At 48.1% G+C, this 72089-nt stretch overlaps 1 protein-coding gene and 1 pseudogene across 1 annotated transcript; both read right to left on the bottom strand.

Annotated features, from left to right (window-relative positions):
- Positions 1–27630: 27630 nt before the first annotated feature.
- LOC146171953 (uncharacterized) lies at positions 27631–31035 on the bottom strand. Its single transcript, XM_084586210.1, has 4 exons — positions 30895–31035; positions 29074–29191; positions 27933–28575; positions 27631–27898 (listed from the first exon to the last, which is right to left on the bottom strand). Exons 1-4 carry the CDS (start codon positions 31033–31035, stop codon positions 27751–27753), a joined length of 1050 nt encoding a protein of 349 aa, XP_084442336.1. The 3' UTR covers positions 27631–27750.
- Positions 31036–31161: 126 nt separating this feature from the next.
- LOC146171952 (uncharacterized) lies at positions 31162–32266 on the bottom strand (annotated as a pseudogene).
- Positions 32267–72089: the final 39823 nt, after the last annotated feature.

Genomic DNA, 72089 nt, shown 5'->3' with positions numbered 1-72089 from the left:
AGTGTCATGACGCGAAGAGTTATATGAAAAGGTGACAAATGGCAGACTAATATCCCAGTCGCGATGACTGTCGGACACGTACATTGCTAGCATGTCGGTGAGTGTGCGGTTAAGACGCTCCGTAAGGCCGTTCGTCTGAGGGTGATACGCAGTGGTGAACTTGTGCCGAACGGAGAAAGAACGAAGTATGTCCTCAACAACTCAGGAAAGGAAACAGCGGCCACGGTCGGTAAGGAGTTGACGGGGAGCACCATGGTGTAGTATGACGTCGTACAAAAGGAAGTCAGCAACGTCTGTGGCGCAGCTGGTTGGAATGGCGCGAGTGATCACGTACCGCGTGGCATAATCGGTGGCCACAGCGATCCATTTGTTTCCCGACAAGGACTCTGGGAAGGGCCCTAGGAGGTCAAGGCCAACACGAGAAAATGGCTCAGTCGGGATAGCAATCGGCTGCAGGTGTCCAGGTGGTAGCACAGGGGGTTTCTTCCGGCGTTGACAGAGGTCGCAAGCGGCTACATAACGTTGGACAGAGCGGTAGAGTCCAGGCAAGAAGCATCGCCGGCGCACGCGGTCGTATGTGCGTGAGAGGCCAAGATGACCAGCTGTAGGGGCGTCGTGCATTTGTTCGAGAACGGCGGAGCGTAGGCGTGGGGAACGACCAGCAAGTGCTCAGCACCATCAGGTCGCATGTTGCGGCAGTATAGCGTATTCCCATGAAGGAAGAACAGGGCGAGGGAAGAGTCACGGCTGTGTGTGCGGAGGCGGTCGATAAGAGAACTGAGGGTTGGGTCCAGCCGCTGTTCGTCGGCTATGTGGGAAAAGTCCGATATAGAGAAGACACAGGGGTCCGACTCATGGTCAGTAGAGGAAGGGGGATCGACGGGATAACGGGACAGACAGTCTGCATCCTGGTGAAGCCGACCGGATTTCTATACAACGGAAAAGGTATACTCCTGCAAGCGCAGTGCCCAACGGCCGAGGCGGCCAGCAGGATCTTTGAGGGAAGAGAGCCAACATCAGGCGTGGTGATCGGTAATTACAGTGAAGGGTCGGCCAAACAAGTAGGGTCTGAATTTTCCAACGGCCCAAACGAGAGCCAGGCACTCCCGTTCCGTAATAGAATAGTTCTGTTCTGCTGATGACAGGAGACGACTGGCGTAGGCAATAACGCAATGTTGGCCGCGTTGTCGCTGTGCAAGAATGGCACCAATCCCGTGGCCACTGGCGTCGGTGCGAAGTTCCGTCGGGGCAGACTGGTTGAAATGGGCCAACACAGGAGGATTGGTGAGAATAGCGATGAGGGTGGAGAATGCGTTAGCCTGCTCTGGTCCCCATGAGAAAGGAACGCCTTTCTTCAGCAGATTGGTGAGAGGACGAGCAACAGCGGCAAAGTTTGGGACGAACCGGCGAAAATAAGAATACAGTCCTATAAAGCTGCGGACATCACGGGGTGAACGGGGACATGGAAACGCACTGACAGCGCGAACTTTGTCGGGATCGGGTTGCACGCCGGTGGCATTCACCAAATGGCCAAGCACTTTAAGTTCGCGGCGACCGAAACTGCACTTCTTTGAGTTCAGTTGAAGTCCGGCACGGCGGAAAAGTGCCAAGATGGAAGAAAGGCGGCTAAGATGGCTTTCGAACGAGGGCGAGAAGACAATCACGTCATCCAAGTAACATAGACAAGTCGTCCATTTGAAGTCGCGGAGTAAGGAGTCCATCGCGTTCAAACGTAGTAGGGGCGTTGCAAAGTCCAAAAGGCATAACCTTAAATTGGTAAAGTCCATCGGGTGTGACAAAAGCTGTCTTCTCGCGGTCTTGTTCGTCAACAGAGATCTGCCAGTAGCCGCTACGAAGGTCGATGGAGGAAAAGTAGCGGGCTCCATGTAAACAGTCCAAGGCATCGTCTATTCGCGGCAGCGGGTAAACATCTTTCCTTGTAATCTTGTTCAGATGTCGATAGTCGACACAAAAGCGCCAAATGTCGTCTTTCTTTCTAACGAGCACGACAGGAGATGCCCAGGGGCTGTTCGAAGGCTCGATGATATTGTTGCCCAACATCTTGTCGACCTCCTGCTGGATGACTTGATGCTCAGAAAGGGACACACGATAAGGCCTCCGATGTACAGGCTTTGCATCGCCGGTGTCAATGCGGTGAGTCACAACTGATGTTTGGCCCAGAGAACCGGCAGCAAAGTCAAAAATGTCGGAGAAGGATAACAAAAGGTTGTGCAGGTCCTGAGCATGTTCGGGGCTGAGGTCAGAGGCAATCATTGCGGAAATAGGGCCGGTAATTGTGGTGGAGAGTACGGGTGTTGGAAGGACGCTTGAATGTGGGCCAGGAGTGAGTGCACAAATGGTGAAGTCTGTGAGAGGGGACAAGGTAGCAAGGAATATTCCTTCGGGTAGAACTTGGGGTGACAGACACTGAAGTTCAGGATAGGAAGGTAGGTGCTGTTCTGTGTAAAGCGTACAATGAGATGAGGAAGAACGACGTTGCGGTCAAGAAAGACCTCGGTGATAGGGCAAGCAAGATAGTCACCGTCAGGCACAGGCGGGAAAGGTGACAGAGGTAGGTAAACAGCAGAGTCAGGGGGCAGGCGAGCGAACTCAGTGGAGCGAAGGCGGGATGCAGATGGAGGATGTTCTGAGCAGACAGGTAGGTCCAAACGAAGAAAGCCGCTGGAGCAGTCGATAAGGGCAGAGTGGGCCGTTAAAAAGTCAAGGCCGAGGATCACATTGTGAGGGCACTGGTTGAAGACAGTCTACAAAACAGGGATGTGATGACCGGCAAGGGTGACTCGGGCAGTGCACAGCCCAGTAACGGCAGCAGTACTGCCATCGGCAACACGAACGGTGGGCGAAGCGGCGGGGGTCTGTGCTTTCTTGAGGCGGCGGCAAAACGATGAGCTCATGATCGAGACTTGGGCACCAGTGTCAATGAGGGCAGAGACGGGAACACCATCCACGAACAGGGACAGGAGGTTACAGGGCGAAGAAATGGGCAGTAGAGGATTTCCAGGTCGGGGTACCAATGCAGCGTCACCTCCGGGAGCTGCATTGGCTAGTTTCCCGTGAAGCGGCCGGCAGAGGACGACGAGGAACTGCGGCCAGGAAGAGGTGAACGGGAACGGCGGGCTGGCGGGGAAGGAGACCGACTGGACACAGGAGGAGGCGAAGTAGTATCGGTGCGGGGCGGCTCATAACGAGGCGTGAAACGGGGGTGACCGTAATTGGAGTAGCGGTCAACGTAAGGAAAACGTCGAGGTGGTGATGTCCAGCGGCTGCGGCAGTGGCGAGAGATGTGGCCAATACGCGAGCACGTGAAACAGATTGGCCTGTTGTTATGGGTGCGCCACTCATCAGGATTGCAGTATCGGTAGCGTGGCGCGTAGGTGTTGCGGGGTGTAGCGGTGGCGACCATGGGAGGGACGGAGCTCGAACTGTGTTGTTCTACGGTGTGGCTACAGGGGACGCCCAAGTTGGCAACCTCTTGACGAACGGCAGCTTGAATGAGGGATAACGTCGCTAGGTTGCTGTCTGAGGAGGGCGGGTTGGATGCAGCAGGGGCGAGCGATTCTAGTTCACGACGCACAATGCGTGTCCCATTTTCAGTGTTGGAAGGTTGCCTTAGGGTCGGCAGATCCTCGCACGTGGAGGTAGGGGCAGTGTTTGGGAGCCGATCGAAGCGATGTGCAATGCGTCTGTGTTTGGCCTGCTCGAAATGTCGACAAACCTGCAAAACGGAGTCAACCGTAGCACAGTCCCGACGGAGTAGAAGATTGAAGGCATCGTCGGCTATGCCTTTGAGGATGTGCCCCACCTTATCAGGTTCTGGCATGTCTTTATCAACTTTTCGGCAGAGGACCAGAACGTCTTGTATATACGTAATATAAGGCTCGGTAGATGTCTGGGCACGTTTGGCGAGGTCCCTCTTGGCGGCGAGTTGACGGCCAACCGATTTTCCGAACAGGTCACGGAGTTTTTGTTTGCAAATATCCCAGGAGGATATTTCTGCTTCATGCGTTTTGAACCAAACGCGTGCCGTGCCAGTAAGGTAGAAGATGACATTGGCCAGCGTCAGCGTGGCGTCCCACCTGTTGTGCTGGCTAACACGCTCATAAAGCGAAAGCCAGTCCTCGATGTCGACCTCATCTGTACCGCAGAATGGGCCAGGGTCACGGGGGTGGGCTACGACGACAGTTGGGGTTGCGGAGGTAGATGGAGCCGCGTCGGTTGTCATCGTGACGGTTCCGAGGTGACGGCCACTGCGGAGATCCAGCGTCAGATTGTGTCGAACCGTGACCTCCACCAAGATGTTACGGGGATGCACTTAATGTACAGCACTGCGATGGGCTGAACTCGACGCTGAGACTTCAGTAGCCGTGCAGTGTCTACTCTGTGAGCGTCGTCCTCTTTCTCAACGCTTTGTCGTCGTCGTCTTCGTCAGTGAGCACATCACTTTGGTACCGCGTTTCCAGATAACAATATTCTTAGCTCGTTAGTGTCGTCCCATCTGTTTTAACTACTGACACGCTCATACGCCGACAATAAATCGTCGATGTCTTAGTCGGCGGTGCCACTGAAGAGGCATGGATTACGCTGCCGTAAACACCAGAACAAAGTATCCTGGTTGGGATGGGTAGCGATCTTTAGGTGGTGTCGTCCGGCATGATGCAAACAGAGGTTTCTTAGTTCCAGGGTGGATGGGAACGTACTCAGCAGCACCTGCATCAATTGTAGGGTTGTGTTTATTCAGCCAACACAAATGGATCCTGCAGCTCAGGATGAACTCTCAGTGGAGCGTCAGGCGGAGCGAGTCACAAACTCAGCGACCAACTTCGTCCTGGAGTGCGCCAGCACACGATGCATGCCTGTAGCTATAACGATAACGATTGCCACACTACACATTATTAATTATTATTGCGCTGTATAAATTTGCACAAATAAACGTGCCATCCACCTATCTATCTATCTATCTATCTATCTATCTATCTATCTATCTATCTATCTATCTATCTATCTATCTATCTATCTATCTATCTATCTATCTATCTATCTATCTATCTATCTATCTATCTATCTATCTATCTATCTATCTATCTATCTATCTATCTATCTATCTATCTATCTATCTATCTATCTATCTATCTATCCATCCATCCATCCATCCATCCATCCATCCATCCATCCATCCATCCATCCATCCATCCATCCATCCATCCATCCATCCATCCATCCATCCATCCATCCATCCATCCATCCATCCATCCATCCACCTATCTATCTATCTATCTATCTATCTATCTATCTATCTATCTATCTATCTATCTATCTATCTATCTATCTATCTATCTATCTATCTATCTATCTATCTATCTATCTATCTATCTATCTATCTATCTATCTATCTATCTATCTATCTATCTATCTATCTATCTATCTATCTATCTATCTATCTATCTATCTATCTATCTATCTATCTATCTATCTATCTATCTATCTATCTATCTATCTATCTATCTATCTATCTATCTATCTATCTATCTATCTATCTATCTATCTATCTATCTATCTATCTATCTATCTATCTATCTATCTATCTATCTATCTATCTATCTATCTATCTATCTATCTATCTATCTATCTATCTATCTATCTATCTATCTATCTATCTATCTATCTATCTATCTATCTATCTATCTATCTATCTATCTATCTATCTATCTATCTATCTATCTATCTATCTATCTATCTATCTATCTATCTATCTATCTATCTATCTATCTATCTATCTATCTATCTATCTATCTATCAACCCGAGGAGCAGGAGGGAATTGGTTCCCTAGTCATGAAAAACGTTTTCGGAGGCAATGTCTGAGACTGTAGTGGCCTTGAGCGAAGAATACACGTGTAGTATGAGCGCTCGTTAGCAGTACGAGGTGGCGCTGATCTTCTTTACAGCTTGCCGCTCGAGTAACGCGTCCTTAATCGCACAAAAATGGCTTCAGTTAAGTGTGAAGCGAAAGCTGAAGTATGGCGACGCAGAAGTTGCGGCGCCGCCTGGTTCAAAACTCTGGCGGCCTGACTTGCCGTCTTCCGGAGCGCGTCACTCTTACGCTTCAGTATTATCTAAGCGAACGGCACGTTGTTCTTCGGTTTCATGAGCCTGCTGAAGTGAAGGTCGTATTACATCGTTCATCACGGGCCGTATTCAGTGAAGGCGGACCCAGGTCTCTCCTTCGGCTGCTATTGCTGCTGCTGACGCATCGGACGTTATACGTGCCCTTCTCCAGGCGGCATACTCACAGTGTTTAGCCAGTCATCATGTAGGCGCGCTGAACTTTAACTCAAGACGATTCACTAACACAAGACAAGACTGGTAATAAAAAAAAAATAACAGGGCGCCTACATAACGATGGAAAACCAACTAATCGCCATTACAGCATTGCTTTAGCCAGTCGTTCGGCGCGCTGTTCCTCTGTTTCCTGGACAATTCGTTTCCTCTTCTCGTTCCGATGTCGATTCCAGGCTTCCTGCTGCTTGCAGACTTGTCGCCGTTCATGCTGCTGACTCAATTGTGGTCGCGGCACAGGCGAGCTCTCCTTTTCAATCCTCCGATATGCCATCTGGCATGCTACACAGCTGGCTAAGCGAGTGAAGGCAAGCGCAACGACGAGGCGAGCGGTGTGACGTCATATGAAACGGCTGTGGCGGCTCCGGGGTGAGCGCGCGGCTTCCTCCAGCTATGCCGGTTGCTAGGCAACAGCTCAAGGTCTTTCTGTGCCTCCTCGTAGCACCGCCACAGCGAAATCGCAAGTTCGTGGCCAATGTAGTTTTCGCTACGGAAGGACGAAGGATGCACCATAGAGTTACACTAACAAGAGGAAAAGCTTAGGGCGCTGCACTTCAGCCACCATGGGCGCGCTAAGAATCATGGGCCGGTGTGCTACTACTTGTTGCGGGACAGTCGGTTTTTCTCGGGTACGTGGAGTGGCGTTACTGCGATGTTTCTTTTTCGTCATCATCATCATTTGAAGGTGCGTACATAGACCGCGAAAGCCATAGTAGCGAAGGCTCAAAAGCAGACGTCGCCAATAAATGGTTTCTGTTTCCGGAAATGCCACTAAAAACTTCCTTAAGTGATTGCACAACCATAAATATTTTTATAACGTTTTTCTGTTTCAAATTTTGCCTATTAAGTGCGAAATATTGGTATTTGTGCTGCTCACAACTAAGCCAATAGGAGAAAGAGCCATCGCTTATATTAGATACATCTCACACTGACATGCTGTTTCTCTCTCTTTTTGCAATTTATAGTCACAATATTCAATCTTAGGACATTATTTACTGTAGAAAAATGTTAACCTTTGCATTAGTTTTGGCCAAAAGTTGTAGTTATGCACTCGGTAGCTCTCCGGCCCATGATGCTTTGAGCGCCCATGGTGGCTGAACTGGCCACCTGGAAACTCCATGTAAACTCCCATAGACGGCAGCACAGCTTTCCCTCTAGGTAAGGTAAGAAACTCTATGGGATGCACCAAGGACCACAAGGGGAGGGGCAGATTTAATGCTGGGTGGGAAAACACAGCGAACTATGCGAAGAAAAGGAGGGTGGGGAGGGGGGGGCATCAAAGCGTCCCATGGAACAAATGCACGTTAATGGCATGTTTGTCGGCTTCAAATGGTGTTAGCGGCCACGGGGCACTGCATGCAGTGCGAAGGGAGGATAATCGGTTGTTTTTAAGGTTTGCAGGCTAGATTCCAAGGGAAGGCAAGGATGTCGTAATATGAAGATTGATAGCTATGCAGATGTTATCAGGAAGGTCGCGGGGATGCAGTGGATAAATCTGGCACAACGGTCAGGTTAAACGGAGGAATAAGGAGGGGCCTTGAACCGATAGTGCTTTAATAGTGATAGGCGCTGTCTCCCATTCTTTTTTTTTTGTGAGAGTGCGTGTTATTTTGGCGCCTTTAATTTAGAATTCAGAATGGTCAGAGGCTGACAGCGTCTCACAGGCCATGTCCTTGTCCGGGTATACTTTCAAGGAAGGCTGGCAGCAGTGCTCGCAAAAAGTCAGAATTGAACTCACAATTGCCGGTTCGGACATATTGGCTGAAGTATGCAGCATAGTTGGACCTATGACCAAGCAGCGGGGTTCCCATGTCCACAAGTGGGTGTTGATCACCAGCAGGTCGAGCGGGTACTCCCTGCGCATGAGAATGGGCTGAACCCTCCTTCCGTCCGCGGCAACGGCTGTGTCTACTTATAACACCTTAAATATCAAACGTATACGGCAGTTGGTCATAACAAAAATGTTACCCCGATATTTTTATTTATACGAAACATTTTTCGACCTTTTCTGGTTGTATTGTTTGCAACGTGCGACAGAGTGCGTAGTTTCGATATTTCACAAGTCTGATTATTACGGAGGGGTCAGAAACTAATTAACATCCACCAACAGTTAAAGCTTTTTCTTTATGATAGCGTAGCAAGTTGGATTAGTTGAAGGCTGTTCATATTGAAAATGTTTGCGCGACACAGAAAAAGAACGACACAGGTCCCTCACGTTTAAAACTGTTTTGTTAGAAAGAGTGCGTTTTCCTAAATACAGTGGCACAACAAAGAAACAGAAAAAAATGAAAAGATAATCAGTTCAGCACTGCCATCAATGCAGGTATTGCAGACTTTTATTCCAGAAAATAGAAATTTCGCCCGCGGCACATCAGAGAGGTGCTGCAAGCTTTTTGAAATTACTCGTGTATAACGGCGTCCGCACAGCTTGATGTCTCAAACACAAATAGTGCACATTCGGAGATGTGATTTTTTTTTGCTTTTGCATTTCTTTATTTGTTTGTTGGTTGTGTAGCTGCATTTAAGCAAACATGTTCTTCAGAGCGTTGAGCGTTGAGAAGAGCGTTGAGAAGTAACGGTGCGTGCCCTGTGCCCTCCTTTTTTTTTTGTCTGTTGTGCTAGCACCGACTGTTTTCGATATGAAAGTTTTTGCCAACCAAAACAAGACCCATACACAAAGTGCAGCCACATGGGACAATGCTCAGAGAATCCTTCGATAGTTTCCTTTTTTTCTTGTCAAAGACGCACAGGCCTTTTGCGCCACTAAGGGCAACAGTTAAAAAAGAAGGCTTATGTCAAACGTGATGGGAACCTGTAGCGCCATGTACTGGGATTCGGGTTTTCCGCGGCTGCCCTTTGCGCGGCCGCCACACGTTCTCCTGTAGTTTTCTTCGTTCCCTTTCTCCCGGCGGCGGATAAATGTTTGACGACTTGTCGCCGTCGTTCGGCCACAGCTTCCCCTCGGCGTCCCAGTGGCGTTTCTCATTGTCGCCTTTTGGAGGGAACACAGCACCGGTTCGACGGCCGCTCTCACGCGACCCTCCTAACGGAGCCAAAAAAGAGACCCTTCCGAGACATCGCAAGGTGCGTATGCTACTGGCGCCCAACGTTGGGCATCCACCGTGAGGTGCCAGCAGGGGTTTCTACGTGAGCATAGACCACCAACTACCGCGGGTTCGAGCAACGCGCGAACCGAGGCCAGATCAGCTGTCACCACGCGCCCACTGAAACACCGCAGCGCAAACTCAACCTACGCAGGCGCTTCCCTGCAAAGACGCAAGCCTCCAAACTCACAAAGGAGACGTTTATTAATACGCCGTCCTCCATCGATGCAAACAACCACTCCGTCACCGTGTCCCAGGAACGTACGAGGAGCGAAGCTCCGCCGCGCGCCCGAAAATGCGCCCCTCAAGCACGCTGTGGCAGACTACGGTCTCTCTCGCGGTGAGCAAAAGGCTTCCTTGAGAGAGAGTGGACAATCAACGCCAGGTTCGCCAGCCGCGGATCGTTGGACCTCCATCGACAGGCTCGAGCCGGGCTCTTCGGTACGCCCCGGAGTGGGCGAGCTCGAGTACACATTGGTCTGAGCGGACAAAGACCGGCAGAAAAGATCAGTAGCGTAAGCACCTTGCAATATCTCGGAACGGTCTCCCTCTACGCCCCGCTCAGATGGTCGCGCGAGCGTGGCCGTCGAATTCGTGCCGTGTTCCCGCCAAAGACGCCAGTTAGAAAAGTCACTGGGACGCCGGGGCGGGGCTGTCGCCGAGCGACGGTGACAAGTCGTCAGAACTTACCTCCGCCGCCTGAAACGGCATATAGGGAAAGAGGAGAACAACAGGCAGCCGCACAAATCCCGAATGCCGCAGAATAAAAAACTCTGTTGCTCTCATAGAAGTACTTTAACAAGACGTTGTAGGAGCAAAGATCGCCTGTTTAGGAGTGCACGTTGTCGGGCTAGTAGGTTCTGCACATTGAAGAAGAAATTAGCGCTAATACTTGGACGGGAACAAAAGGGCTACTCGATCCCACATGAATCACTGTTGAGAGAATTTTAAGGAGTCAGATGAATAAGCCTTTTAAGATTGGTGCTGAATCAAAAGAGATGCTGGGCGGCCGCTTGGCGGGCTAGTTGGTTCATATCTAACTTGTATTACAGCGCGAACCACAACAAGGGACGACGACAGACAGAGTGAAAAGAGCGCCGTTCAGCCGTTCAGCCACTTGCCGCGGTCAGGATCGGAGTGGTGGTGGGTTAGCTCATAGTCTGCTGGCTCGCAAAACACTTCGCCTTTCTATCTATAACTTGTTCACTACAGTGAGAGATATTTGTAGTTATATCTTTCGTCGACCATTGTGAGTTTTATAAGAGCTTACATGTCCATAAAAATGGAATCTTCACGAGAGCATGTGTTTGCCCCGTGCTTGCAACATATCTTTAGCAAAGATTGACCTTCGCGTTAAAGCTGTTAGAGAAGCACGTGGTGTGTGAATTATCAGTATAATCAAATATTTTAGGCATTTTAAGCACCGGAACCATAGAACTGCTAAAAGATTGTAGTCTAAGACATCATGGACGCGAGCTTCTCCCAGAAGCATAAAGAAAGTGGTCACCTAGTCCACGGTCGCGGGGGAGATTCCGGAGGCTTGACGTGAGTTGCCAGAAATCATGGGCGACGCCGCCGGTTCAGTCCGATTCTCTGAAAGGGCGCGCTTTGACCGTGCCTAAAAAGAGCGCTGATTAAGCGAAGTTGTGGGTGGGATCGGCGCTAACTGTCTTGCTTTGAGTGGAGAGGGCTCGGAGGCCATAAATCCTCAAAATGCGGCGAAATACGGACTGAGGAAAATGCCTGGCAGAGGAAGCTGTTGTCAGTGTATTCTCGGCACCTGGACATCCGTCCCTTTGAAACCATCGCCCGCGCGTAACCGGCCAAGTGGAGCGATCGGAATGTTTGGGCTTAACGGTTTTCGTGTGTATGTGTGTGCATCGGAAGTGCAACTGTCGGCGTTGTTTGTCGTTGTGGCTGCTGGGAACCTCTGGCATGGGAGGAGTTTGGAGAGAGTGTAAATCGCAGATTTGTGTGTTTGCATACCCAACCACTCGCTGCTTAGTGTGTGCTTCATGTTTGTTTCACTTAATATGCGTAGGAGAGGGGCATATTGTGCACAGTGATTGGAATTTAAAAACATTGCGTGCTACCGGCCACGGAGTGACTCATCGTTGATTGGTCAACGGACTAGACTCGAATTTTGGCAATGAGAAGCGAGTGTTTGGACAGTTGGGCTCGGAGGAAAGTTGGGTTCGGACGAGAGTTCAGTCCAGACTGGTTGTCCGAGAAGGGAGGCTAGGCTGACGGAGGTGTGTTGTTGTGCTGTGTTGTGTTGGTTTAATGGCGCAAAAAGCAACTTAGGCTATCATACGCCAAACACGAGATGTTTATGTTAGAAATACGTGTTTATGTTAGGAATACGTACAGATATCAAGGACATTACAAACTTGTTTAGGAGCATTGCATCTTCAAAGAATTTAAAAACACTGGATGTATCGACAATTGCATCCTCTCCGCGGAGCAAGGCGGGGTAAAATGGAATTTGCTCTCTGTAAAAGTGTGTAAAATATTTTTCTCTCAAATTCTCGAACTTTATGCAGGATAATAAAATGTGGTTTATATTGACTTCTCCACATCCTTCACATCTCTTTTCCTAAGAATGAAGTTGTGCGTCACATGGGCATGTCCGATACGGAGGCGACACAAAAATACTTCAAATAAGCGCTTCTGATGGTTACATGACTTCCATTCCTCGAGTTTTTGTTTGACGGCATGCAGTTTGTTGTTTGCTTCATTGTCCCATGAAGCTTGCCATTTTCTTATCAGTTCTGTTTGTACAATTCTTTTTTCATCCCGATATGGTATACTTTGTTTCTGCATTGCAGGCAGCTGCATCGGCCTCTGATCCCTACGTGGCTTGGTATCCAGCAGAACTTTATTTCCTGCCCCCTGCTGCTATTGTGGCAAAGAGCTCTACTGCTTCACTGGGATGTAGAGCTTTGATAGCACTGAGTGAATCAATAAAGATTATGCTCTTTTCTATGTTTTTTTTTTCAGTATATGTTTTATGGCAACGGAAATGGCATAACTTTCAGCAGTGAAAACTGATGCGCATTCAGGCACTCTTACTGTTTCTTCCCATTTATCTTGCCCTATTGCGCTTCCCAAATGATGTGCTGTCTTAAAATTATCAGTATAAAAAGCCCTGTAATTTTTATATTTTTCCTCCAGAGCCAAGAACTCTTGTAGCATGTGTTCATGAGGAGAAAGGGTTTTTTGAAACTGTCTAAGTGTGAAGTCACATAAACAGGGGAGACTGTACCAGGGTGGTATTGGATGTTGCCTCGGGGCTATGTTTGGAAGGCTCTGCAGTATTTCTAGTTCTAGGCATTTTTCTTCAAAACGGAGAGATAAAGGTTTGATTGAGTGTGGCTTGTTTTGGAATAATATTCTGGAGGTGCGATTTGCTACTATGGCGTAGCATATATGATTTGGCAAAGATTGTATTTTCAAAACATACGAGCAAGTAAGTAACGATCTTCTGTATTCGATGGAAGGCTCCTTTGTATCTACGTAGAGGCTGTTTATAGGAGATGTGCGGTAAGCACTAGTTGACAGATGCAAGTCTACGTTATGCACCAGATCTAATCGTTTCAAATAGGATGGTCTTTCGGACCCATAGACTATACGATTTTCTATGTACGATTGACTTGACCGACTCCTGTATCAGCCTGAAGAAGGCTTACAGTATTAATAATAAAAAAAAGTCCAAACTAGACCGCACAATAGATCAGTATATGTGTAGAAGAGATTTCCTATCAGACCCCCAGTGTTTTCGTGAAAGTACTTTGAGTATGTTTGGTAGTTTTGGAGCTTGCTTTTTAAGGGCGTTGATATGAGGTAGGAATGTGAGTTTTCTGGCAAAAGTTATCCCTATAAACTTATGTTCGTTTTTATCGGGTAGTTCATTCTCCTTTATATACAGAGTGGGACTGACATTTATGCCCCGTTTTAGCGAAAACATAAACGCCACTGCTTTTTGAAAAGAGAACTGAAACACATTTTTGTTTTCCACGTCACGAATTTATTTATTCTTATTGTACTTGTCTTTCACACGTTGATACATTTGAGGAGGTGCTGGTGATCTGGAGATCATCGACATCGGCTGAAGACATAATAAATTTAGGTATTACTCTGTTATTTGAATACATTTTTATAATAAAAAGTGTGAAACATAAAATACCGCCTGGGTAAAGGTTTTTGATAGGAATGAGCAAAGACGAATTTGAAATTTGCGGTTGGACCGAAAGTCGCTCAAAATTTTCAGCATCCAGCCATGTATGCCGCAGTATCTCCACGTGGTGCCTTCTTTACGTCGACATCAAGACAGTGCTGTTTGTGTATGAATGCATCTCTAATTGTATCTTCGAGTCGGACTAAGTGATCTGTAGTTGAGCATGTTTTTTTGAAACCACACTGATGAGAAGTTGGCGAGACTCTAAAACGAAGGTGAGTCCGGTGTTTAAAATGGCTTTAAAGCATTTTGCCAGACAGCTGGTGTGAGCTATGGGCCTGTAGTTACCGGAAGAGGCTGGTGGTTTTCCGGCTTTCAGGAAAGGCACAATAAGAGCCTCTTTCCAGGCTTCTGGCATTTTGCCATGTATCCATATCTAGTTGAAGAAGTTTAAAAGTGCGTGCACTGAGGAATCAGAAAGATGTGCAAGCATTTCGAAGTGTATTTTATCCTCGCCAGGCGCAGTCTGTTTGCTAGCACCTCTGTAACTCTCGAAGTGTGATTAAACTATTGCATGGTTCGTTGTTACCCCTGTCTTTTGAAAGTCTGTTTTTCAGCTGTGCTATACTTAAAAAACATTCTGGATAGTTGAAAGAACTGGAAATATTGTAGAAGTGCTGGCCTAGTATATCCGCCTGTTCTTCTATACTTGTTGGTACTCCTGGGGGTGTTAAAACCGGAATTATGAAGGTAGAGTAAGTACCGTTTAGTTTGTGTACCTGTTCCCACATTTTGTTAGAAGTGATTGAGCTTTTTATAGAGGATATGTAGTTCCTCCAGGATGTTTTTTCCGCATTTCGGCGAATATGCCGGGCCCTGGCTCGCGCCTTCTTAAAACGTATTACATTTTCATGTGACGGATACCTTCGAAATATTTCCCAACCTTTGTTTTGTTGTTGGTTTTTGCAATTCTGCATTCGCTGGATCACCATACTTTGTGGTGGCATTTTACCATTCCTGTGGATTGTGGAATAGCCAGGCGGGCAGCATTTATGTACAAGTTGTGAACAATTTGTTCAGTTCGTGAATATTTTAAGTTTCTGAAGAGATTTCATCTAATTTAGCTTCCATCTTAAAAAGATCCCAGTCTGCCATATGTAGTTTCCAGCGTCGTGGTTTTCTGGGGCTGACATTTGGTGCAGATGATAGGGTGATTAGTGTGGGTAAGTGGTCGCTCCCAAAGGGGTTGTCCGCAACATCCCAATTAAAATCGCTAAAAACACCGGGTGAGCTAAAAGGCAAATCTATACAGCTCATTTTCACCGAGCTTGGGGAGCAGTAAGTAGGTTTACCGGTGTTTAGCAAGCAAGCGTTATTGCCTATAATAAAATCCTCTATAGACCTCGCATGTAACTTTTTTCGCTCCCCTAAAATGCAGAGTGGGCGTTAAAATCTACTACCAGCAGAAAAAGTTCTGGCAGTTGATTTAAAAGGTCTTCTAACTCATTAAGAGTTACATTAATATGTGGCTGGAGGTACACACTGCACATAGTGATTGCTTTGTATGTTACGAGCGGCCGCAGCTTCCAACCTAGTTGTTAGTTTTTGTTCCTGTTGTGGAATGGATGGATGGATGGAATATAGAAGCGTCCCCTTTGAAACGGGGTGGCAGCAGTAGCTATCATGCTCATTTTTCTCCCTATATCTTAAATATTGATTTCGAATGGGTAACTAAATCATCATTCTATTTATTAAATTTTTGTTCCTACAGTACTAACATTATGTCACTTCTCTGCTTTTAAGCCACCAACCTTCCAGTCGTTTTTTGCTAGTTTCCACTGCCGGTTCATTCACCCGGCCACTGTTATCTCTAAACCCCAGAGCTTCAGGAACAGTGATTGCGCCTGCATCAACTTCCGGATGGATACCATTACATTCGAGTATAATATGGTCAATTGTTTCACTGGAGTTTCCACATACAGCACATGCGTCATCGCCATTGTTAAATTTCTTTTTGTAGCTGCGTGTTCTAAGGCACCCTGATCTAGCTTCAAAAAGTAGGGCACTGAATCTTGAGTTCTCAAAGGAATCTTCCTTCCTGATCTGCATTTACTGCTTTCGGTATAATTCCACACTCTGTTTATTTTCCATCGATTTTATCCAATTTTTACGTTCTGTGTTTTTCACCTGTTGCTTAATGCTCTTTATTTCTCCGTCCTTGTGGCTAGCATACTTACTAGTTAGTTTCCCAGTTCTTTTCCTCCATTGTGAGGCAACGCTTTTTAAGTACAGGTATTTAAATACTTTAGCTGCCCATCTGTTACTGTTCAATTTCCTCAGGCGTTCCTCATATAATATTTTACTCTGAGCTTCCCGTCCTTCGAAAGATGCACAGCCCATATCTCCCTGTACCGCCTCATTGTAGTTTTGCCGTGGGCACCTAGTGCTAATCGTCCAACGAATCTCTGATTTATTTCTAATGTCGACTGTACCTCTGATTTTAGGCACAAAACCGCATTTCCGAAAATAAGTCCGGGCACCATAATTCCTTTCCAAATACCCCTCAAAACCTCATACATATTGTATCCCCACAATGCCTTATGCTTCATTATCCCAGCATTCCTTCGCCCTTTGGCCTTAAGTGATTGCTCATGCTTTCCAATGTATGCCAATCCTTCGCTTACCCATACCCCCAGATATGAGTAAACGGGTAAAGATATGGGCCCAGCTGACGACAGCGCCCCAAACGGCAAGCTAACCAGGCGGACCGCCGGGAGACCCCGGCATGGGGGGCGACCGCGCCAAGCAGAGCAAAAACTGGCGCTATTACCTGATGTATAAATAAACATTTTTGCTTGTTATACCGGCTACGTCTACCACATGGCGGCAGCAGCGGGATAACCAACGCAGCGTGACACCCAGGAGGACAGCGAGCCCATCGTAAGCGGCCGCAGCTTCATGCCAGACACTCGCGGCGCGAACGAAGAGCGCGCGAGCGGCACTCCGAGAATGACGTTCAACCTGCTCGCCGTGGAACTGCCGACAAAGCTCGATTTCCGCAAGCCCGAAGATTGGACGCGATGGCACCGCAGGTGGGAACGCTACCGACTCATCTCCGGTCTGACAGGACCGGACGAGACGACGCAAATCAACAAATTACCTTACGCCATGGGCGAAGAAGCGGAGTACGTGCTCGCTGCTTTGAAACTGACAGACGAACAGATGGCATGATACTCCGCCGTGGTGAGTGCTTTTGAAAAGCATTTCGTACCTCGAAAGAATGTCATCTATGAGAGAGCGTGATTTAACTCTCGGAAACAAGTGCAGCATGAAAATGTCGACGCATTTGCGACTGAACTGTTCAAGATGGCCGAAAGATGCGATTACGGAACTCTCAAAGACGAACTGATTCGGGACAGGCTCGTGGTCGGCTTGCGAGACATAAAACTCAGCGAGAGCCAGCAGCTTGACGCAGAACTCACTCTCGAAAAAGCAATCACTGCTGCCCGCAATTCAGAGAGCGTGAAACTTCAACAGAAGGAAATTCGCTCCATCGAACAACCAGCTCTCGACATGGGAGAAGTTTGCGGCCAGACAAACGTCAAAACTCGCCGGAACGAAGCGAAGGTGCCTTTCAAGTCGCGCCCTCAACGTACACACAAGACGGGAGACGTACGCTGCAAGTGGTGTGGTGGTGTGCATGACCACACGAAGACACAGTGTTCCGCGATAGACAAGACGTGCAACCAGTGTGGGAAAAAAGGCCACAACGCCCGCGTCTGCATGTCTAAGTTGTGGGGCCCTGCGCCACATATCTGTAGGGCCCGTGGCGCGCCGCGCATTCAAAGGCCGCGCCACTTCCCAATACTCCCAGCGCGCGGCCTGTTTCCCTCTCCCCGCTCGTTCTGGGATAACCGGTCCCTCCGAGGGGCTATAAAGGAAGACACGCGCTGTCGCCTCGCTCTCTTCGTTCCTGCTCTTCGCTCCTGGCTGTTGACTACAGAGGCGACCCGCCGTTCGCTGCCTGCCCGCAGCCTCCCGGACGACGACCCCCTCGCTGACGTGAGATTAAAGATGTTTGTTACACGGCCCGCTGTGTATTTGTCGTGCGCATCTCTCAGGCAGAGGAATCGCCCACAACTGGCACCCAACTGGGGCTGAATTAGCACCCATGTGGACGATTTCTCTGCCGACGTGGCAGCGCACGGCAACACGACGGGCCGGTTCTTTGTATGTTAGGCGCGACGCCATTTTGAGTGTAGTGTTAGCGTGTGTGTATATGAGGCGGAGTGTAGTATAGTGGTGTTTGTGAGGTGTTTTAATTTTGTTGGGTGATGTGTGTGTTTTTTAGTGTCGGGCGGTTTGTGTTTTAATTTTTTTTCATATGTTGTACATACACGTGAGGGTTGTAGCCGCGATTAGCCTTTGTGACTAGCCTCCTGACGCGTGCTAGGCGGTAGTCGTGTGCATGAAGCTGTTCTGCGCCTCCCGACCGGCCTCAGTTGTTTAGTGAGAATGCCGCCGAGAAAAGACGTGGCAGATACGAACGCCGCTTCAGATACGAACGCCGCTTCAGATGCCGGGGCATACGGGAGTGAGGCAAGGAATGCGCAGAGCACGCACAGGTTCCCGACGCAGGCGCGCTTATGCAGCACATGACCGCGATGTTATCTGTATTAGCCGATCAACTCGGCTCAGTGGCTAGCGCCAACCAAGCCGCAGCTGCGGCGACAGTCTCATGTCCGCGGATAAATGTAGAGGTTCCCTCCTTTTCCGGTTACACGGACGTGAAGTCAGTACACGAGTTCTTGCAAGAACTCGAGGATTATCAGACGGCACTGGGTTCCCCAGACGACGTGGTGCTAGCGCAGGTAATTCCCGCAGCACTTGTTGAGATCGCGGCGCGATGGAGACGCTGCCAGCCGGCCTTCCAGTCGATGGCAGACTTCACAGATCGCTTCGGCGCCGAGTTCTTGCCGCCCGATTACGAGCGCCGGACGCTTGAGGAGCTAGGGTTGCGCACACAGCACCCAGAGGAGAGCCTCCTCGAGTATTTACGCGCAATGCAGGAGCTCTACAAGATCGCAGATCCAACGGCAACCGATCTTGAACAGGTCGCGCGCGTGATCAGGCAATGCCATCTGTGCTTCAAGCCGTATTTGCGGGGACGTGGTTTTGCAAATCTCGAGGCCCTAGCACAGGAAGTGAAGGTAGTGCAGGCGGATTTACTCTCTGAATTGCGCTACCAGCCACCCCCCAGGCCAGCCGAATCGCTAGAGCCGTGATGCGCCTGGGCCGGAGGCCAAGACTCTGCGCCGCGTGCCAGAGGCACAGACGTAATGACGGTAGCGCAGGAAAGGCCAGCGGAAGGCTCCGCTATTCCTCGCGCTCTTGACCCGTACGCGTTCGAGCAGCGGCGTCGAGCGACGTCCGCATAGGCGCGGAGAGAGGGGAGAGACGTCCCCAACCGTTTCGTGGAACGCGGCATCCCCCGACCGCGCGGCAGGTGAACGATCGGCTTTGCTGGAATTGCAACCAGCCGGGCCACGTGGCACGAGAGTGTCAAGCAAGGCGTATGCAGGGAAACGCGGACCACCGGCGGCGATAATTGGTAACACCAGCCTGTCGGCGGGAGAATTTCGTGGTAGCCACGGCAGAAAATGGGAAATGTACTCCCACGCCGCGTCACCGGACGACCGCCCCGGGGGCGCGGAGGTTTTTGTCCCCCTCGCCTGTAGAGCGCAAGGAATGTTGTCGCGCTCGAGCCCTTTTATGCTAGTGCGGTTAGCTGGTCAAAGCTACTCGGCACTCGTTGACACGGGCTCAACGCTGTCACTGGTCGGTGACGACGTGTTCGAGGCCTGCCGTAGATGTAACATCCGTGTCAGGTCAGCCGAAACCCCTTTGAGCTTAGCAGCAAGGGACGGCAAAAGCGGAGGGAGCAGTGCGTTTGGTCGCGCGTTTTGACGGCAGGAAGCGGAGGCATCGCTTCGTCTATTTGCCTGGCTTAGCCATACCAGTTATTCTGGGAAGTTTCTTTCCAGCGAAGGCATTGTGCTTGACATGGGGGAGAACAGATATCGCTACAGCCCCTTCACCCCCCTCATTCCCTTTGTTAGCGCTCCCAAACAGGAAATCGTCGCCCAGCGGGCGAGCGTTCACGCTTGTGTGGCAGACGGCTCCCCCGCGACGCTGAATGGTAGCCCATTAGAAGCAATTATCGCGTCCTTCTCAGGAACCGGTAGTCAGCGCCGAAGGCTTGTGGAAACTTTACTCCCGTTTTCGGATTTCTTCACACAGAAACCAGGCAGAACCGACTTGCTTCAGCGCGAGCTCGAAACGGGTGATGCGCGCCCTTTCAGGTGTAACCCGCGGCCGTTAAGCGCGCATAAGAGACAGCTTCTCGACAGCGCCCTTGACAATATGATTGATACCGGCCCGGTGAGACCCTCACAAAGTCCCTGGGCGTCCCCAGTCGTTCTAGCGCCAAAGAAAGATGGCTCGGTCAGGCTGTGTGTTGATTATCGAAAGTTCAACTCACTGACGCCTACGGTTGTGTACCCTTTCCAGTCGATCGAGGCTGTGATGTACGCGTTAGGGAACGCAAGGTTCTTCACAGTCCTGGATGCAAGCAGAGGGTACCTGCAGATTGAGGTGGCGGAAGGTGACATTCAGAAAACCGCATTCACCTGTCACCGCGGGCTCTTCGAATTTACTCGACTCCCGTTTGGTTTGTCTAATGCACCGAGCACGTTCATGCGATTGATGGACATCGTGCTGGGGGATGCAAGGTTGAACTACGCGATGGCGTACCTCAACGACGTCGTGATATTCTCGCAGTTGTTCGCAGAGCATCTCATTCACCTGAATTCCGTTCTTGAAAGAATTAGACGTGCGGGTATAACGATCAACCCAAAGAAAGCGCAGTTGGCATCAAAGAGAGTGAACCTCTTGGGATTTGTGGTTGATGATGGCACTTTGAGACCGAACGATGACAAACTGCAGGCAATTCTGAACTACCCCTGCCCGACGGACGTGAAAAGCTTGCAGAGGTTCTTGGGAATGGTTGCTCTCTACAGACAATTCATCCCTTGTTGTTCAGAGCTCGCTAGGCCGTTGAACCAGCTGCTGCGTGAAGGCTCGAAGTGGGTCTGGGCAACACCCTCTAGACTAGCTAAGGCCTCTCCATATCCTCCTCTCCTTCGTGTCTACGTCATCACACTACGACGGACCGGCCCTCCGCGCTTTCGTGGAGCAGCCGTCGTGCTATGTCGTGCCACCTCCTGCTTGGCGCTACTGCGCATGTGCGGAGAAGAACAAGCCGATGTATCGAATCTAAGAAACCTTTTCGATATCTTTATTACTGCTTTATTGCAAAAATAAAATATATTATTTTGTAAAAATTAATGTTTTTTGTTGAACAGCGTATTTTGTGAGCTAATATTGCTTTGTGCGCGTGATTTTTTTTTTCTTTTTCATCTTCATACACAGTGCTCGCCTGGAAAATGCGTTCTCACTACGATAAACATCACTTGTTCGTTTTTCGATGGTGGTCGCAAGCGGTCTTACGTTTTCACCGTTCTGCGTTATTTTTTTTTTCGTGCAGCGTGTGTCGCGAAACTGTCAACGCTGCGTTAGGAATGAGCACCAGTACAGTAACAGCAACGTGAGTGCATCGGTGCTCGAAGGTGCGTGTGAAGTTTGCAGGCGGTGATAATGCCTGGGCATTGCTGCGTACCGCGGTGTCGCGGGAACTACGATGGCGGTGAACGTGTGCGTGTCTTCACCTTCCTTTCGGACCCAGTGAGGAGTGCTCAATGGATTAAAGCTATCCACCGTGCAGACTTCACTCCAGGAAAACGGTCGATGGTAAGGAAAGCATTCTTCCAACTGTACATTTTGAAAGAGCGCAACAAAGACAGGACGAGGTAACAGAAGTAAAGACGAACACCTCTGTTACCTCGTCCTTTCTTTGTTGCGCTGTTTCAAAATGAATACGTACCAACTTGCTCAAATTTCTGCTTTACTTCTTACTGTCGTTGTTGCACCTCCTTCAGTTGCATTGAAAACGCTGTGGGCAGCATGTTGCGAGATAATGCCGTAGTGCTGCCTCTTTTGGACCTGCTAATATGCCATACATAAGTCATGGTATTGCTGACATTAAGTTCGCACGACGTTTATACGATATTCCCCGCCTTGTACTCCTGATGTCTCGTTTGTAAACTTAGGTTCTAAAACTTTTATTGCCTTTGTTTTTTGTTATCCCAGGTCTGCCACTTTAAACCATCCGACATGGTAACAAGTTACACGGATACGAAAACCGGGAAAGTAATTCAAGTCACGCTGAAGCTGAGCGTGACATTCTGAGCGCAGCAACAAACATTCTCCTGAAAAATTATTGCAAAGATAGGAACGACAGTCTTGTGCAAGCGAAAGTTGCTCAGAAGGGGAAGCTTTCCACTTTGAAACACTGACTGCTTGGACATTTTGTGTGTTGGTTGTTTTGACTTTTTGTGTGCAACACCTGTAAAGTTTTCTGAATACTTGTACTCTGTAATAAACATATCCTTTGTACGTTACACAGCTTGTTTTATTATTATCAAATTGAAAGGCAACTGCTCAACTCAGATGTCACGGTAGAGCTATAAGCTAATATGAGAGCCATTACTTATGGCAGTGTTTTCATTTGACGAAGCAGGGTAAGTGTCGTGATTGAAGAGCATATGAGTAGTAGCAAGTAGTAGCCAGATTTCTGTTAAACAGTCCCCGGTCTGTGATAGACCACAGGGTTAAATTTTTGCCCCCGAAAATAATTATTCAGTCCGCGCCAGGCAACGAGCTATTAAAAAAAATAAACATGTATGTGAAGACACAGCGGAAAATCAATACCCCCCCACGACACAATAAAAAAAGCAAATTTGCGGACTTTCGGGCAATATTAGGTGATAGTAAAAAATACTGAATAGCCAACATATATTCATAATCCGAAAACTGCTACTTACCAGTTTTCAAACATATTGCCCGCGAACTGTATACCGGAAATTATATTATACATATGCGTCACCATTAAACCATGTGGCCAAAATTTTCAGAGAATGATTTCACGTAGGGCTGCAGATACACGGGAACGAACGAGCGCGCAGCAGCCTTCATGAAAAACCCCAGCTCCTGCGCCCGTCGTAGTTTGATGACGTCAGGGAGGAGCGGAGAGGCCTTAGCTAGTCTAGAGGGTGTTGGTCTGGGGCAAGTAACAGAACGACGCTTTTGTTGCCGTGGCTCGCGCGATAGCGAATACCGCTAGTTTGCGCCTCCCCGACCTGAACAAGCAGTTTGTCTTGCAGACAGATGCTAGTGATACCGGTGTATGAGCTGTTTTGTTGCAGGAACACGAGGGCAAGCTGCGCCCTATCACGTTCGCTAGCCGCACGCTCACATCGGCGGAGCGGAATTACTCCGTGACCGAAAAGGAATGCCTGGCGATAATGTTCGCATTGTCAAAGTTCGACATGTACCTAGGCGGAGCGGTTTTCACCGTGCAGACAGATCACCGGGCACTTTCTTGGTTAAAGAGGCTGAAAAACCCCGCAGGCAGACTCGCGAGATGGGCGCTGACGTTGCAACGTTACGCGTACGCCATTGAGTACCGCCGCGGAAGCATGAATAAGGTGGCCGATGCTTTATCGCGCGCACCGTGGAAGGCTGGCAGTAGGGTATCAGAGGCGCAAACCAGCATTGCTGAAAGCGGCGGCGCCGCTGCTGGAGAGGAGGAGAGGGCTGACGCGAGAGTCGCGCCCTGCGTAGTTAAAGAGAGAAAGGAGGCGGACAGAGTTGCCGCGCTGTGCTGCGAGAGAGAGAGAAGGCGCAGCAGCTGGTGGCGGCGACTACTCGCCTGCCAAGAAGCGAGGCAGACAGAAATCTGTCTTGGGGAGTAGCGGTCAGTAGGGAAGAGCTAATTGAGGCCCAGAAAGCAGACGGTCTATGCCAGCGGGTGCTGACAGAGCTTGCGAGTAGTGCAGCTTGAGCCGGGAGCGCTGAGGGCAAGTACGACGCGTATCTGCTGGGCGATGATGGCTTACTGCTCTGCTACATCCCCCAACTTGACGAGGAAGACGCGATTGCATCGCCTTTCCGAGTTGTGGTCCCGAGGGAGTTGCGGAAACGATTTCTCCAGTACTTCCATGACTCAGCGCTGGCAGGCCATGGCAGCGGCAGTAAGACTTACGACAAGTTATGCCGTGTCGCGACCTGGCCAGGTATGAGAAAGGATGTGCTGGGTTACGAACGTATATGTCCTGTTTGCCAGGTAGCCAAGCCTCGGGCGGGGAAACCCGCTGGCATGATGAAGCCGGTAGTTAGCAACTATCCGTGGCAAGTGGTCACGTGCGATATCATGGGACCCCTCCCTCGCTCCGCGCGCGGAAACCAATATATCCTGGTAATAACGGACCACTATTCCAAGCGGGTTGGACCGTTCGAAGTTACGGCACGGACTACGCCACTCACCTACCAGCTGCGGTTGTTGACGAGCGGTGAAACCGCCGGTCTGGTGCACGCCGCAGACTTGAAAGCTTACCACCTTCGCAAGGACGATAATTGCGAAGCGGGGGAAGCTCAAGGCGATACAGCGATCTCCCCTAAAGAAAGGTGTACAGGTAGCAACCCGGTTCGGAACCGACACTATAACCTAAGGCCAAGGTAGTGCACGTCTTTGCTTCTTTCAGGATGCAGTCTGATAAGATTTTGCAGCAGCCAGATGAACACCGTCGCTTGGGCGGGAAACCGCACCCAGCGCATGGTTCAAGGAGGGGCCACTTAAACAGGGGGTACTCCCCTAGTTTGTAGGGGTTTGTGGCCCATTATTGTGACCAGCACGGCCATACTGGCCGTCGTCAACGAATCTGGATTGGAGCCCGCTGCCCATGCCTGGAGTACGGGCCTTAGGAAGCCAGATGTCCCCGGGGCGGAAACGCCTGCTGCAAAGGGGTCCCGGTGCATCCAGCACGGTGCCACGTGGAAAAGGGTCGACAGCAATGTAGAGTAGCAGCTCAGGGCCGCTGCCAGGCGTACCCGAGCCGAGGCCAGCTGCGCTGTGACCCCGAGGATGTGGCGCTGCCGGAGAGGGACCAGCCGGAACAGTCCCGCCATGCCTGCTGCTTCTCGCGTCCCACGGACCAGGTGAGATGGCACCCCGCCATAGCCAGGCGACAAGCCTTCATATTTACGCCGACCCCGGCTCGGACATGGACATGGCCCGGCTGCTGGCGGAGCCCGGGTCGGACGCTGAAGGGAGGGGGGGGGGAATGTGGGGCCTGCGCCACATATCTGTAGGGTCCGTGGAGCGCCGCGCATTCAAAGGCGGCGCCACTTCCCAATACTCCCTGCGCGCTGCCTGTTTCCCTCTCCCCGCTCGTTTGGGGATAACCGGTCCAGCGCGAGGGGCTATAAAGGAAGGCACGCGCTGTCGCCTCGCTCTCTTCGTTCCTGCTCTTCGCTCCTGGCTGTGTATTTGTCGCCCGCATCCCTCGGGCAGAGGAATCGCCCACAAAGCCGAAGGACGAGACCTCGAGTATCCTACAACGACCAAAGATCTCGGAGCTCGAACAGCCAGCTCTCGACATGGGAGAAGTTTGCAGCCAGACAAACGTCAAAACTCGCCGGAACGAAGCGAAGGTGCCTTTCAAGTCGCGCCCTCAACGTACACACAAGACGGGAGACATACGCTGCAAGTGGTGTGGTGGTGTGCGTGACCACACGAAGACTCAGTGTCCCGCGATAGACATGACGTGCAACCAGTGTGGGAGAAAAGGCCACTACGCCCGCGTCTGCATGTCTAAGCCGAAGGAGGAGACCTCGAGTATCCGACAACGACCAAAAGATCTCAGAGAGCTATATCTAGGCGAAATCAAAGTGGGAGTGAACACGCCGTGAAGGATTACTGCTACAGTGAACAACTTGCCTTTTACCTTCAAGGTCGACACCGGCGAGGATGTGATTGCAATCGCACACGACCAGTACGACAGAACCGTCATAGGACCCATCAAGTCAACGCAACATCTGTTGATAGGCCCAGGCCAGACAGCGATAGCCATTGTTGGCTACATCGATGCAACAGTCACTTGGTGCAACACTGAAGTCCAGGAAGCAGTCTTCACCATCAAAGGTATAAAAGAACCGCTGCTCAGTCGACCAGCTATAGAATCACTTGGGATTCTACAGCGCCCTCTTGAGCTAGACGAAACCCTCGCACAATCAACTGATGTCCCCAACTTGTTGGCGTCCTATCCAAAGCTAACGTCTGGGCTTGGAGTCATGAAGACTGAGTACTGCATCAAAGTCAAAAAGGATGCTGAGCCATAAGCAGTCAGTTATCCTAGGCGCGTGCCTCTTCCCCTGCTTCCACTTGTGAAGAAAGAACTAGAAAGGATGGAAGACTTGGGAGTCATCCAGAAGGTCGAGCGAGCAACCGAGTGGTGTTTTCCAATGGTTGTCGCACGAACAAAGAAAAATGAGCTGCGCATCTGCGTGGACTATGGTCAACTCAACCAACAAATAATACGCGAAAGTGTGCTCAGGCCTACGGTGGACGAGTGTCTTGTAAAATTAGCAGGTGCAACAGTTTTCAACCGCCTAGATGCACGAGCAGGGCATGGCAGGTGCCACTGTCCAAGGACTCTCGCGAATACACAGCCTTCATCACACCAGTTGGCAGGCTCCAGTTCCTGAGGCTTCCCTTCGGAATCTCCACAGCACCAGAGTTCTACCAACGAGAAATGCTCAGTGTGCTCGAAGGACTAGATGGTGTGAGTTGTCTACAAGATGACATCATTGTCTCAGGGAAGACAACTGAGGAACATGACACCAACCTACTGCTGGTGCTGAGGAAGCTGGAAGATCCAGGTGTTACCCTCAACATCGACAAGTGCTCCTTTCGACACAGAATTAACATTCTTAGGACACGTCGTAAACTCAACAGGAGTCAGCGCCGACCCGGAAAAGGTCAGTGCCATAGCCCAGCTCGACCCACCATGTGATGCGTCAGAAGTCAGGTCTTTGTTGGGCTCTGCAAACCACCTAGCGAAATTTCTTCCAGAGCTAGCACACTTTACGAAGCCTCTTGCTCCACCAAGACGCCGACTGGCACTGGGGCTTCCGCAGCAGAGTTTTGACAAACTCAAGCAAGCTTTAAGCAGGACGCCGATTCTCACTCACTACGATGCTCAGTCGCCTCACACAGTGTCTATGGATGTTTCCTCATACGGTCTTGGGGCTGTACTTCTACAGCAGTCGCACGAAAAGCTCCTACCTGTAGCATATGCATCACGCTCCCTTACGGATACAGAACAAAGTTATGCCCGAATCGAAAAGGAGGCACTGGCAACCACATGGGCTTGCGAACATTTCCGCAAATACCTGCTGGGATCAACCTTTCACGTGGAAATGGACCACAAGCCGTTAATACCGCTGATGACGACTAAACGACTTGACGAGCTGAGTCCTCGCCTTCAACGTTTCAGGATGCGCCTTTTGGCGTACGACTACACCATGTCCCACACTCCCGGCAAAAAGCTGTACACAGCTGACCTTCTGTCCCGGAAGCCATCTGGGAAACCAGCAGACATAGAAAGAACTATCGAGAGTGCAGTGCGCGAGTTTGAAGAATTAACACTTGAACAGCTCCCTGCTTCAAACCAAATGCTGGACAGAATCAGGGCAAGCATCCGGTCACACGAAACACTTTCCAGGATGGCTACCTTCTGCACTACACCATGGCCAACTGTGCATGGGCTGTCACAAGACCTGAACAGGTACGTCGAGGTGGCTAGTGAGATTTCGCTCGTTGATGGTCTGTTATTCAAAGGCGACAGAATAATCATCCCGCCAGACATCAAAGTAGAGGTTCTGGAAAAACTCCAGGCAGGCTGTATCAGATCGTCAGGAAGGCACTCGACAGCAATGCGGCCAGAACAAGAAGCGCCGATGTTTATTGATGGCCATCGTATTTATAGGTTTCCATAGCGCGGCGCACGCACTGCGCATGACATGTGCTCCGTCATCAGGCTATCACACAAGCCTGATACATCCTTCCATGGTTAACACAAGATCAAAGCAAATGTTCATGTTAATTGATTAAAAGCAGCATCATAATAAAGGCGCTGTGGTGGTCGTATGGGGCGAGTCGACCTTCTGAGAGTGGTGGTCGTCCTGGTTGGATCTGGAAGGGTGACTGCAGCTGAGGGCGTGGCACCATGGGCTGGAAGAGGGCTGCTGTGTTGTAGCAGCGTCAGTGCAGGAAAGCTGTGGTGTTACGCTACCAATGCTGTCGGTGTCGTCGTCACTTGTTTCAGCATACTTCTCGCCAGTGTGAAGCAGGTGTCTCCTGTTTCGTCGAAAAACACGACGATCTTCAGTCATGACGTGGTATGACCTCGGAGCAGCTTGTCCAACAATCTTACCTTTCTGTGACCAAGTCGTATCTCTTAGTCGCACCACGTCACCTTTAGCAAGTTGTGGCAACGGCCGCCCTTCGCATGTCTGACGATGCTTCACCACATCAGTGGCCGTGATTTTGCCGAAATCTGGAATATTAGATCGAAGGCGCCTCCCTTGAAGAAGTTCACGAGGGGATTGACCATCGGCCAGTGGTGTTGAGCGGTAGGCTAGAAGGCCTAGCCAGAAGTCGTCTCCTGCATCATCTGTTTTTCTCATTATGCGCTTCACAACTTGGACACCTTTTTCTGCGAGACCGTTAGACTGCGGGTAGTAGGGACTGGGCGTGACGTGTGCGAAGTCGAACTGCTTGGAGAAGACCGCGAACTCTTGGCTTGAGAACTGGGGTCCATTATCCGTGCAGAGTTCCACAGGAACGCCATATCGAGCAAAAATAGCGCTGAGAGCCGCAACAACGCTTTTTGCAGTTGTGTCTGGAAGTTTCTCGACATCTGGGAAGTTTGAAACAGAGTCATATACGGCAATATAAGAACGTCCCCCAAAACAAAAGATGTCCGCTCCGACCCTGTACCATGCACACTGTGGCACCAAGCGCATGAGCAAGTGCTCTTTGGCTTGTTTGTACGCAAACTTTCTGCACGTTGAACAGATCTGAATCAGCTCAATGATGTCACTGTTGAGGCCAGCCCAAAAAACGAAACGTCTGGCTCTTTCTTTGCATTTGTTCAAACCAAGGTGACCAGCATGAATTCTTTATAGCATTTCCCGTCGCATGCTCTTCGGTACGACGGCTTTCGTACCCTTGAAGAGTATTAGGCTGATAACGGACAGTTACGATGAAAAGGCTTCAGTTCACCTTAAATTTCTATGTCTGTTGATAAGTCGGTGACGACAGTGTCAAGTAGCAATCCCGAGCTGTTTCTTTCGCCAGTTCCTGTTGTGTTAGTTCGGGAGCTGAAGTGCGTGAACTTCTACATCTTCCGTAGCACCCGCATTGTCAACTTCGCCTGCCGGAGTCGCTCGCGACAGCATGTCCGCCAGGCCGAGGTGCTTGCCCGGAACGTACTGCAGCACATAGTCGTACCTAAGCAGTGTTAAAAAGAATCTCTGTAATCGTGGGGGCATGTCACAAATTCCTTTAGAAGAAATCGATAAAAGTGGTTTGTGGTCGGTCTCAATAATAACCTTCTGTCCGTACACAAACTGTTGAAACTTCTCGCAGCCGAACAAAATTCCGAGCGCTTCTTTCTCAATATGTGCGTAACGTTGCTCAGGAAGTGTTAGCACTCGGGATGCATAGGCCGAAGTGGATTATGAAGACGGCGCGAAAGCGACGAGGACAAGGAAGGAACACCAAAATAATTTATTCTTGTTTTCGTTTTACGTTGACGATGAGGTGATTCCCTTAGCTTTTAAACTTCTTTGCACGTTCTTTCCGAGTTTCTGTTGGTCATTTTTGTTTCCATTGTCACCTGTTCAAGCCTTGTTGTGTATTTTTTTTTCGGCGTTTATGTTGGTCTTTCTGATAATCTTTGTCACCTGTTTTTGTTAGTGCGGTCGAAGGGAGGATTACAAACACGCGCCGTGTTTGTCTGGGGCACGAGCGTATTTGCATTGTGTGGTTGATTTCAAATTGTGGTTGATATGTTTATTTTGTGCGTTTGTGCACTCCAATAATCTTAGGACTCTTTCGAACAGGTTGCTTTTATATATTTTTGGATAGCCTGATGAATTGCTATTATTTGTTTACTGGCTGATTATACTGTGAGGTTTTCTTGTCTGTGACCAATACCGCTGGTGATCTGAGGGCTCCACGTGGATGACTTTGTGATAGGCCTTTGTGATATGGTTTGGGTGCTTCATAAATATGAAAGGGTTTGAGCGAATAAACATCAGTTGAAAGTTCTACTTCAACCATGAACCAACTAGCCCAAAGCAAAGTACTTCTTATGCATAGGCCACTGGTCGCCAGGAACCACCGTGACACTGCAGAAGTGCCGCCCCAACGCCATCTTTGGATGCATCGCATGTTATTTTCGTTTCCTTTTGAGGGTCAAATATTGCTAATACGGGCTCTGTCGCGAGTACCTGCGTGACGCTTTTCCATTCTTTCTCATGATTTTCGGTCCATTCAAACTCGACTTGAGGTTTGATAAGCGCTCGTAGCAGCGCTGTTCTGTCAGACAAGCGAGGCACGTATTTTACAAAGTAGTTGACTACTCCTAACATGCGCTGAACATCGGCTTTGCTTTTTGGCGTTGGCATTTAAACCAAATTGCGCACTAGCTTCGGACTTGGGGAAATTCCAGTTTGTCCAATGACGTCACCCAGAAATTGAACCTTGGTTAGACCAAACTTGCATTTTTCGGCATTGAGTGTCAGTCCTGCCTTTTCGGCGGCTTTTAACACTTCCACTAGCCGCTCGTCATGCCCTTGCCGTGTAGCCCCCCACACAAGAATGTCGTCGATATACACATGCACTCCTGGTAGCCCCTCAAGCACCTGACTGAGCATTTTGTGAAACACTTCCTGCGCAGATGCGATGCCGAACGGTAGACGCAAGTAACGGTATCTACCGAAAGGAGTGGCAAATGTGCATATTTTTGATGTTTCTTGTCGAGTGGTATCTGGTGAAATCCAGAATTGGCGTCTAGACAGCTAAAGAAGCAGGCGCCTGTCAATTCCGCTTCAATATCTTCTCGCCTGGGAAGCTGGTAATGCTGCCTTTTTATATACTCAATAATCATTCTGGGATCCTTGAACATCCTAAGTCTGCCATCTTTCTTTTTGACGAAGACCAAAGGGCTTACCCAGTCGGTAGGGTCGTCTTCCTTTTTGATGATGCCGGCCGCCTCCATTCTCTGAAGCTCGTCACGCAGGGGTTGACGCAAGGACAGGGGCACCCGCCGCGCTGGCTGGACGACCGGGACAGCAGCTGGCTGCAGTATCATGCTGTAGGGTTGCTTCATGCAACCTAACCCTTCGAAGACGTACTTAAAATCTTTAAGTGCTCCATATTCACCGCAAGCTCTGATAGTGTCGATTCACCGCCGCACCAGACCCAATGCCTCACTTGCTCAAGCCCAAGTATGGCCTGACGACCATTTTTCACAACGTAAGACTTTACCGCAGTGGCGGCGTTCCCAATTGTCGCTTTTTTGGACGGTTGTTCCAAAGTTTGTGATGACGCCTCCATTGTAGGCTCGCAGCACAGAGCTCGTAGGGTTCAGTTCGGCAATGTGTAGCTTGCGGTATACTGAAAATGGTATAATGCTTGCCTGTGATCCGGTGTCGACATTGAAGAGTGCTTCACGACCTGCGATTTGGGCTTTCACAGTCCAGTCCTTACTGTCGCTGCTTGCGATGCCAACGTCAAGAACGTCGAACTCATCGTTCACGTTAAATTCGCTGACTTCACTGACGACTGCCTTGGCCGGACACCAAGTTGCAAAATGGTGGAGCTTTCGGCAGGAGTTGCATCTTTTCCCATATGCCGGACACTGCCGTTGTTCGTGCCGTCGGTTGCACTTCTTGCAGCGATACGCAGTTCTGTCGAGTGCAGTCTTCTCTTGTGGATCCATGCAGTGACGGCATGGCGCTACATACCAAGAGACTGCGTCAATACTGTTATCTGGCTTCTCCCAGATCTGATTTCTTTGTGCCACTGATTCCGCTACTCGGCACATTTCTTCAGCCTTTATCAATGTTAGGCCCTTCTCACGGAGCAATTTTTCACGCAACTTTAAATCATTCGTCCCAAAGACGATCTGATCTCTGATCATTGAATCGTTCAGACCTTCGAAGTTGCACTGCGTTGCCTATTTCTTGAGATCTCGGATAAATTTTTCAAACGGCTCTCTATCCCCTTTGCTTCCTCGAGCGAAATACGTAACGCCTATGCACTTCGTTGCTTACCTCAGCACAGTAGGTCTCAAACTTCGTGACCAGAGTGTCATAATCTTCTTTGTCTTCACCAGCCACAAACTTGAACGTGTTGAAGACGTCAAGCGCGTCATCTCCGGCAACGCTTAAGAGGAGCGCCGCTTTTGCTGCACCGGTTCTAGGATCCTCTTTATACGTGGTCGCCTTGATGAACAGTTCCAGTTTCTGCTTAAATCGCTTCCAGTTCTGAGACAGGTTTCCCGAGAGCTGCAAGGGTTCTGGGGGCTTCAGCAGGTCCATCATCGACCGTGGCTAACTGGCCATTTCTGACACCATGTATCAGATCGTCAGGAAGGCACTCGACAGCATGGCGGCCAGAACAAGAAGAGCCGATGTATATTGATGGCCATCGTATTTATAGGTTTCCATAGCGCGGCGCACGCACTGCGCATGACATGTGCTCTGTCATCAGGCTATCAGACAAGCCTGATACACAGGCCACTTGGGCATTACGAGGTGCCGAGCGAGGGCAAGAGAATGCATATGGTGGGCAGGCATTGGCAAGCAGATTGAAGACTACGTGGAAAAGTGTCCAACTTGCAGAGAGCACAGAAAGCCAGAAACAGAACCCCTGCTTCTAACCCCATTGCCAGCACACCCTTGGGAAACAGTCGGCATGAATCTCTTCACGCTGGAGGGAAAAGAGTATGTTGTAGTAGTAGACTACTACTCCCGATTTTTTGAGCTAGAACTGCTGCCGAGGACATCTACACAAACATAGCCCTAGTCTTGGAGCCAGTGGTTGCACGGTACGGTGTTCCACGGACAATACGCACAGACAGACAACCGGCCTCAGTTCACTTCCACAGAGTTCAAAGAACTAGTGCATCACTGGGGAGCCTCACACACAACCTCAAGCCCTTACTACCCGCAGAGCAACGGTATGGCTGAGAGGGCTGTGCAGACAGCAAAGCAGCTTTTGAGGAAGTCTTCCAACATACACGAAGCGCTGCTTGCCTACAGGGCCACACCCAGCGTGGAAGGGTTTCCACCAGAACTCTTAATGGGTCTAATGAAAATAAAACAGCGCAAGGAACGGGACGAAGGAAGGGAGACAAAGACACAGGCGCTGACTAACTACCGAAATTTTATTCCGAAGCAGGACACATATATAAGGTACAAAGAGAGGGGTGTGGCCAAATGCGATCCTTGCTAGAGGACGGGATAGGATATCCAGGGAAATCGCAGAAGCGTTCGAAATCCACAGCGCAAATGAGTAGGGTGTGAGTGTCCCTCCCTGTGCTTGTCGCAAAAAGAATTGGATTTTCTCAGAGGCAGGGTAAATGTTTAACTTTTTTCTTGAATGCCCCTCTCCGCTACTTTTGGTAATCACCTTGTGCCACGATTTTAGTCCCGTGTTTTTTTACCGTTATATTTTAATGCTTTTACTTGCCTTTTTGGCTATGTATATATCTGTTTTACCGGTTTTACTTTCCGTCCCGGCCTCCTACACCGTGGTTTTTATCGCTTTTAGTCTTTTCGGCTTTTCACCTTTTTATCGTTTTTTACTCTTGGACGTGACTACACTGTTTCGGTGATTGTGCAGGATCGCATTTGGCCACACCCCTCTCTTTGTACCTTATATATGTGTCCTGCTTCGGAATAAAATTTCAGTTGTTAGTCAGCGCCTGTGTCTTTGTCTCCCTTCCTTCGTGTTTCGTCCCGCTTCTTGCGTTGTTTTATTTTCATTATGCAGTACCAACTAACCTGGCATCTTGCATTTCTGATCTTATTGGGTCGTCGTCTGAACACCACAGTACCAACCACATCGAAGCTGCTAGCCCCGAAGTGGGACGACAGCGAATTCAGAAAAAATAATGAAGCCTACAGAGCTCGTGCAAAACGATCATACGACACCCGGCACAAGGTATGGAGCCGAGAGCGCTTACCACCAGGCACAGAGGTGTGCATCCTCGCTGGAGCGGCATGACACGGCGTGGTAACACAGCCAACATCAGAACCAAGGTCCTACGTTGTACAAACCGACAGAGGACAAGCAAGACGTACAGCAAGACGCCTGCAACCGTTGCAGGACACGAGCACCACAATACGTGGACGTGTTTGTAAGCGACCAGAACGCCTGGGCCTGTGAGATCAAACCTTTCAAGAAAGGGGGATGGTGTGGGCGCCACTGACGACAGCGCCCCAAGCGGCAATCTAACCAGGCGGACCACCGGAAGACCCCGGCATGGGCAACCGCGCCAAGCAGATCGAAAACGGGAGCCATTACCTGATGTATAAATAAACAGTTTTGCTTGTTATACCGGCTAAGTCTACCACAGTTCCCGAGCTGCAATACTGTTTTGAACTAGGATGGCAACGCCGCCAGAGTCTATTTGCATTCTCTCTGTTGCAGCGAAAGATGTTATAATTTTTTAAGATTCTTGTGTGCTGGGGACCTAGGTTAGTTTCCTGTAAGCATAGAGCGAAAGGTGGGTGTACAGCTAATATGTATTTTATATCCTGTAAGTTATTTATCAGTCCCCTGCAGTTCCCATTTACTATGAAAGCCATCCTATTCTATGTGGGTAAATAGAAACGAACTAGGGAGCTTTTGACCCCGTTAATCGGGGTTTGTCTTTTTTAGCGTTTTCCAAAGAGTCCCACCGCCTCTGTGATGCTCACGGCTCAGGACTATCTTGGTTAGTTGTGTCCGTTGCATCTTCTTATGCAATGGACGTCCGTGCAGAACGCACGGAGGGATTTGAGTTTGGTTTCCCCCCGCCCGGCCTGCTTGGTGTGAGGTGGAGTAGCACAAGCCACTGCCACATGGGGCGCAGGTGCCCCTGCGCCAGGCTCACCGTTCTTGACCTGGCCAGGTAGTGAAGCCTGCTGCGGCGCCGCACCCTCTTGTGCCACTACAGAGTATTCAGGTTTTTGCAGCAATGACAGTTCGATTCTAGCTTCTTTGTAGGTAAATTCTTTGTGACTTTCAGTGTTACAATTTCTTTTTTTCCTTTTTCCATGTAGGACAGGTTCGTGAATAGGCTGCATGGTCACGTTCCCAGTTCACGCGCAGATATGATTCGTTTTGGCAGTTTTTGGCAGCATGTTCATGCGAAGCACATTTCGCACAGGTCTGTTGGCCCCTGCAGCTCTGATAACTGTGGCCATACTTTTGACAGTTGTAGCAGTAATACGGAAAGTTGAGCTAGTTGGTACATGATTGCAAATTACGAGCGCTGCGACGGAGAATAACAACGAGAGAGTAATGACAAGAACAGGCGCTACTATCAATTGAAAGTTTATTCGAAGAACACAGATTAAATACTCGCAGAAGACAACCAAAGGCACATGCGCTTCACTGATTTTTCCTAGGTATCCAGATATAAAATCTCACAATCTTGGATGCTTACAGATGGTGAGCTCACGCACGTGTCACTGTTCTTATGGATGTGATATGACTCTGAGAGTTCTCTAGTAATTTGATCTTTGTGTCTGAACTTAATCTTGGTTTTGTTAAAAAGCGGTAGGCATTTTTTCCTACTAGGCATATTTGGCCCACTAGGTTTATTCAAATGACAGTCTCTATAATGAAGGGCCAAATTGGATGAAGGGGCACTATTCAAAGAAGTGTTATGTTGGCGCAGACGCGTATTAATACATTTGCCGGTTCGCCCTATATAATGTTTCCCACATTTAAAAGGTACTTGATACACAACCCCTTCTTCACATGCGACAAAAGGCGAATCATGGCCCACTTGGCACGCACCTTTTCTTGTTCTACTTTTTTGTTTCTGATCTCTAGCCCTTCTGTCAACAACCGCACAAATTTTGCCCAGCTTATTAGGAACCGAAAACAACACTTTAACTCCATATCTACTGCCGATTTGCTTAAGCCTATGGGATAACCGATAGATATACGGGATCACTGCATACTTCTTTCTATCGCTATTGATATGGACCTGTGTATCTTCTCTACCAAAAGCCTTAATCTTCTTTATGATTTTATTGCTAGCTAGAATTATCACATCCACCGGGAAGCCCGCTAACCTTAACCTTTGGACCTGTTGTTTGAAACTGCTATCTATGGCGTGAACACATGATTTTGTAACAGCAGAACTTAAACAAGACACTGCAATGCCACATTTTACTATCTTTGAATAACCTGAGGCCGATTATTTAGTAGTAGAGAGGTAGCCATAAAAAGCATTGTTTTTCGGTCGGGGTGGCAGCCACCCACCACGGAGCCCAACGAGGGGACGCGGCAGAAACTGGGAAGCAGCCCTGCCTACGCCAGCTGTACACCCCGACTATAACCAAATATGGCATAACGCACGGTGGTTAGCCCAACAAGGTTAACCCTTGTCGCCCGGAAGAAGGAAAAACCAAGAAAAGAGTTGTAAGAAAGGAGATAGGAAAGTTAAAGACGGCAGAGAGGATAGGAAAGGGCGACTGCCGATTTCCCCCGGGTGGGTCAGCCCGGAGGTGGCTTCTGTGGGAAGCGTGAGCCAAAGTGGTGTGTTGCCTCCACCGAGGGGCCTTAAAGGTCCAAATACTCAGCTTCGGCTCAACCACCAAGATCCCCTTTTCCCCAGACACGGCAATGCCACGCAACGGCTAAGCGTGGGGGCTGGGGTCTGTAGTGTCGCACAGTACACATAAGCACCTGCTTGAACAGATGCCCCCTGCGGGGGCTGACGGAGGTCTCAAGGAAATGGCCTAAAGTGTAGCAGAAGACCAAGACCTGATTCTGCTAGCCTCCGACCTCTAAATGTCCACCAACTTTACTCGTACCGTTTGCGCCGAAGCTGAAGGTGAGCATCAGCCGCGCCGCAACCAAGTTGATCTGGCGCAGCCGATACAGGGTTGGCCCAGCGACTTCAACATCCCAGCGAGAGGCCTCAGAAGCCAAGGCTTCACGACAGCACCGCTCAGAGAGAGGCTGCCCAGAAAGTGAGCGGGGCGCTGAGACAACAAGGCGACGTGCCCTGTACTGTGCGGCACGTGCGTGTGGGGACTTCGCAAGCTCCGTGGTTGACAGCCCGACAAGTGAGTGAGTTCCTTCGCTCGCACTTTAACCTACCTCAGTGTATGCATGAGCAGCAGGGTTAATGTCAAGTGCAGCAATGGCTGCATTTTGCTGGTGGGCAGATTATGACTGTGCATACAGCGCTCGGTACGCGTCGACGTCAGAGGCTGAGCGAGCCAAGGAAAAGGAAAGAAGCGAAGCGCATATCCGCGGTCTCCAGCGCCAGATAGCCATAGCCTAGGAAGAGCTAAGGCAGGAAATGAAAATGTTTGAGGGGGAGTGCTCACGGAGAGCAGCGCGCAAACTACCGGAACTGCCCGAATCTGTCCAAAGTAAGACCATCGTGGGGAGTTGGCGGGATGCGCCCTTTTAGCAATGCAGGAAAAATGTGGGCAGCCCCGAAGGGCGGCCTGCATCGGTCCCTAGTGGGGCCCATCGGGGCTTTTTCGACAGCCTCCTTCAGGCCTACGTCGGCTCCTCTTGCAGCACCCACATTGAGCCCACCGGGGCTGTCCTGCATTGCCTACATCGGACCAACCAGGGGCCCCCCTTCATAGCCCAATTTGTGCTACCTGGGGCGTGCTGACACAATCTTCACCTGTCTTATATATGCATAAGGCCTCAAATATCTGACGTGTGCTTCTTTTGCTGTATCTTCTTATGACGCTGCACCTGTCCAGGGCTCGACGGCAACCGCGGCATGAGGCACAATGAACTGCCATTTGTTACCGGTTCCGGTCTTGAGGTCTCTCTTGTGTTCCAACAACCGGTCGTTGATACAACGACCAGTCTGGCCCACATAACATCTACTACACGATAAAGGAATCTTATAGAAAGCACCAGTCTTGCATGAAACAAACGGATCCCTGTGTTTTTTACAGCATTCAGCCTTCCTTTTCTGTGGCACGTTCATCTTGCGGCAAAGTCGGGCAAGTTTGCTATAGGCCGAGAATACCAGACGAACCCCTGCTCTGCCGACAATCTTCTTTAGCCTGTGAGAGAAGCGATGAATGTAGGGCACGACGGCTTTCTTTACCTCAGTGCGGCAACTGGTCTTGGCTGTGCAGTTCCCTCGCAGATCACTTAGCAACCTTTCGGCAATGTTCCTCAGCAGATCGGAGGGATACCCTGCTGATTCAAGCCTCTGTATCTGGGCCGGTAGACTGGAACTGGCTTCATGCTCGCAGCACCTCTCGACGGCGCTTCTCATCACAGTCTTGACGATGCCTCGTTTTACCAGCTTCGAATGTGACGAGGTGAATGGAAGAAGCTGCTTTTGTGAGCGTGGCTCATATCGCCAGCAAACGTGGTCAGGGAAGAGGAATAATCTTAGGTCGAGAAAACGGATTTGGCTTTCGATGGGAACTTCCTTGGTTAACTTGAGAGGCTTTAGTGTGTCAGAAAATGATTCAAAAATCCTATTTAGGTCACTGAGAACATCCGGTGAGCTTGGTTTGAAAATAATAAAAAAATCATCTACAAATCTGAAAACTTTAATCACTCCGGCGCACTGAAGGACTTCAACTAGCTGTCTGTCGTATCGGGAAAGCAGAAGGTCGGTAAGGGCGGGAGCCAAGCATGACCCGATGCATACACCCTCCTTCTGGATGTATAGTTGTTCATCATAGCTGACAAAGGTTGACTTCAAATAGTAGGACATTAGTTCCAGAAAGGAGGAAACATTGGTTCCACAACTGTTTTGGAATTTGACAACTCCGTAAGCCTCAATGGTTTCATTGACAACGTCGCATATCGAGGCATGCGGCATGGAATAATACAGGTCCTTTATGTCAATGAAGAACGCGGATGTTCCTTTCAGCTGGCCGTCTTTTAGGAACTCAGACACGCCCTGCGGGCTACGGACAAGGAAAGGATCCTGAACTGGCAAGGGGGCTAGAGAGCGTAGAAGGTACTTGCCTACCTGGTGTTGCCAAGTGTCCCTTTCGGAAACGATCATACGAAAGGTTTGACCATCTTTGTGGGTCTTGCAGTTAAAGAAGACGGTGAGGCTCAGACCATAACTCTTTGTTACAGATGATGCCAGCTTGATCAATCCGATATCTTCACACATAGCAGCAGCTGTTTGTCGCACTTTTTTCAGTTTTGCTGCAACACGCACGATGTTGCTACTGACGGCGTCGTTGGCTCGGTGATTGTAGTTCACTGCAGCCAGCTTGAGGTTGGCGTCTCGTAGGCAGGTTGCAACAGAATCAAACGGAACTCGCATTCTTGAGGGCGCTTCTCCTGGTAAGGCGTCAATGTCTTTCGCAATGCATCTGTCAACTTCATCGCCATTAGCCTTCGAGGCCGCACTTCTCACCAGCAAAACTATTTCTGTCTTGTCAAGGTTGGCCTTCACGCAGAACTTTGGTCCGAGCCTTAGGGTGGCATTTACGTGAGCAGGCAAGGACGTCGGTCCAATGAGGAAAACATCCTGGCCAGCAGGCAAACGGGCCTGGCAGTGAGTCGGTAGCAAATTCAAAATCTTCCGCCAGAGAAAGTCAATGACCTTAGAGGCTGTCCTCAGCTCCCGGTAGTAGCGGCTGTTGGATCTGACAGCGGGGGCTTCATGTTGGCATGCCACACGAAGGTGATCCTTGAACAGGCGAACCTGCCTCCAGCATTCCGATCGCAGAATGCGAGAAATCCTTAAACCGTTCCCCAAAGAGGGCATTAAGGGGCCAAACAGCAAGACAACATCCTGCGGCACGTAGGCGTGGTTGATAGAGAAGGTATAAAGACGCGCACGATGGGTGGCTGCGACGATGAGGGTAACAAAAAAGGAAGAACTGCGAGGGAACTGCACAGCTGTCACGAAATCGGCGCACATTTACATCAAGCCGGTACGGCGCTAGGCCCGCGCGGCGTCGCGTGCAAAAGCATGGAGAGAAAAGCCTCCTTCCCCGCGCGGGAGAGCGCGTAGCTTTGTATGCGTTGCCGTCACCCTCTTTCCCATTGCCCGGGGAGGACGGTGGTTCATCGGACTGGAATACGCCAGAAAATTCCGGAATCTTCTATGGGACCTAGCCAATGACGACGCGCGGCTCGACGGGAGGAGAAGAGGGAGCTATAACCAGCGAAGCTATGTGTGTGTGCGCGCTAGCTTTGACGCGCGCTAACAAACAGACGCGGCGCGCACTATTTAAAGCGACCGCGCCGCTTGTTGAGTCAGTCAGTCAGTTCGTCAGTGTTTTGCGACGTGCTCGTCTGTGCTTCGGCTGGACTCCCGGGGATCACCCGCTGCTGGCAAGCCCACGGACATTCAAGGGAGCGGCGCTCGTCTCGTATGGCGGCCACATCGTGACTCTTGAGGCGTCGGACTGCAACAGTGCCCGGTGAACAATTTGGTGTTTGTTTATGTAACTCTCTCGTGTTTGATCTGTTGGAAAGCCTCTGTGTTATTGAATCATTCTGTAGTTGCATGCTTAGCGTTTGTATTCTGTGAACCTCTGGTCTGTGCATTTCAAGTGATCTTGTGTATTCCTTTGTATCGTCTCTTGCTGTGCATAAATTGTGTTTTGTTTGTTACTTCTGACTCCGATCCTTACTCTGGTTTAAACCGGCGACAGCTGGGCACCAAACGACCATCCCCTTCTGTCACTACAAGGTAGTTGAATTCCGGCTGAGCTTGCCACGCAGGTCGAGGGCATCTCCTTTGCGACCGGAACAACTACCCCCACTCACTCTAAGGGTGTCTGGGTGTGTGCGCACCGTTAAGGGCGCATCGTTAATAATACCCCTCTTAATTATTAACGGGTGACAATTATTCTCTGCCCCTCCCTTAAAAAATATTGTCCCACAATATTCAAAACAACCACGAACATCGCGCGCACATGCATGCGCTCACAATTATATGGGGCAAATGTCCACATCACACGCATTGCACAAATTTCACAAACTGTAATAACGCATTACAAAATTCACACATCAATGCCATGAAATTCACAAACATAGCAACACACTGCCGTCGAATACACATAGGAATCAATAACACAGAAACGCACAGCTATTCAAATGCAAGCGCACAAACCTAAATTTTGAGCGTAATTACAACCCGCGATCAGTGCGTGACACGCTTCTGTCCGCCAGGGATTCTGCCTTCGCTCTAGGCTCTCGCATTTGAGACGCTTCTATGTTCCCCGATCGGGCTACTGAAAATTCCCTGAGGCATGACTTATAGTCACCTTTCAAGTCACACAACCAATGCGTGCCGATAAATGCCCCTACAACTAGTAGCGCCGACGGATACACGGGAACCTGTGCCAACGCGCACAGACCAACAAAAAGAATCACTGTAACAGTGTTCTTTTCTAGGCACCGGTATTCCTTCCGCTGAAGGTGAAATATTCCAAGTAACGCCCCCATAAGTAGGAAAAACACTTGGGCTACCTGGATCAACGACGGCCTAGGCATTCCTGACTTAATTTTCTGAGCCGTCCCTTTCTTTTCGGTTTCCTCCTGAGAGGCTTCCTTTTGTTTATTCATGTCTCGAGGCTTTTCTTCCGGCTTCTCATGGCCTTGCTTTCCTCGCCTTGCCCTTTTCTTTTTAGATTCACTGCGGCGCACAGGCGCAGGACTTTGATCAGGATCCTCGGGAAATGTTGCGCCCTTGATATTTCCCAACACCAAATCGTAGATAGGGCGTTCCATGCAAAGGGCTGTCAGTTCTCCAGAATAATATGGCGTTTGCACTTCCAATTTTGCCTCAGGTACCAGCTGAATTGAGCCGTCAATCAGCCTCACAGGGCATTTCTCGCCAGTCAGATCATTATCATGAATCAAACTGCGTTCAATAATTACGACACTGCTACCTGTATCTCGTAGCACAGAAACTGATTTTCCCTTTATCTTTCCCCTCGAAACCGGCATCCCATTCACCGCAGATCCAGGTTGTGCATGTACTACGGCGTTCACCACCTAGATTTTCTTGTCCTTCCGATTAACCCCTCTCTCTGCTTCCTCCTCCTCTTGGCCGTGCACCACGCGGACTTTCCTGCCGTTCTTAAGCTCAACAAAGCCATCGGCATCTTCTTCCTCCAGGCGATATTCCGACTCTGACGGAGTCCTCGCGCATGCCGCCTGCGGTGCTGCCTTGTCAGCGTCGGGACATGACATTGCTTTGTGGCCCTTCTGTCCGCATTTCCAACACGAGGATGGATTGTTGGTTGCGAGTTTGCGGCAGTTAGGTGCATAATGGCCTAGTTCTGCGCAGAGATAGCACCTCGGGGTTGACTTTACGCTAGGTTTTGTGTGCCGAAATTCGGGTTTTTGAGGGGTTTCAGAATTTACAATTTTGCTCAAATTTTCGCCTCCCTGGGCTTCCAAATACTGGTCTGCTAGTTCCATCATTTCTTCCAGGTTATTCGCTTTTCTTTCTTTTAAATAAAGCGACAGACCAGGGTGACAGCTGCCCAGGAATCGCTCCTTAATTAGGAGTTCGCGAAGTGCGCCATACTCTAGTTTAATTTTTGAGAGTTCAGTCCAGCGGTCGAAATAATGACTCAGTCGCGCAACATACTGTGTTGCCGTTTCACCGTCCATAGGTTTTCCAGTCCTGAACTTCTCTCGAAACCCATCCGTCGTAAATCTAAACCTTTTAAGTGATGCAGCTTTCACTTTGTTATAGCTGCCTGCATCCTCAGGAGGAGGTCTTCCAAACAAACTTAACGCTTCGCCGCTAAGGCACGTACTCAGGATGGTAGCACATTCACTGTCTGTCCGATTTGCATTTATGGCGATCCTTTCGAAACGCAAGAGGAACGCGTCGAGATCGTCTCTTCTCTCGTCGTATTTCGGAATCAATTTACTTGCGTCTATCCGCAAGCTGCTATGTCCTTCACTGGAGCAATGCACTTCAGCTAAACCGTTGTTGTTCCCTGAGTTTTGGAGCTGAAGTTTCATAGTCAGTAATTCCTTTTCTCGCTGAAATTTCTCTTCCCGTTCCTTTCGAGCCTTCTCTCTTTCTTCCTCGGCTTCCTTTCGAGCCCTCTCTCGTTCCTCCTCGGCTTCCTTTCGAGCCCTCTCTCGTTCCTTTTCTTCTCTCTCTCTTTCTTCTTTTCCCCTCTCTTTTTCTCTCTGGCTAACCCATTTGCGCAGTTCGGCACCGGACAACCCCAGCTGGGTGCCAGCCTCAATCAACTCTTTCAGATTCATCTCTGAAGTGCGAACTGTTTGGGTGTAGCCTTAAGTCTGCTTAGCGAACCTCGCCTAAACGCTTCCGCGGGGCACAACCTCTCGCTATCGCTCTGCTGCTACACAGCTTACGAGCTCTTCGTAAGCTTTTCTAACTCTTTCTCCGTCCTCTGAGGTTGAGTGCACCAAACGTCCTGTCGCGGACGCCAGAATAATTGTCACCCGTTAATTTCGGCCGGCCTGCAGTGCGCAAATTGCGCGCTGAGCAACGCCTGCGCGGCCTTTTACAGCTTCCTGGTGAGAATTTTACCAGCTATATTGAAGATGTCGTAGACCTGTGCAAGCGCGTGGACGCTTCAATGTCAGAGAGCACCAAGATTGATCACATTATGCAAGGAATTGATGATGACGCATTCCAGATGCTTCTGGCTAAACATTCAGCCACCGTCGTCGACGTTATCAACGCATGCCACAACTTTGATGAATTACGCAAGCGCCGTAACATCACTCGCTCTTCGCTCTCACACCCGGCGCCACTTGCAGCTTTAACACCTGAAGCAGACCAGTCCACCTTGCTGCCACAAATAAAGCAGTTCGTCCGAGAAGAAGTTGCCCGTCAACTATCCCTCGTTCGCCAACGTCCTGACGCTCCCACACCTTTAGTGCCAAACTTGCAGCAAGCCATGCGCCAACAAGTTTCGGAAGCACTCCCCACGCTTCCTGAAGTTCCTGTTGCTCCTTTGAAATGCGTCGAAGCACCAGTCCAGTATAGTCAACCTGCTGTTCCAGCCCCTTTGACCTACGCGGCTGTGGCTGCGCGGCCACCGTCTGAGCCGTCACCACCCATGCAGCCTGTCCTACACCCTGCACCGCTTCCTCAAACGGCCCCGCTTCATCCTCCCACTCCGCGCTATTACAACCCTTGGCGTACTTCGGACAATCGTCCTATTTGCTACTACTGTGGTTTCGCTGGACATGAGGCACGTCGATGTCGTCGTCGCATGGCCGAGCCTGCGTCTTCTGGAGGTACCACATTAAATTCATAGAGGCCATCCGGCGTCACAAATGCGGTCTTCTCTCTGTCACAGGCGGCCATTGGTACTTGCCAGTAGCCTGAACGTAAATCAAGAGATGAAAAGTACTCGGCACCTTGGAGGCAATCAAGAGCGTCGTCTATACGCGGAAGGAAGTAATTGTCCTTGTGGGTAATTTTGTTGAGGCGTCGGTAGTCGATACAAAAGCGAAACGAGCCATCTTTCGTTTTCACTAGCACTACTGGTGAATACCAGGGGCTTTGTGATGGACGGATTACAGTATGCACGAAATATGGCAAAACGTAATGAAAATGATGTGACTATTCTTGTAATAATGTTTAAGGCAAGGAACAGAAAGTACAGAGAGACAGTGCGGAATTGATAAAATATAGCTTAAAGTCCTTAATTGACGCGGTTAAGATGTTTGGGTTGTGTATGCTATAATGATTTAATATGCATAGTAAAGTAAAACGAAGGCTCTGGTTACCCTCTAACGTCCTCGTTCGAGGAACGTCGCATATTTGTTTACTTCTGGTGTGAAAGGGGTTCTCGAAAGTCCAGATATATTCTTCAAGAAGCCAGTTAAGCGTTGAGGTGACAATTTAAGGCAGTGAAGTAGACGATACTAAAACATGGCATGCACACGATGAATCCTATATTTCGGAAATAATGTTTCTCTATGGGCAGTGTAGCATGCACCAGCGATCAGTCTTATTCCCTTCTTTTGGAGACCGAGTATGATGTTTAGATTTGTTTTGGATGTTGTACCCCAAACGAGGTGACAGTAGTTTATGTGAGATTGAATTAAAGCGTGATAAATAAGGAGCTTGTGCTTTGGGGAAAATTCGTTGCGCAGTCTCGAGAGGAAACCAAAAGATCTAGTGAGCTTGCTTTCAATATGCATTATATGGTCAGACCACCTCATGCGAGAGTCGAATACAACACCGAGTGATTTGAACTTGTCTACAATTTCAATAATGTTATTTTCTAGATGCAAAGCACTGTTTACTGTAATATCCTGGCTAAGGGGACGAAAAAAGACTGCTTTGGTCTTGTTAGAGTTAACTACCAAACCATTAGCTGTGAACCATTTGTGACGAGCACAAAGAACCAGATTTACACTATTGATTAGTTCATCGGCAGAAGATCCCCTAAGAAAAACTTGTGTCGTCAGCGTACTGAATACAACTTGTATGATAAGCTATGCTCGGAAGGTCGTTAGCATATACATTAAAGAACGGTCCAAGAAGGCTACCTTGCGGGACACCACATTCAATGAGAAGGGAGCTAGACTTATGATTATCGACCGAAACGACCTGCTGGCGCAAAGTGTTGTCTATATGATTCCTTTACCGTGTAGTAGATGTTATGTGGGCACAAGAACACAAGAGAGACCTTGTTGGAACACAAGAGAGACCTGAAGAGAGGAACCGGAAACAACAAGGCAGTTCATTTTGCCTCATGCCGTGGTTGCCGTCCAGCCCTAGACAGGTGCAGCGTCATAAGAAGATACAGCAAAAGAAGCACACGTGAGATATTTGAGGCCTTATGCATATTTAAGATAGGTGAAGATTGTGTCAGCACCCCGTCTATATCGCTGCACAAAAAGGAACTTGCCTACCTCGATGATGTTTTTCATCCATAAATTCCAGCATTTTCATCACTTTTGACGCCCACAGGGATGTGCTAGTTTTTTTCTAAATGAGACAAGCTTCATTTTGCAGATAGTTTTAAATCTTTTCACACGCGCCTATTCTGCGTCAGACCTCGTATCACTCTGATAACAACCTGCTATAAATTCCTTCTGTTCGTAAATAAATGTCAGTTGCCTGTGTTGTTTCTTCGTTCTCGCGCTGTTTTTTCTTCACCTCTAGTTGAGTGCAGAGTCCGAGGCTAGGTTGACGGATGTCTCCAGGGGACTCCGGCCTAAGGTCAAGGCCTGATTCTGCTAGCCTCTGACCTGCGATCGTTCACCCATTTGCAGTTTAATGTTGTGATGTCTCATCTGACAAAGTTGATGTAAATAAGTTTTAAATAAATGTGCACAATCTCGTAAGGGAGGTTCTCTTCCCCACATCGTAATTTGTCACTGAGCCAGGTAGACGGCGGTTCTCACGAACAGGCAAAAGAGAAGAAGAGAAATACCTGCCGTACAGGGAAATCATATCGCTCCGAATTGTTTAACTGACGCCTTGATATTCTGCGCAAAATTTGCTTACGAACTAGCCACGCAAAACTACATTAAGTTACTTGACAATTGATACTAACTTCTTTTAGGCGGAAGCCATTTGTGCTGGATGTACTCACCTAGAAATAAAAGCGACTCTTACCTCATAATTTTAAGCACGCTAACTAGACAAGATGACAGTTGCCGGGCCTGTTTCCAAAATGCCCTTGAAAAGATCTCCGTCACCCACAACACAGGCCAAATGGCTGTCAGATGCGGTATTTCCTTCAGGAACTGACGGAGAGACGAGAGCGGTAGCAGACGTATCTTAAAGGAGATGGATGACGGTGCAAATAATGAAAAGAAAGGTCATATGACTACAGCAAGATATTCCGAGGTCTGTCCTATTTGCAAACAAAAATTGGCGTAATACATGCAAAAGTCGACAAGCATCCTCGGCGGAAAGAAACAACATTGCGTCACCAAGTATAGAAATATTGTTACGTGGCAGAAGACGCACACACAATCACTGAACGTCAAAAGACTGCCAAGGATTCGGGCCCCGAGCATGCGCCAAGGGCACTTCATGTGCCTCATCTTCGATTAATCGACCCGCAGTATGGCCCTCGTGCTCAGAAGCACGATGCTGTTCATGGAGTGTTACAGCAAGGTAGATTATAGTTCTCAAGGCGCAAGACGTGGAAAATATTGAAGGGCACTCAGGAAACGCAGGTTCAATCTCACTTCCTTCGGTGACTTCGATGACTTGACTCAGCAAACTTTAAGAGCCCACATAGCGATAAACAAGCATTTCCGAGTGCCCAATACGGCGAGAAGGCACCCCGAGCAACACAAGGGACCCAGGTAAGGAGCTGTGATGTGGCGGTAGTTGTAGAGCTCTGAGAAGCTTGGGAGGCTTGCAAGCGGAAACAGCTAGGCGTCTTGGCAAGCATGGTCGACACGGGCAATGACTTAACGAGCGTATTCAGAATGGGGGGACCAGATGTTCGAAACAATGTGTCAGCGGCTGTTGAGACTCACGGCCGTAGAAGAGGTAAAATAGAGTAGCCGGCAGTGTCGTGACGGAAAGATTTTGCGCAAATGTAATATATGGGAGGGTGACGCCCCAGTCACCGTGATCGAAGGAGACGTACATGGCCATAATATTATTAAGAAAGCGATTGACCCGCTCAGTCAGACCATTTGTTTGTGGAGGTAAGCGGTCGTCAACTTGTGTTTTGTTGAGCACGCGCGAAGAGGTTCTTCCAAAACTGCTGAAAAGAAAGGGCGGGCAATGTGTGAGCAGTTGACGGGGAGCTTCATGATGAAGAACGAAGTCGTGAATAATAAAGTCGGTGACATCCGCGGAAGTACTCGTAGCTAGCGCGCACGTTATCGCGTACTGTTATTTGTGGCTACTTATAGCGCATCTTGGTTCCTTTAAAGCAATGCACCAACTCGCCCAACAAGAAGTTCTTCTATTCAACCCGTCTAGCGCCAGACGTGGACACAGGAAAAGGGTCGAGTAGGTCCAAGCGGACACGGTAGAACGGCTCCGGATGGATGTCGATGGGCTGAAGAAAGCCAGCGGGAGCAAATGCAGGCCGCTTGCGACGCTGACGCTGGTCGCTAGCACCAACGCAACGGCTAGAAGCGACGACGGATACGGTCGTACGTGCGAGTAATGCCTAGATGACCAGCAATCCGGAGCTCGTAGAGTTCGTGGATAACGACTGTTGGAAGTGCTTTGGGACCTCTAGGAGAAGGCCAGGATCAGTGGGCAGACGATTTCGCCGGTATAAAATGTCATCACAGCGGTTCAGTGAAGGACCGGTTTTGGCTGACGTTACGTGATTAATGATAGAGAGACACTATTCTTCGCCAATAGTTGTAAATGATGATAACGAAAACAGGCCAGCGGCACATGCACTCGTGGGAGTATCAATCTGGGCATTAGGGTAACGGGAGAGGCAGTCGGAATCTGTGCAACCGGCCGAACTCGTAGACCACAATTTAGTCAAGTTTAGTAAATTCCTGAAGTCGTAGAGCCCAACGCCTGAGATGACCAGTAGGATCCATCAAAGAAGAAGGCCAGCACAAGGCGTGATGATCTGTGACAAGTGTGAATTGCCTGCTATATAGGTAGGGTCAAAATTTTCTAACAGCCCAGACGAGGGCTAAACATTCTCGTTTGGTACTGGAGTAGTTCAGTAGTTTTCTGAAGGGGGCTCGTAGGCAGCCCGCATAGACGATTACACGATGAGTGCCGGATTGTACCTGGGTAAGGATGACCACCATTGCCATGGCCACTGGAATCTGCCCGACCTTCCGTAGGGACTGACACATCAAAGTGTGTGAAGACCGGTGCGGTGGTAAACTTTCTTATAAGCTGGGCAAAGGCTTGGTCTTGGAACGACCCTCAGAAAACCTTATTCTTTTTAAGATCTGTCTGCGGGTGAGCACTGTCGGCAAAACCTTGTATGAGCCTGCGAAAGTAGAACAAAGACCCAAATATCTTAGGACGTCATTGCTCGAACGGGGAACCGGGAACTCCTTTACCACTCGGATCTTGTTTGGGTTGGGACGAATCCCCGTAGCATCGACGACATAGCCTAGAATATTGAGCTGAAGATGGGCAAAACGGCATTTGGAATAGTTTACCCATAGCCTGGCATGGCGGTAGAGTGAAAGAACTTTAGAGATGTATGTCATGTAGGACAAAAACGTGACTGCAAACAATTAAATCGTCTGAGTGGCACAGGCAAGTGGACCATTCCGGACCATATAAATCCTTACAGCAAGGAGTGCATGATGCGTTTGAATGTAGCTAGGGCGTTACATGACCCGAAAGACATAACCTTGAACTAATATAGCCCATCCGGAGTGACAAACTTAGTATTCTGAAAGGGTATTCTCAGAGTCCTGGTCATCCACTGCAATTGTCCAATAACCAGATCGTAGGTCAATGGAGGAGAAGAATTTGGCTACGTACAGAAAATCCAGGGCATCGTCGATTCGAGGAAGCAGGTAGACATCTTTTTTAGTAATATTATTCAGGTGATAGTAATCTACACAGAAGCGCTACGAGCCACCTTTCTTCTTAACCAGGAGTACAGGCGAAGCCCAGGCAATGTGACATGGCTCAATAATGTTCTTTTCCAGAATTTTAGCCACTTCCGCCAAGATTTTACCTGTCGCTCTGCATGGTCGGCGGTGGATAGGAGGAAATTCGCCGATGTCGATGCGGTGCGGGACATTAAGAGCTTGGCCGTGGGAGCTGTTATGGAGGTCGGTGATGTTGGATTACAACTCTAGAAGCAGGCAGCAAATCGGAGGGGATCATTGCCATGATCGCGTCAGTCAGAGTAGGTTCGTGGGTAGGGTCTGCAGAAGTTGAGGCATGGTCAGTGTTCAATGGGGCAAGTTGACAGGAGCCAAGAGGTAAGAACGCCAACACGATTATGCCAGGCGAAGCACTTGGGACGAATAGCTGAAATTGATCAACGACAGGGACACAGTGTTTCCCTTGATTGTAATGACGGTATAGGGCACTGCAATGTTGCGGCACAGCAAGAGATCAGAAATAGGCGCAGGCGAGCAATCACCGTAGGGAACAGATGAGGTAGGACGCAACGTAACGAATGAGGTGGCCAGTGAGCGCAGAGAAGCTTGGTCGGGTGAATACAGTCGGGGAGAAGAATGCAAAAGCTTATGATCTACGATCGGGATATCTAGGTGCAGAACGTCTTGCGAGCAGTCGATCAGAGCAGTGTTCTGATGGGAGACTGAGGCCGAGGATGAGGTCATGGGTACAAGGGTTCAAAACAGTTAACAGCTTCGGAAGGTCATGGCCAGGAACACTAACGGAAGCAGTGCAGAGTCCGTCAACACCAACCGTTCCGCCGTCCGCGATAAGCACCCGAGACCGAGCCGGCGTGAGAACTTTACGTCGACGACGACGAAGGTTTGCCGCCCCGACAGAGATATGCGCCCCAGTGTCTACAAGCGCACGCGCGGGAACACCATGAACACAAATGTCTAATTGTTTCAAGCGGGAGGTCAGCAGAGGATTTGTGGGCCTGGTCGTGAATGCAGCGTCACCTCCGGGAGCTACATCTAGTTTTCCAAGTCAGGTCAGCGGTATGAGGCTGCAGCCGAGGATCGAGGGGGCTGCTAGACTTTAAACAAATGGCCTCATGAAGGTGCAGAGTGAGAAGAACGACGTAATCGGGAGGTGACAAAATTCTTGGCCGAATCTGACTGGTCAGGCTGTGGTCGGAGCAGAAAACGGCGGGGAATATCTCGGCGGTAGTCATATAAATGCTTGATGCGAGCAATCGGAGACCATCGACTGCGGCAATGCCGAAAACAGGAACACTTGAAACACAGGGGACAATCATCAGGCGTCCGCGATTTTGCTGGATTTCGGTAGCGATGAAAGTACGGGGCCCGGGGACGGAAAACATACGTGCTTGGAGCCGGACGCTTGGGTTTCCAATAGAACCGACCACAGGCGGGAGGTAAAAGTTTGCAAGTTCCTCTCGCACGACGGCTTGAATAAGGAAGACATCGGGAAAGGCGTGGCAGGGGACGGTGGGTTGGGGTAGAGCAGATGCACAGCCACTTTACTGGCGAACGATCAGGGTGACGGTGTCAGTGAAGCGGAAGGTGTGCTAGTTGGTGGTTGCTGCATAACACAGGAAGATAGGGCCGCCGTATGGACAACCCGTTTAAGCTGTGGAAATATGCGCCAGCTCTTCACTTGCTCGAAGAGACGGCACTCCTTGACGAGAGCATCCACGGTATCAGAGCCCTTGCTAAGGAGGAAATGAAAAGCATCGTCCGCAATGCATTTTAAGACATCGCCCACGTGTGCAGATTCCGTCATAGCGGTGTCGACCTGGTGGCTAAGGCTAGCCCGTCTTGTATCTAGGTGACGTAGCTTTCAGTGGAAGACTGCGCACGAGATTGAAGTTGTTTGCTGGTTGCGCGCTTTATAGCGTCTGGTGGTCAAAAGAGAGCGCGAAGCTTTTCTTCGAAGATCTCCCAACCCGTTAACTCTTCCTCGTGGGTGTCGAAAAATTGCCTCGCTGTGCCATAAACATAAGAAATTACGTTTGCCAGCATGACGGTGGGGTCCCACCTGTTATGGCTGCTGACAAGTTTGTACATCGAGATGCATTTGTCTACTTTATCACCTAAGGAACCGGAAAAACATCGGGGTCATGGGGATGAGTCATGAGCAGTGGGACTTTGGGAGTGACCGGAGTCATTGCGGCAGTGCTGGTGTGGCGACCGCTGCAAAGCTCCGTGGTGCAATAAAACAGGTCGCGGAAGATGGGAAAATCCGCACCTCCACCAAGCTTTGTCTTGGCAGGAGCCATAGTCAACGCTAACAAGACTGGTACAACGCGACACAAGCACAAGGCACATCAAAACACAGACCGCGTGCCAAGAATTCGGGCCCCGAGCAAGCGCCAAGTGTACTTCGTCTGAGTTGACTAGTAGCAATATATTGGCGAAATGTGAAGCTGGTCTAATGATGTAATCTACAAGGTTCCTCTGACGGAGGAAAGATTCTAGAGGGCACCTTAGATCGCTAAAGTGCAATGAGGCGGAAGCCGATAAAGCGCGGTGGATCGTAGTTCTCCATTACGGCACCTCTACCTCTCTCTCTTCTTTCGCACCCATCTTCCACCCTTCCTTTAGGTCGGCGCGGAGAATTGTGAACGATACGGCCCCTTTTTTATCCAGTAAATTAATTTGCATGCTCTACTAACTCCTCCTAGATATCTGGCTCTGTTTGCTGTGTGGTGCGGCGTTCGAAGAAGCGGCAAATCAAAGGCGCCGCAAGGACGCCTGACCACGCCGGGCTTCGCATGTGTGGTTGGACAACTTTTATTTCTACAGCAAATTGGCGTTCTCTTCCCAGCCCCCGGCAAGCGTGCCGACGAGGAGTTGTGCGCCCGCAGATTAGAGGCCGGCAGGTAGCCCTCGGCTTGTTGCGGGCTCTTCCGCCAGCGCGCAGCTTGATCGCAGGGTCCGCGTTTAGCAGCAGGGTATCCTATACTTCTCTACTTGTTATAATTTGTGCTACCGTTAGAGATTGCGGGCACTCCCAAATTATGTGGTGGAGGGTCCCTCTCGCCCCGCAATGCTTGCACTGAGAGGTCCATAAGGTTTGGTAGCGTGTGAAACGCCCAGACTGGGTTCATGAACGTATTAGTTTGTACCCGCCTCCCCGCGACAGCTTCTCTATTATTTAGGCTAACATCTGCCGGGGGTACCAGTTAACGTTCCAATTTATAATGGTCGATGATTTGCCCGTTTTTCTGCAGACTGTCGTCGAATGCCCAGTGTTTGGGGGGCTCGACGGCTACCCGGAAGTAGAGATCTCGGGCTAGCTCATGAGCCGCCTCGTTACTACTGACGGCAGCGTGAGCGGTTGTCCAAATTACCTGAATTTTCATTATCTTTGGGTGCGGATTTTGGCTACCTCCGGCAGTATCCTCCCCTTTCCAAAATTTTAGATGCTAGCTTTGCTGTCACTATGCAAACAACCGCTATTGCAACTTCCTCTGCAGTCTCTATGTTGCCGCCTCTGATGGCAGCCACGGATACTGGCGCCCCTCGTCCATCGAAGGTCATCAGCAGAAATGTCACGCTTTCGAGAGCGAGAGTGAAAAACAAATTAATAAACCCTGTCTCCATCGAAAATCGACCTTCCTTCCATGGATCTCCAGCCCAGCGCTTTACCAACTGCGCCACGCTCCGGATCGTGGAACGCTTTTCATAATTCCCGTTGTCTACCGTGAGGTTGATAGAAGCATTCCGCATGTCTTAGATACTGCGCCTTTCCTTTCCTGTAAAGGAAGTATCGAACACCGGCGAAATTTGATGCGTTGAATGACATGATGGTTGAATTCGGGGCGAAGGGTGGCTGTTCTTGGCCCTATGGGGCTGGGACGGTAGGTCAGTGCCGCTTGTGGCGGTTGTTGTTGTTGTGGCTGCAGGAAGAAGGAAAAGAAAATGCACGGGCCTGCTACTGGCTCTGTAGCTGAGCCACCTCTGCTGCCTCGTGCGGACAGAAGAAAATAGAGAAGAAAAAGAAGAGGGAGAGAAAGACGCACGCCGCAGCGACAGCCGTCGTCCACTACCGAAGCAGTGGCGGGTGCAATGACGGCCTACAATAGATAAAAATCGGTAGCAGGCTAGCCCCCGCCGCAAGCGGCGGTGACCTACTTGTGCCAGCCCCATCAGGGCCAGGATCAGCCACCCTTCACCACCTCTCCCTTGCGGCGGAGGCTAGCCAGCCACCAAATTTTTATCTGTTGCATGCCGTCATTGCACCCGCCTAGGTGGTGGATGACGGCTGTCGCAGCGCGCTTGTTTCTCTCCGTCTTCTTTTTCTTTTTTCTCTGCTTTCTTTCTTCTTACAGCCACAACAAGGGGCGTGCGATGTACCGTCACGACAAGTCATGAGGTCACCAGGCGATGCATATATGCATGAATCGCTTCGTGACGTCATGACCTCTGTGATTGTCATGTCGCACCCCTTGTCGAACACAACCAGGATTTCATTGAAAGCGGTAAAGTTCACCGCCGTTCTATAATTTTTTTTACAGGAAAGGAGAGGCGCAGTATCTGTCGCTCGCGGAATCCCGCTATCATCCTCAATGTAGAAAACGGGAATTATGAAGAGCGTTGCACAATCCGGGGCGTGGCGCAGTCGGTAAAGCGCTGGGCTGGGGATCTAAGGGATGGAATCTTGAATCCTGGTGGAGACCAGGTTTATCGCTCTCAAAAGCGTGACACCTCTGCTGACGACCTTCTGCTGACAACCTTCTGTCGACAACAATGAGGCATTAAAGGCTTTCGCCATAAAATTTCACATAGGAAATACGGGCGACTCAAATCTTTCTCCGGTGACTCCTCTCTTCCCAGAAGTTGACCCTCCAATGAGAAGTCAGGGTTTATGGTCGACACTAACGACAGATTATGATCTTCTGGTAGTCCAAGGAACTCTTAAGAGTCTCCGCCAGCGCCACAATTCAAATGCGTAATTCTTCGGCGGTCAGCCTTCTTCACAGTCCAACTCTCGCATCCATACATTACAACTGCAAAGACCATAGCATGAGTTATACGGATCTTGGTTGGCAGTCTAATGTCTGCCCTTTACTAGGCGGATAATGCTAGCAATGACTCTCTTTCCCAGAAGCAGGCGTCTTCTAATTTCATGGCTGCAGTCTCCTTCCAGGTTAATCTTCGAGCCCAAGAAGAGAAAATTTGTCACAGCTTCTACTTCTTGTCCCTTGATGCTCCAGGACTCGATAGGGCAAGACGGCAATGTTCAGTCTAAGCCCAAAATTCTCGCTCTCTTATACGCGCATCAGAAGACTCTTTAGTTGCACTTCCCTCTCTGCCATTAAAGTGGTATCATGCGCATATCTAAGGTTATTGATACGTTTTCCAGCAATCTTCACTCCGGCTGAAGACTCGTCCAGACTGGCCTTCCTCACGTTGCACTAAGCATATAGGTTAAATAGGCAGGGCGACAGTATGCAGCCTTGTCTCACGATCCTTTCTCAACCGGAAACCAATCAGTAAGACCATGCCCAGTTCTGACTGTGGCCTCTTGCCCTTCATACAGATTCCTGAAGAGACAGATAAGGTGAATTGAAACTCCCATCTCTTGGAGAGCTTGCCACAATCTGCTGTGATTTACGCAGTCCAACGCTTTTGCATAATCAATAAAGCAGAAGTAGATGGGGTTCTGGAACTCTCTTGCTTTTTCCATGATCCAGCGAAGGTTGACAATCTGGTCTCTAGTTCTCCTGCCCTTGCGAAACCCAGATTGCATGTCCGGAATCTCCCGATCTACATACTGCTCCAGCCTACCTTGGAGGATTTTCAACATCACCTTGCTAGCATGCGAAATAATCGCGATCGTGCGGTAGTTGGAACAATCTTTGGAACTGCCTTTCTTTGGAATGGAGATGTAAACTGACCTTCAATACTGTGGCCACGGCAGGGTTGCCCACATGTGCTGACATAATGTATACAGAACAATAACAGCGTCATGGTTGAGGTTTTGAAGCAACTCAGCTGGAATGCCGTCAATCCGCTAGCTTTGTTCTTAGCAAGGCTGGCCCATTAGACTTCACTCTTCAGGATGCCAGGCTCGAGATCAGTAATCACAACCGTCATGTGTTGGGTTTTCACATCCGGGTCCTTGTACAGTTCTTTTGTGTATTCCTGCCACCTCTTCTTTATCTCTGAGGCTTCAGTGAGGTCCCTGCCTTGTTTGTCCTTTATCACACCCAGCTTAGCACAGAAGTTTCCTTTGATATCTCCGTCTTATGCAGAGCTCTTGTGTTCCTCAATTGGCTGTTGTCCTCAACTGCTTGACAGTGTATGTTAAGGAAGGCATTCTCATCTCTACTTGCTATTTTCTGAACATCCGCATTGAGAACCTTGTCTTTCCCTCATAACGTTTGCCATCCTCCTTTCCTCAGCTATTTGCAAAGCCTCTTCCGATAACCAGTTTGCTTTCTTGAATTTCTATTGTTTTGGAACTACCTTAGTAGCAACTTCTTGTAATATATCACGAACATCAGTCTAATAAGACCGAGTAGGCGGGCTAGTTGGTTTTGCATATTTAAGCTGCAGCAAGACTTTTTGACGGGTTAGTTGGTACATGATCTTCTTCCTGTGGTGTTTCGTCAGCGCTATAAGAATCAAGTGCATATTTAAGGAACAGCGCAAAGGACAGGCCACAGAGACTTGTGTTCGTGCTTTCTTTCTTGTGTCCCATCGTTTGCACTGTTCCTTAATTATCAACAATCAGTCCACATCTCTTCAGGTTCTCTGTCTTCTAGATCTAATTCCTGAAATCGATTCCTCACTTCCGCAGCTTATTCTGATGCAATTTGATCCAGATCATACCTGAAAGGCCTTTTAGTTTTCTGCATTTTCCTTAAATTTGGCAACAAGAAGCTGATGATCGGTGCCACAATCGGCCCCAGGTCCTGTTTTTACTGCTTGTATAGCGCTTCTCCATCTCTGCCGGCAAAGAATATAATCAATCTGATTTCTGTACAGGCCGTGTTGAAGTCCATGTGAACAGGCGCCTCTTATGCTGTTGAAAATGAGTATTCGCTACGGTCAGGTTGTTTTCTTGACAAAGCTCTACTAGCCTCTGCCCAGCTTCATTTGGCTCACCAAGACCGAACTTGTCTGTAATTCCGGATATTTCTTCACTCCCCACCTTAGCATTCCAGTCTCCTATGAGAAAGAGGACGTCTGATGATGGAGTGCAGTCTAAAAGGCGTTGTCGGTCAGCAATAAAATCTCTCAACGTCAGCTTCTTCAGCTGTAGTGGTTGGTGCATAGACATGGATAACTGTTATGTTGAAAGGATGACCTTGGATCCGAAGTGAAAATAATTCGGTCGTTTTCGGGGTTGTACCCTAGCACTGATTTACCCAATTTTCTGTTTACTATGAGAGGGACCCCATTCCTTCTGCTGGATTCGTGCCCACAATAAAAGACTAATGATCGCCGGAATTAAAGTCTCCCATCCCCGTCCACTTGACCTCGCTGATACCCAAGATATCAATGTTCAATCTGTCAATTTTTCGCTTGATGACATTCAGTTTACCTTGCGTCATAGATCTTACATTCCAGGTTGCTATGTGATATATCTCCTTGCAACATCGGACTTTCCGGTCGCTTCCCGACACATCCACATCTGAGCGTCCTTTTCGCTTTAGCCCAGCCACTTCATTCGTCCTGGAGCTACTAGGAATCGCCCTTTGTTCATCCCCAGTAACATGTGGGACGCCTTGCAACCTGGGAGGCTCATCTTCCGGCGCCCTATCATTAATGCTATTGTGTCTGGCCATAGGGTTTTCTTGGCAGGAAATACTGGAGTGGGTTGTCATTACCTTCTCCAGTGAATCACATTTTGTCAGGCCTCTCTTCCGTGGCCTGTCTATCTTGGGTGGCCCTGCACAGCAGAGCTCACGACTTCATCGAGTTTCGCAAGCCCCTCAGCCACGACAAGGCAATGATCCATAAAGGGGCCACGAGCGTTAGATATCAAAAATTGATGTTCGTGGTGTCCATGTCTCCCGTCGTTCTTAAGACTAGTTGCGATGTGCCTTGAATCTGTTGACTGTTTGCAATAAAGTTTTTGTTAGTCTAGCTGTGTGGTTCTCCCTTGCTCGTGATGGGTCTTTTTTCACTGGCAAAAAGATCATAGCGTCATACAAGCAGATGTGCAATTCCACCTTGCTTCCTCAGTAGACGTGCAACTTTGCCAATATGTCTAGTAGCATGTAATTACACATTTCGTCTAACAAAAGAGATTTTTAATACACATTTAAATATTTGGAATAGTTATAACGTAGCATAACACTTCATAGCTCGCTCCAGGTTGACGTCACTGTTCCCGGCGCCTTATCACTTTATTTAGTTGGTGAAAGTATGGCATTCATTAAAGCGCTAAAGCAGCACGGATGAAGACAGAGAAAGATAAACGCTCTTCCCTGCCTGTTCTTGAATCTTCAGTACTGCTTTAGTGCTTTGAAAAATGTCATCTGATCTTGTTAGCCCCTGTGACTCTAGCGAAGCAATGGACGTCACCTTCGCCGAGTGCCAATGCACAGACAATTATGCCACATCGCTACGCTCGCATTTGTGACATGCGATAAGAAATTTAACTTCTCTTAAACTGATAAAAGCGTTTGATATGATTTTACTTGGAGGCTTTGCATTGAGAGACCCCGGCAATTTTACTCTTTCCGTTCCACGTGCCCCTTCCGTCATAGTGTGGTACTAGCGTCCGTCGAGAAGTGAGAAATATGTTGCGCTCCTCATTTTCGAAATTGGTGAGTTTTTGCTGCAGAGTCTGCATTGTAGCATACATCTATGTTAAAGTTAGCCTTAAAATAGGGGTCATAGTTTCCAAGGCAACCAGCAAGGCAGAGCAATATTTCTGCTCTGGTTTGACAATCATTTGTGTGCTTCCGCACAAAAAGTCTGCATTTCGTCAGTATAAGTGCCATCTGAGAGCCTGCCTGTCATCACGAAAACCCCCTCATTCATATAAAATTTGTCGATATAAGTTGCTCGGCTTTTAGGACTTTGACTGAAAGAGAAATGTTTTATCTCTCTTTGTCTAATGCTAACGTCTTTAAGAAGGGGGGTAAACCATGATACACATGTTGACAAGTTTTCCTATCTCGTTAAGGCAGTAGGTGATTTTTCCGCAGTAATAACGACTATCAATAACTGTTTTAAAAAGCAGGATTAGCACGAGGTTAAACGACCTTCCAAACAGCTTTTCTTCTAGTTGCACATAAAGAAGTTCTCACGTATGCAGCGTCCGGATGAGGCTGGCTATCCTCGGCCGCTCGGCTGCGAAGTTGTCGTATGTGGCCTGTACACCCAGAAGAATGTAGTTGCGCTTTTTCAAATGGCCCGTCTGCCGCTTGAAGTGTTCTTGCAGCGCGCGGAACCTCTGCAGAAAACAACAACTGCTGGTTAGTCATGAAGCTGCAACCCGCCTTACTCAGTGACGCGTCAAACGTACGCCTTTCCGTTTGGTTTTAACTCGGCATCGAAGCCGCCAACAGCGGAAACACTCGATGTAACGTGTTCTCAGGTTTATCTAACATTGGAGCACGATAGTTAACGAGTGTGCCGGCTACTTTTCCGTTTTGATGAACATCGATAGCGGCACGGGGATGAAATCCTTGGTTTTAGCTGCATATGTGATATTGTACAAATCAGCAAGTATGGCTGCCGATAAGAGAAAAAAATAGTTGCACTAACTTAAAGCGCCAAAAACAAGAAATATTCATCGAGGATCATGCGCAAACCAGCAAAATGCGAAAAAGGGCTCGGCTTGAATCATTTGTTAGAAATAGAACAATGCTAGCGGCCTGAATAGGTTCTGCATCAGAGACACCGGTAATAAAGCTACTCAAAGAGCTGTAACCGCAAGAATATAATAATGCAGGGGTAGCTGTTCATTTATAGAGCAGGCATGCTCTGCTGCGTATTGCCATTCGCTGAAAACTGCAGCAACGGAAGTCCCAGGTAGCGTCACTAAAAAATAAAACAAAACATGTTTTGTTGAGTATACATTGCAGTGCACAAACTAAAATGCATACACAATAAAATAGTTTGCTGGATTAAAATTGCTTGCAGTAATCCTCTGATCATGCTAGTTACATCCATCGCGTCATCTTTAGAACATTGAACGAAAACGAGCGCATTTAAAGACCGCACTACCCGTCGCTTCTGTGGCGCAATGGATTAACACCATTATAAGACATGTGTTCAATTCCTGTAGGCACATTTTCTTTAAATTCACAACATTTAAATAAATTACGACCTTATTTCCTGGGGTATGTTCCCCTTTAGGTTGCTTAATACCATGTTAACAGCAGCAAAACCAGCCGCGAACGCAGCTAGGATGTGACGGTATGGCAACGGTTACACTATCCAATTTCCTTCACCGCAATCAATTCTGAGTGTATGTTACCTTTAGGAATTGCGTTCAGATACAGATCTCAGCAACAATTGCCTTTTAGAATGCTTCGAACTCTTTTTTACGGATTTACGCCACGCCGATTTTTCAAACTAACTCATTCAATGTCGCAAAGATGGCGTGGTGGACGCCACCGATGTAAGACGCTCTTTACAGTGTGTAATTTTAGTCCACAAAACATTTTATTAATATTGCATTTGTTTCCGTACTGCGCTTCATGCTAGGTTATGTTTTATTTTCGGGTGACGCACCCGGCACTTCCGTTGCTGCAGTTTTCGGGGAACGGCAATAGGCTGCTCTTCTTGCTACTTTTATCAAGTGGTTCATGCCATTGCTTAAATCCCCTTGAATGGGCACCAAACTGGTGCTCATGCCCATGCATCTGTGGCTCACGAAAATGAGAGGGGAAAAATTTTCTTTACCTTCAGTCATTCCAACACTGTGATCATTCGATAAACTTTTATTTTATTTTAAATTATTTATTTATTTCAAAAAATTACATACAAATACGAGCCTGCCCAAGCCAACAATGGGCTTGTGGGGCAGCGCTCGGCAGAATGGAGCAAGCCCAGGGGCGGCATAGTAAGTCAATTGCACAAGACTCAAACTAAAAACTAAGAAAGGCAGTAAGAAATGACGGGGAAGAAAAAAAAATAAAAAAAAAACAAAGAAAGAAAGTAGTTAAAGTAGTTATCAAATATAAACAAGCAAAAATATAAATGCTCTGCAATAAAATATTGGCTCGTTATCGTTGGCAGTGTTTTTGCGCGAAATGTAAAATTTCAATTGAAAAATAAAGTATCACAAGTGAGCAAGCACAACTATAAATATAGAACTGCTCGAAATCAGCAAGTTAAGAAGCATTAGCGAAATACAAGCCAGAAAATACACACAGAACAGGTTTTAATGACAGCGTTTTATTTTGCCACCGTACATATTTCACTGCCGGGCGGTGAGTAAAAAGCTGCTTTCAGGTATCTTGACCAGCCACTGGTTTGCTTATTATGGCACCAGAGCGACATCATACAATATACACGTAAACTTAAATATAACAAATGAGGTTCGAATTGTGGCTTCAAAAAAAAACAAAAAAAAAAAACGCGTGACATTAAACCACGAAAGAGCATGCATATTTTTTGCGTGCATTTTGCTCTTTTCTGTATGCCATCACGGAGCCTGAAGATAGTCAAATCAAATAAATATTAAGATTATTCCAAATTAGGAAAAATACATAAGGTGTAATTCCGGTAAGAGGAAGTGAAAAAGTTAACGCCATTTGACTACAAGGCATTCAGGAGAGATAGTAGAGTGGGCAATTTATCTGAAATAAGCGTTGTAGAAAATCAAGCTTTCTGCATTGGTAACGTGATAAGCAGAGAAGTTTGTTTCCTGTAGATAGAGACTACTGAGATCTCTCTTTACTCTCATTTGGTTGTGGGAGAAAAAAAACGCGATACAAACAGGACGAAGACGAGAAGTGGCCAGGACAAGGGGTGAGGTTTATTGGAGAAGACACCTAGCAGCAGAAAAAAGGAGGGGGGGGGGGAAGGGGGGAGTCTGCACGTCACATGGACGAAATAAGCAAAAGGACAAAGGCAACAAGAAAAGATGTTCTCGAAAGTAGGCGAGTTAACACGTGCACACAACTGATAAGCGCAAAAACGCAGGCATCACAAGTTGATCAAAAACAGGGTCAAATGCCCCGCCGAGGTGGTGCATTGGTTATGACGCCCGACTACTGTGCCGGAGTACGCTGGTTCGACCCCGACCGCGGCGGCTGCATTTCGGTGGAGGCGAAATGAAGAGTGCTATACGATGTCAGCGCAAGTTAACGCTCTAGGGACCTCACCTAGTATGTGCATGGAGCGAATCTTCCAAGATCCGGCTTATGCGTATATCCACTCCTTTTTCAGTCATTAAACGTTTTTCACCACCACCCCAGGTGGTCGAAATTATTCCGTGGCCCTTCACTACGGGTACTCTTTCTCTCTCTTTCCACTTTAGCTCCCACCTTCCTCCCTTCACTTACGGCGCGGTTCAGGTGTCCGCCGAAAAAGGAAAAAACGTGTGACAAATACTGCGCCTTTCTCTTCCTGTGAACCAATTATTGTTATCATTAACTAGAAGAGCCACAGCACGTACACACGAGTCGAACCCGCGTATGCGCAGTTTCTCCCGATGGTGGCTCAGTAAGGGACCATGACATTCTCGGCAGTGTTTTGGAAGATTAGCCCCATTGTCGGGTAATGCTGCCGCAGCTTCTCATTCATACATTGGCCCGTCTGCTTAACCTAAACTTTGCTGCATCACAGCGGGAGCACCATTTCGGTGGCACATTTTGTATTCGTACTTAGCTGTACACGGAACCCTCCGGTGATCATCCGCCGCGCGCTTAGAGTTGTGACAACTTGCAGGGAGCTGAAAACACAAGTCAAATGCCCTGTTTACCCGCCACCTTCCTCGAGTTATAGGCCATTTTGTTAACATTGGGCACGACTTCAAGCGGGGCTCGAAGGGAATACCGGCTCTGTCCGATGCACTTTGTGCCTTAACCTCCACATCAATGATTCCGCCTGAAGAATGGCGAGTGGGAACTGCCGCAATTTATTTGTTGGCCCTTAAAACTCTCAGCTGCCTTGCGCTGACATCATAGAAGTTAAAGCTTTGCCTTTCTTAATTAGTTTCGAGTGACAAAAAGGGCAAAACGCCCTTCTTGGAATGCGACGCATATGCCCAGCAGACATGATCATTCACAGTAAAAGAAAGTTGTAACTTTAAAATCTGGATACTCGATCCTAGCTGTGTTTCAATGGTGAAGTTTAAAGAGCGGGAACATTGCGGGAAGGAGCAGCAGTTTACATTAGGTAGCGAAGTACTGGAAGTAGTAGGCGAATATGTCTACTTAGGACAGGTAGTAACCGCAGATCCGGACCCTGAAAAGGAAATAACAAGAAGAATAAGATTGGGATGGAGCGCATTTGGCAAGCACTCGCAGATAATGACTAGCAGCTTACCGGTATCGCTCAAGAGGAAAGTATACAACAGTTGCATCTTACCTGCACTCACCCATGGAGCTGAAATGTGGAGGCTACCAAAAGAGTTCTACTTAAGTTGAAGACAACCCAGCGGCGGACATTTGCACGCGCCGGAATATGGCGGCCGGGGTCTACCATGCGCGCCGCATCCTTCGGACAAAGCCATACTACGGCGTTTGCGCGGGAGGTGGCGAGAGCAGGCGGTATTTACCGGCTGCTTCGCTATTGGGAACCAGACAACGGCCGGTCGTGCACGACGGGTCCTTTCGTGTGCGCTGCGTACTCCGTGCCCGCTATCCCCTTGCATTTGCCGGCGGGAGACAACCGCCCGCGTTGCGGGCTGGATCCAGAAGCTCTCTGTCGTCTTCTTACGGGAACCCGCATAGACGTCTTGGTGGTGCACCGATCGCTGAAGGTAATCACCGAGAGGAGGTGATTACCTTCACTGCCAGCCAGCGCTGCCACGACGCTAGCTGATGGTGATCGGCCGTTGACAACTGGTTTTCCACAAAGGTAGGTTTAATCATCACAGCGACGCGGCAATGGGACACGGCAAAGGTGCTCGAGAGAGGAAGAATGCCAAACGTCCGCTAATGCCGTATGACGGCGGCAATATTCAGGAAACCCTAAGTTAGATGTCGCTTTTCGAGGCGAAGCAAATTATTTCAAGCAAGTGTGGCATCGGATCCATTTTACAGCTTTGCGTCTTTGAGCGATCTTGACAGTGTCGCTGAACCTCATCTTTTATGGATCGAGAGGAGCGCATAAAACGTTAATGACTTCATTGGATCCTGTTTTGCAAACTCCATTAAAGTGTTCCATGCTAATATGCAGTCCGCCAGAAATAAAACCGCCAGCCTAGAGACTTTATTGAGCGAGCTCAATGTTGACTTTAGCGTGATAATGTTAACTGAGACTCCTGTACGAAAATTAAAATGATTGTTGGAACATACCTGATTACCTTAATCGTAAATATGAGAGAGGAGGAGGAATTTCTATGCTAGTAAAATCTCATGTAGATTCTCAACTGATCGCATCATTTACACAATCAACTCGGGATTTCCAAGTGCTGTCTATACTTTTCAACAAAATTGTTTTCGCTACAGCTTACCGGCCACCAGATGGTAACCTGAGGATGTTTTTTCAACTCTTTGAAGCCTTGCTTAGGTTCACTAATGAGAACAACCTGGTCTTCTACAGTAAATGTACAGTAAATGTGTTTAAGCTAATGCTAGATACATACTCTATGCACAGTATTATTAGTTCACAACTCGGGTTACTTCAACTTTTACTTTGCTTGATCTTTTTATTACCAACTATAATTTTGTTCACCTACTCATATTTCTCTGCGCCAAGCTACAAGGAGTCATAAGGTGCCACCCCATGAAATCACACATCAACCAGTTGTGCCCTTCAAGCTAAGAGGATTCCACAATGATATGACAGTCGTTGACTCATCCGACGTGTTCGCAACTTCGGACACCAACGTTGCGTATCAGTTAATTCTGCAAAAGTTCGCCCAGTTCTACATCAAGCACTTCCCTTCCAAAAATAAGGAAGCCGGAGATAACCAAACAGCTGTTGGCGAAATATAAAGTCGAGAACTACTTATTTAGCAGGTTTTTAAAGAATAGTGATCCTGCAGTGCTACAAGAGTTGAAGAAATATCGAAACTGTCTAAACAAAGAAATTAGGAAACGTAAGGCGTATTACCTAGACAACTCGTTCAGTGCAGTTTAAGACGACCGCAAGCTTACGTGGAGAAGTCTTAATGAAGTCCACACCAGCTTCTATTGAAGAGCTTACCATAAACGATTCGAGACTGAAAATAATAGCGATAAGAAGAAGAAAGAACGACGCAGGACGAGCCGATTCCATTAACGACCATTTTACAAATCTCTGAGACATAGTTTGTTTATTTCTTTCTCCTACTGACGATTTGTGCGCGACAGCTAAAACATTCAAGTGGGACCCAAATAAAGCCGGCATTATCTACCCACTTCTGGCTTACATATTTAACCTATGTATCAGCTCTGGCACTTCTAAAGATATGCAATTAGCAAAAGTTAAACACGTATAAAAAGGGTGATCAAAATAAGATAAAAAATTATTGCCCGGTTTCGACCTTATCCGAACTTTCTAAGGGACTTAAAAGGCTAATTCTGGCGCGTTTTCGATCCTACTTTGAAAAACACGCCTTTATTACTGATGCTCAGTATGGACTCCGGACTTTTAGCTCCACAACTCGTTCTCTTGGACCAGAACGAATACATATTATTAAATTTAGAAATGAACGAGTTTATACTAAGTATCTTTATAGATTTCACCAAGGCCTTTGACTATTTGAACTGAAATATACTTTTTGGAAAATTAGCATCTTATGGTGTTCGTACCAAATCACTTATTAAATCATATCATTCAGAACGTTTTCAGTATGGCAATGTGAACGTTTTTTTTTTTTCGTGTGAAGCGTAGGTACACCTTTGGGTTCCCCAAGGTAGCATTACGGGACCTTTCTTATTCACCGCATATTTGAATGACATTATTACCATCGATGACAGGGCTAAGTTTGTAATCTACGCCGACGATACAAGTATTTTTTGTACCACTGATACTTGCGAAGAACTGTTTTCTTTAGCTAATTCGTTGTTATCTAAAAGCGAAAATTATTACAACAATAAAAAAGGTAATCTCGGGGAAAACTACCTTAACATAGATAGCGTGCAGTTATGGTAATTTGCCCCGCAATTATCATTTTTATTATTTCTCATGCCACGTGCGCATGTGTTGCTTCTTCGCTGAAGGTATAAATGAATGTCAGTTTCTTAGCAATAAACTCAGTTGTCAGTCCAGCTTGCGTGCTTCCCTCTTTGTCTGCGTTTTTCCGCTGGTTTTTAATCTTTACCGACAAAATGTGAGGTTATTGCCTCATACAAGTTTTTCATTACGGTTACCCTACACAATGACAACATAGAAATCGTCACTGAATTTAAAACTTTGGGAGTTGTATTTTCAGAAAATATGGTCCACAAGGTAAGTTGTTGGGCGAGTTGGTGTTCCATATATACAGCGCTATAAAGATATAACACGGCGCTATATTTGTCGTTACATGTTTTCTCTCTTGTCTCGTTTATCGCGCTGTAGATATGGAGGGAAAATCGTCAGTGATAGGTGTTCTTTACAAAACAGATTTTCTCCGGAAACGCATATTGCTTCTGCTGTGTAATTTCCTTTTCTTATCCCACCTAAGCTACTGCGTTATGGTCTGGGGAACGACTACAAATAGCAATATAGAGAGCTTGTCAGTCTACAAAGTAAAATTATTAGAGTCGTACCATACTCAGCCAACCGTATTAATCTGGCGATCTTAGCAGAACTTTCCATTAAAGAAACCTTCCGTCACGAGAAGTGAAATCCTAACACTGGAACGTCCATCCTTATCGTAGAAATTTCGCTATGCAAACTCTGTTATAATATCCCTCACTTATTAAACATGTACCTTCTTCGATATCTTTGTGAAGAGTGCTGCATTCTAATTTAAAATGATCCTAGCGATGCAAGTGATTCCTGTCAATAATTTCAATTCAATTTTAAGCATGCTCGACTGCAATGTGACCACCAGTTTGTTAAGCTATTTTTGCATTTTTCGGAACACCTACAGTGTTTACTAATTTTTTCTTTTCTATAATGTTTCTTAGTGTCATTAACTTGTTTTCTGTACCATCACTTTGGGAGCTGTCGTGTACATAGATGAGTGAACTTTTGCACTTTTTTTCTTTTCTTTGTGCCTGTGCATCGTACTTCCCGCTTATTTCTGTCATCATTGGAAAGTATCTTTGATATGTTATGCGCACATATTTTTGTCATTTGATTGTGGCTGGGTATTTTGCACAGCGTGGCCTGCTGTTTGTAGGGAACGAGGTCCAGTCAAGTAGCGAAAAGCAATTTTTACCTCGTCTCCACCATGTTCAATGGAAATAAATATTTATCTTATCTATCCCTATCCTTTGGGCCATTTTCTTAGTCCTTTAAGCACAATTTACACAACCAGGGAAACCTCGGGATCAAGCGGGCGAGCCCAAATTGGGCTTGCCCCTGCTTTTTCCATCTGGGCTTCATATAGGCGTGGAAAGGGCTAACTGAGTACATATTCCCACATCTGGCCCTCAAGGGTCCCGCTTGGGAAATTTTAGGGCCGATGCAAATGAAATTTGGGCTTTGTGTAGGAAACGCCTGGGCTAATCTGATTGGGGCTGCCCACTCAAAAGCCAAATAGGTCCCGCATGGGCCGCGGCGGGGCTAAATACGGGTATGCCCGCACATTGCCTACATGGGACCATTGAGGGGTACTTGAGGGAAGGTCAGACGAAAATGTGGAATTCATGCAGAAAATTCCTGGGCTGCCCCAAATAGGGCTGCCCACCAAAAACCTAGATAATTTCCGCGTGGGCGTTAGCGGGGTAGGCAATTGCTCCTTCCCACTTCTGCCCGCATCGGTCTGTTGCGGGGTCATTTAGGGCAGATGCGATGCAAATGTGAGCCTAAAGCAAATAGAAGACGGGCTAGTCCGATTGGGGCTGCCCACGCAAAAACCGAATAGGTCCCGCATGGTTTGCGGCCGGGCTGGAAAGCGACCACACCGCCACGCTGCCCACACTGGTATTTCTTGGGGTACTTGCGGGAAAATGCAACATATATTCGTAGTCCATGCGGTAAACTCAAGATCAGCCCAATTGGGGCGGCCCATGAAATGCCGCAGTGGGCCCCAAATTGGCCGTAGGCGGGCTTACCGCTCTGAAATGTCCCCACCCTATCTTTAAGGCACCATTTTATTTATGTAAATCATGTTATACCAGCTCCTAATGGCCTCTTCTGAAGGTTTCACATAACTGTCCTAAGCATATCTATGCTATGAATAAAGACTACTAATTTTTACTCTAACAACTACGGTAATTATGCAGCATCGACAGAAAATATGCAACAGTAACTGTTCCGCTTTACGAGTATGCACTGAACGACCTCCAAATGTTTCCCGCGACATTACTATTCTACACGCACCACCGAAATAAATATTCAGACCAACATGTTGGGGTTGATGTGGGCCAGCCCACATTATTGTAGTGTTGGGAATAAATTTCTCTCATGTTACTGAGTGTCGCATACAAGCAAAAAAATAGCGCTTAATGTTTCGCAATTGATGATTATTACAACTTGGGCAGCCCCGAAAATGCCAGATTCAACCCATCAGGGCAGCACGTGGGTCAGCCCGAAACGGACTGGCTTTCGCAAATCCCGCGCCTGTATAATTCAGGTATTGGAGGGATTAATCGACTTAAAAATTAAAACCTTGATCAATGGGATGGCATTGCCTGCACAAATGTGGGACCCATTAATGATTCTGGTGTGCTGCCCACATTCGTCGACCTGGGCTGAATGCGGACAGCCCTATTGGGCTGCCCACAGGGATACAGATTGGGACCGATAGCGGCAGAATTGGGCAGCCCATGCGATGCCCCTCTGGATACGTGTTGCAAATCCCGCATGGGGCCCGTATGGGCTGCCCTCACGGGCCCAACGCGGGCCCCCATGTCATAGCCCACTTTGTGCTACTTGGGTATATTCTGTAACTTCTACAAGAGGATGCGATGGGAAGGTATATGGAAATGAATGGACTGGTTTTTTGTAGGTAATTTTCGTAAAAACCGATTTTGTGGCATTAAGCTGCATATCCCAACTACTGCACCATGTGTGAATTTTCTGGAGGTTAGAGTTGAGGAGAATTTGATCTTTAGGGCTATTTATTTCATTGAATAAAATGCAATCATCAGCAAAGAGCCTGATTTGGACTGGTTCGGATATGACAGCAACGATATCATTTATATATATGAGAAATAACAACGGCCCTAGTACACCTCCGTGAGGAACGCCTGAAGTAACTGGGATTTGAATGACGACCGTCAATGTTAACAAACTGTACACGGTTGGTGAGATATGACGAAACCCACGTGACGACAAATTTAGGAAGACCAATATTTATATATCAGTTTGCATGTGGTACAACATCAAAAGCTTTTTGAAAATCTCAAAAAATGGCATCGACCTGCGCTGAGCGGTTAAGGACTGTAGCGAAGCTGTGGATAACCATATTACTTGGGTCAGAGTGGATAAACCTTTCCTAAAACGATGTTGAACAGAAGAGAGTACACCATTGTCATCAAGAAATGTGGTTATATAATTAGCTAAAATATGCTCCGGCAATTTACAACATGTGGAAGTGAGTGAAATGGGACGATAGTTAGCAACAAATGCTATATCACCCTTTTTAGGAACAGGCACTGCGCAAGCTGTCCTCCAGTCGGGAGGTAGCCTTCCTGTGGCAAATAAGGTGCTAAACATTATTGCAAGAAATTTAGAAATAATTTCTGCGTAGCGACGCAAAAATATGTTCGGAATTTTATCCGGAGCAGGAGAGGATTTAGTCTTAAGATTCAACCACAGTGAAATTAATCCTGGCAAAGATACAATGTCTGTCTCAGGGAAACAAAATGCATCACTGCGCAATCTGCATGGATTTGGAATAGAGAATACACTACGGAAGTGCCCGTTAAAGTGTTCGGCGATGTTAGTTATGTCAACCAGAATTGCATCCTCATGTATAATACGGTGAATAGGCTTCTCCTTTTCTGCTAGGTAATTCCATAACTTTTGAGGGGAGCAATAAATAAATCCTGGTAGTGTGTACTCAAAAGTAGTATCGTTTTGCATTCTGAATTTCTTCAGTGAGGTTCAATTTGAGAGCGTGAATTGTAGATTTTTTTCCTCGTGAGATGAACTATGTTTCGGTTGATCCAAGGATTGGCTTTGCGTATTCTCTTCACTTTCGTCGGAACAAAATTGTCTAGGCATTCTTTTTTAAACCTTTCTCAACAATGTCAGATTCATCAAAAAAGTCAAGACAATACTTAAAATAATCTAGTACACTTTCATCATTTGCATAGGAAAAATCCTTGAAAGGAATTGTTATAGCGATAGGAGTTTTGTTCATATCACGTACTGGAAATGAAAAGTAGACCGTACTGTGATCAGAAAAGCCGCATTCAACCGATACTGATAAATTTTGGATGGAACGACTCAACAATACAAAATCAAACACAGACGTCGAATTGCCTTGCACACGTGTTGGTTTTCTGATAACTTGTTGCAGGTCATGACAAAGCATTATGTCACATAACTTATCAGCATGTGCACCAAAACTTGAAACAAGAGATGGGCAATCCCAGTCGATTCCTGGCAGGTTGAAGTCTCCCGCCCATACAACCCTGTCACCCTTAAATCTAGACATATTATCGGAAAATTCGTTTAGGAATATTACTGGTGAATCTGGAGGTCGATAAGCTGCAAAAACGAAGAAGGACTGACCGCAACAGGGTGCTTTTGAAGAAATACTCTCATGGCCAGCGATGTGCTTTAGATTAATAGCGCAACAGCCGTTTTTTACAAGAACCGCTACCGCACCCCCCCCCCTCCCCCCGAGAAGGCCTGTCACAACGAAATACTTGATAGCCTGGTGGAAAAACGTCTGTATCAATCTCATATCGCAGCCAAGTTTCCGTAAAACAGCTATGTGCGGATCATATTCAAGTAATATAGCCTCAAGTTTTTCTTTTCTGTTTAGAACACTGCATGCATTAAGGTTTATTAGTCTTAATTTGTGATCACTTGTCGCAAGTCAAGGTGTTTGCGAGCCGCTCTGATGGTCTGGCCTGCCAGATTCTTGCCTGGAAGCCTGGCCTGGCAACTTCACTCGTGCATTCTTGGCTTCATTCCATGCGTACAGTGTTCAATTCATAAGCAGCTTACCGTTCAGTACAATTACGTTTTTGCCGTCTTTCTTTTCTTGTTTGGCACTTTCCCACAAGAGTTTGCGTTTTCTTAGTGTCTTACGAGAATAATCACCTTGCAGCGATATGTCTTCGCCTTTAAGTTTACGCGCATTCTTCAAGAGTTGCTGTTTTTCGTTATAATCATTGAAAAGGACAATGACAGGTCTTGTTTTCCCCAGCTTACCAATCCTGTGGATCCTTCCTACAGAAGAACATGAGACACTAAGTGTCTTCAAAAAAATATCCTGAAGTACTTTTTGTTTAAGATCGTCGTCGTTTTCATCGGATTCTTGTTTTATTCCGAACACTAGCAGATGTGATCGTCTAATTCGATCTTCTAAGTCATCAATCTTGTTCTGAAGAGAACGCACAGTGTTTTCAAGGGTGTCTAATCGTGTTTTTTAATTTTCAAATTCCAAAAATTTAGAGCACAGATCATTGACTGTTTTTTGAACATTGGCCTGCGTCACCGTAAGGGCTATTATCTCAGATGTTCCACCAACTTCTCCAAAAGTTCAAGAGTGCCTTGTTTATCGGGGCCAGGATTTAACTCGACATCGCCACACAGCAATACTTCGCACACACAGTATGCATCACACGCAATTCCTAAGCACTTTTGTGGGCACGACAAAACCAAAAGGAATAGGTGGTCGCTCTTAATGGTAAGTAACAGCCACCAACCTGCACAAGGCAGAAAAGGGCCTGTTAGGAAACATGCCCATTGTCGATGCGCTGTGCCCACTGAAGAGGAATTCTTGCGGGACGTCTTTTAAAGCAAGATCTGTTGATTGCACGTGGACATTTGACGGTAGCGCTCCAGTCGTGATGTTGATGTGACGATGCGTCATCAGCGGCAACTGTTGACAAAAGCACGTGTCGACAGCTGGTTCGTCAAAGATGCCTGGCGATCCGGCAAAACTGAGCAGTAGAACCTGCACAAGGCCTGTTAGTCAACACGCCCATTGTCGATGCGCCGTGTGGTAGCTTCAGTTGTTGTTGTTTTTTTGCCTAACAGCAGAAATGCTGCAGTCGGTGCGCGTCACCGTAAAGCTCGCCAACTACGACAACTCTGACTCGATGAAGTGCTTTTTTGCAGAATGAGTGGGTCTCATACCTAAAAATAAGCTTACACAGGCCCAGACCGTGGTATATAATAAATAAATAAATAAACGTAATGCTAACGCGCAACTGAGCAGCCGTCCAAGGTGCATTATTCAGCTTATTCGTCATGCGGGCGTTTCCGAGAGGTGGCGCCACGTTATGTCCTCACGCCCAATATTGC

Source organism: Amblyomma maculatum, unplaced genomic scaffold (assembly GCF_055883805.1).
Source record: "Amblyomma maculatum isolate TAMU_Amacu unplaced genomic scaffold, ASM5588380v1 scaffold_15, whole genome shotgun sequence".
In the NCBI taxonomy this organism is placed as follows: Eukaryota; Metazoa; Arthropoda; class Arachnida; order Ixodida; family Ixodidae; genus Amblyomma; species Amblyomma maculatum.
Note: the sequence above shows the minus strand (reverse complement) of the source record. Positions and strands in the feature narration are given on the sequence as shown.

Coding starts and splice junctions, on each gene's coding strand:
- LOC146171953 (XM_084586210.1), bottom strand. CDS start 31,035: ATGATACTGCAGCCAGCTGCTGTCCCGGTCGTCCAGCCAGCGCGGCGG. Junction 28,576..29,073: donor AGGCGAAGTTGACAATGCGG/GTGCTACGGAAG, acceptor CAAACTTCCCAG/ATGTCGAGAAACTTCCAGAC. Junction 27,899..27,932: donor ATTGGTAGCGTAACACCACA/GCTTTCCTGCAC, acceptor ACAACACAGCAG/CCCTCTTCCAGCCCATGGTG.